Source organism: Haematobia irritans, chromosome 1 (assembly GCF_050003625.1).
Source record: "Haematobia irritans isolate KBUSLIRL chromosome 1, ASM5000362v1, whole genome shotgun sequence".
NCBI lineage: Eukaryota > Metazoa > Arthropoda > Insecta > Diptera > Muscidae > Haematobia > Haematobia irritans.
The window spans coordinates 58,295,938-58,368,026 of NC_134397.1; the positions used below are offsets into that span (position 1 = coordinate 58,295,938).

A 72,089-nucleotide genomic window follows, 5' to 3' on the forward strand; every position below is an offset into this window, starting at 1 on the left:
TACAGAAATAAAATTTTGCCAAAATTTTCTATAGAAATAAAATTTGACAAAATTTTCTATAGGAATAAAATTTCGACAAATTTGCCAGATTATTTTTGCTCGAGTGGCAAGCATTATTATAAACCGATATGGACCAATTTTTGTGTGATTGGGGATCGGCTATATATAACTATAGACCGATATGGACCAATTTTGGCATGGTTATTAGCGGCCATATATTAACACCACGTTGCAAATTTCAACCGGATCGGATGAATTTTGCTCGTCCAAGTGGCTCCGTAGTACAAATCTGGGGATCGGTTTATATAGGGGCTATATATAATTATGGACTGATATGGACCAATTTTTGAATGGTTCTTAGAGACCATATACTAACACCACGTACCAAATTTCAACCGGATCGGAAGAATTTTGCTCCTATAAGAGGCTCTGGAGTTCAAATCTGGGGATCGGTTTATATGGGGGCTATATATAATTATGGACCGATATGGACCAATTTTTGCATGGTTGTTAGAGACCATATATTAACACCATGTACCAAATTTCAGCCGGATCGGATGAAATTTGCTTCTCTTAGAGCAATCGCAAGCCAAATTTGGGGGTCCGTTTATATGGGGGCTATATGTAAAAGAGGACCGATATGGACCAATTTTTGCATGGTTGTTAGAGAGCATATACTAACACCATGTACCAAATTTCAGCCGGATCGGATGAAATTTGCTTCTCTTAGAGCAATCGCAAGCCAAATTTGGGGGTCCGTTTATATGGGGGCTATATGTAAAAGAGGACCGATATGGACCAATTTTTGCATGGTTGTTAGAGAGCATATACTAACACCATGTACCAAATTTCAGCCGGATTGGATGAAATTTGCTACTCTTAGAGGGTCCGCAAGCCAAATCGGGGAATCGGTTTACATCGGGGCTATATATAATTATTGACCTATGTGGACCAATTTTTGCATGGTTATTAGAGATCATATGCTGACACCATGTACCAAATTTCTGCCGGATCGGATGAAATTTGCTTCTCTTAGAGGCTCCGCAAACCAAATCGGGGGATCGGTTTATATGGAGGCTATATATAATTATGGACCGATGTGTATGCAATTTTTGCATGGTTGGTAGAGACCATATACTAACATTATCTACCAAATTTCAGCCGGATCGGATGAAATTTGCTTCTCTTAGAGGATCCGCAAGCCAAATTTGGGGTCCGTTTATATGGGGGCTATACGTAAAAGTGAACTGATATGGCCCATTTGCAATACCATCCAACCTACGTCAATAACAAATACTTTTGCAAAGTTTCAAGTCGATAGCTTGTTTCGTTCGGAAGTTAGCGTGATTTCAACAGACGGACGGACATGCTCCGATCGACTCAGAATTTCACCACGACCCAGAATATATATACTTTATGGGGTCTTAGAGCAATATTTCGATGTGTTACAAACGGAATGACAAAGTCCTATGGTGGAGGGTATAATAAACCTTTCTTCATATGTTATAAAATGGAAAATTACATTATTATAATAAATGATTTGGGATTTTTTTTATTTTTCCCTCCATTGTGCAATCTAGCTGGAGTTGTTTACTTTCGTGAGTGACGAAACTAAAAGGCGTTGACAAATTTATGAATTTCTCTTTATGAAAAAGAAAAGTTTCACAAATCAATTTGCAAATAAATCGATATAAATCTCAATCATTTTGCACATATATATCACAATATTTTATTAAAATCTCCTATTTTCTGCAATATCTTTTCAATTTGTCACATTGAATATGAAATATGAAAATGGACACTTAGGGGGTATCCAATACGTTATTGAAATTAGTGATTTTAGTTTTACGTATTATTTAAAACTCAACGGTTGTTATACTGAAATTTATAAATATAAAAATTAAAAACAAAAAAACAACAACAACGAAATTAAAAAAATAAAAAAAGCAAATCTTAAGTGATTAAGTCATTTCCTCTATCTATTCCATAGAAAAAAAAAGAAACAAAAAAGTGTCAAAACATAAATCCCTAAATGTATGTCAAGGCCAAAAGCGAATGAATTCTAGTGGCCTCTCTCTTATTTCTTCAGTGTTTCAAACATTTAAATATTAAGAAAAGCCACCGCTTACATAATTTCACATTTCGTGAAGAAAATTTTAATATCCATAACACACACAAACGTACGACCCTTCGCCCCCTCCCTCATCAACCACTACATAGACCAAAAAGTGCTTTCCGATGGCCTTGAAATAAATTGAAACCCCAACAACAACGAAAAAACAAACATCCCTACAAAGTGTTGAGATAAAGTTCTACAAAAACAACTACACGCAAATATGTCCAAATTAATTCCAAACTACAACAACAAAAACCATTAAAATGTCACCAGCATAAAAACATGAGAATTTTTTTCTTTGTGGGAGACCGAAAAAGTAACAAACAAAGCAACAAACTTTGGATACTCATCTCATCGCGTTGTAAGTTTTTCATGCTTTAAGAGTGTGCGTGTGCATGTGTTTGTTTTATTGTAATATAAGAAAAAAGCAAAACTATCCGAGAGAAATTCAGCACAACCAACGTAAGTTGATCTCTGTCTCTCTCTCTCTCTCTCTCTTGTATCTCTGCATGAGATTAACCAATTTATTCTATGTTATGATTTCTGGATTCATGGAACTTTTTGATGAGATTAAAATTGGTTGAAAAATAAAATTTAGCAAACAAAGAAAATTGTACTGAAGTGAATGGAATTGAAAAGAATTTAAATCATAATAATAATAAAAAAAGATTTGATACAAGAGAGAAGTCAGGCTTTCTTGTCTCATTTCAGCTGTCATATTGGGTAGTTCTGGGGGGCTAAGCCTCCTCCCCATTTAAAACTAAATTATGAAAAAAAAAATTAAAAACTACATCATACGAAACCATTACTTTGGCAAACTCTAACATATACATGTATTTGACAAGAGGCTTCCGCTTATTGCAACTTTAGGGAAACGATACATAAGACTTTTAGCACAGTCATAAAAATCCGATTTAAAAAAATCGAAAAAATAGACAAAATTTTATGTGCATTCTCAACGAAAATATTGTAGTTTTAAAGGCTGGTAATAAAATAATATTATATATTTTTATTTTTTAATAAATTTTACTATAATTTTAATGGTAATGATCGATGCATTCGATCAGAGTTTAGAATTAAAACAAAGAAACCTAGAGCCAGATATATGGCTAATGGTACACAAATTTACATCGTACAAAAATTCTCAAAGTTTAAAAAAGTGGCAATATTTCAAGAACCAAGAAGTGATGTCAATAACTAAAGGTTTATGTTACCCTACTTTCTCCTACATATCTTAGTCTCAAGTTTAACATATAGAAATAACATTTTGACAAAATTTTTTTTTTAATTAAAATTTTAACAAAATTTTCTATAGAAATAAAATTTCGACAAAATTTTCTACTAAAATACAATTTTGACAAAATTTTCTAAAGAAATAAAATTTTGAGAAAATTTTCTATAGAAATAAAATTTTGAGAAATTTTTCTTTAGAAATAAAATTTTGGGAAAATTTTCTATAAAAATAAAATTTTGAGAAAATTTTCTATAGAAATAAAATTTTGACAAAATTTTCTATAGAAATAACATTTTGAGAAAATTTTCTATAGAAATGAAATATTGACAAAATTTTCTACAGAAATAAAATGTTGACACATTTTTCTATAGAAATAAAATTTTGACAAAATTTTGTATAGAAATAAAATTTTGACAAAATTTTCTATAGAAATAAAATTTTGACAAAATTTTCTATAGAAATAAAATTTTGACAAAATTTTCTATAGAAATAAAATTTTGACAAAATTTTCTATAGAAATAAAATTTTGACAAATTTTTCTACAGAAATAAACAAAATTTCCTTTAGAAATAAAATTTTCACAAATTTATTATATAGAAATAAATTTTTGTCAAAATTTTCTATCAAAATAAAATTTTGACAAAATTTTCTATAGAAATAAAATTTTGACAAAAGTTTCCATAGAAATAAAAATTTGACAAAATTTTCTATAGAAATACAATTTTGACGATGATTTTTTAAAGAAAAAAAAATTTGACAAAAGCATTTTATAGAAATAACATCTTGACAAAACTTTTTATAGAAATAAATTTTATCAAAATTTTGTACAGAAATAAAAGTTTATCAAAATTTTCTACAGAAATAAAATTTTTTACAAAATTTTCTATAGAAATAGAATTTTGACAAATTTTTCTATAGAAATAATTTTTTTATTTGTAGAGTTTTTATTTGTTTGAGTTAACACTCAAACGCAATGGCGAGCAAGTCACTTTTTCTTATTAAAAAATTTAATTTCCCTTAGGACGGACAACGATGGTGTTCGAAATATTGGGAAGAATTTAAGATTTTATTTTGTTTTATTACAACATGACCTCAAGCATTACAAACTCTATAAATATTTATAATAAAAGGTCAAATATACAACAAATAATATTTTGGAAAATTCTATAGAAATAAAAATTTTTTCTATCGAAATAAAATTTTGACAAAATTTTCTATAGAAATAAAATTTTGACAAAATTTACTATAAAAATAAAATGTTGACAAAATTGTTTATAGAAATGAAATTTTGACAAAATTTTCCATAGAAATAAAATTTTGAGAAAATTTTCTTTAGAAATAAAATTTTGAGAAAATTTTCTTTAGAAATAAAATCTTGAGAAAATTTTCTGTAGAAATAACATTTTGCGAAAATTTCTATAGAAATAAAATTTTGAAAAAATTTTCTATAGAAATAAAATTTTGACAAAATTTTCTATAGAAATAAAATTTTGACCAATTTTTCTACAGAAATAAACAAAATTTCCTTTAGAAATAAAATTTTCACAAATTTATTATATAGAAATAAATTTTTGTCAAAATTTTCTATTGAAATAAAATTTTGACAAAATTTAATATAGATATAAAAATTTGACAAAATTTTCCATCGAAATAAAATGTTGACAAAAGTTTCCATAGAAATAAAAATTTGATAAAATTTTCTATAGAAATACAATTTTGACGTTGATTTTTTAAAGTAATAAAATGTTGACAAAAACATTTTATAGAAATAACATCTTGACAAAACTTTTTATAGAAATAAATTTTTTCAAAATTTTCTACAGAAATAAATTTTTTTAGAAAATTTTCTATAGAAATAATTTTTTTATTTGTAGAGTTTTTATTTGTTTGAGTTTACACTCAAACACAGTGGCGAACAAGTCATTTTTTCTTATTAAAAAATTTAATTTCCCTGAGGACGGACAACGATGGTGTTCCAAATATTGGGAAGAATTTAAGATTTTAGTTTGTTTTATTACAACATGACCTCAAGCATTACAAACTCTATAAATATTTATAATAAAAGGTCAACTATACAACAAATAATATTTTGGAAAATTCTATAGAAATAAAATTTTGACAAAATTTTCTACAGAAATAAAATTTGGACATAATATTCCATGGAAATTAAATTTTGACAAATTTTCTATAGAAATAAAATTTTGACAAAATTTTCTATAGAAATAAAATGTTGATAAAATTGTTTATAGAAATGAAATTTTGACGAAATTTTCTATAGTAATAAAATTTTGACAAAATATTTTATAGAAATGAAATTTTGACAAAACGTTTTGTAGAAATAAACATCTTGACAAAAATTATTTGTAGAAATATCATCTTAACAAAATGTTCTATAGAAATGAAATTTTGACCAAATTTTCTATGGAAATAAAATTTTTCAGAAAATTTTCTAAAGAAATTAAATTTTGACAAAATTTTCTATAGAAATAAAATTTTGACAAAATTTTCCATAGTATTTCTATGGAAATGTTGAAAAAGTTTTCTATAGAAATAGAATTTTGACAAAATTTTCTATAGAAATGAAATTTTGACAAAATTTTCTATAGAAATGAAATTTTGACCAAGGTTAGGTTAGGTTAGGTTAGGTGGCAGCCCGATGTATCAGGCTCACTTAGACTATTCAGTCCATTGTGATACCACATTGGTGGACTTCTGTCTTATCACTGAGTACTGCCCGATTCCATGTTAAGCTCAATGACAAGGGACCTCCTTTTTATAGGAGTCCGAACGGCGTTCCACATTGCAGTGAAACCACTTAGAGAAGCTTTGAAACCCTCAGAAATGTCACCAGCATTACTGAGGTGGGATAATCCACCGCTGAAAAACTTTTTGGTGTTCGGTCGTAGCAGGAATCGAACCCACGACCTTGTGTATGCAAGGCGGGCATGCTAACCATTGCACCACGGTGGCTCCCAAATTTTGACCAAATTTTCTATAGAAATAAAATTTTCAGAAAATTTTCTATAGAAATAAAATTATGAAAAAATTTTCTATAGAAATAAAATTTTGACAAAATTTTCCATAGAAATAAAATTTTGACAAAAATTTCCATAGAAATGAAATGTTGACAAAATTTTCTTTACAAATAAAATTTTGACAAAATTTTCTATAGAAATAAAATTTTGACAAAATTTTCTATAGAAATAAAATGTTGATAAAATTGTTTATAGAAATGAAATTTTGACGAAATTTTCTATAGTAATAAAATTTTGACAAAAATTTTTTATAGAAATGAAATTTTGACAAAACGTTTTGTAGAAATAACATCTTGACAAAAATTATTTGTAGAAATATCATCTTAACAAAATGTTCTATAGAAATGAAATTTTGACAAAATTTTCTATAGAAATGAAATTTTGACCAAGGTTAGGTTAGGTTAGGTTATGTGGCAACCCGATGTATCAGGCTCACTTAGACTATTCATCCATTGTGATACCACAGTGGTGAACTTCTCTCTTATCACTGAGTGCTGCCCGATTCTATGTTAAGCTCAATGACAAGGGACCTCCTTTTTATAGCCGAGTCCGAACGGCGTTCCACATTCCAGTGAAACCACTTAGAGAAGCTTTGAAACCCTCAGAAATGTCACCAGCATTACTGAGGTGGGATAATCCACCGCTGAAAAACTTTTTGGTGTTCGGTCGTAGCAGGAATCGAACCCACGACCTTGTGTATGCAAGGCGGGCATGCTAACCATTGCACCACGGTGGCTCCCAAATTTTGACCAAATTTTCTATAGAAATAAAATTTTCAGAAAATTTTCTATAGAAATAAAATTATGAAAAAATTTTCTATAGAAATAAAATTTTGACAAAATTTTCCATAGAAATAAAATTTTGACAAAATTTTCCATAGAAATGAAATGTTGACAAAATTTTCTTTACAAATAAAATTTTGACAAAATTTTCTATAGAAATAAAATTTTGACAAAATGTTCTATAGAAAAAAATTGACAAAATTTTCTTTTTATTTCAATGTAAAATTTTGTCAAACTTTTTTATAGAAATAAAATTTCTAAAGGGATCAAAAGTATCTGATTGTATAAAAGGGTGAGATAACACAAATAGCAATATGTCCGTTATTTGGGAACGGTTATATATCACTCTTTTTATGGTTAGAGTCGAGATATTGGCCAATTAGTGAGCCAAATTTTGAGACCCTAGGTGGACCGGAATCCTACTGACAGTCCTCTAAAATCGGCCATGCGAAAAGTTTACAAACATTTCCTTTTTTTAGAATTATGACTGGTTTTGTTAAATAAATTTGTTTTGTATTACAAATCAAAAAAAAATTTGCAAATTTTGTAAAAGTAACGTTAGTTTTTCAGAAAAGCTGTAAAACATGTAAAATTTTCATTTTTTTTCTTTCCGGCCATCTTGATGGCATTTTTAAAATCTTCAAAATAAGTCTTAGCCTATATTTGACACTTTTTATCTTTAATCCAAAGATTCAATATATCAGTTACTTTAAAAAAAATTTCCTCAAATCAAAAATTTTTTTCTTATATCAAAGACATACGGCATTAACGGAAGGTTAAAAATTATGTCCTAAATTCAATAAAACGAAATCTTAAAACAGAGATTTTTTGATTAAAATTTCTTTATTTTTTTACATACATACATTCTTCCTGTCTAATACCTTTGCTTTGTTTACTTATAACACTTATGCCATTTTGCTTTTTACTTATAAAATCTACCAAAGGTGTTAAAATTTGTCACGGTCCAGACACTAAAATACTTCCTCGCTTAACATAGCGACATATATATATACACAATTATGTATAAGAATTGGCTTACTTATTTATAAAATGGACCTCTTGTAACCAAATGTGTAAACATTTCTACTATCACCGTCTGTTTGTGTCTTTTTCTCGCCCATTTCAAACCAAAATAAAAAAAAAAAAAAAAAGAAATACAAAAGAAATAAAAATAATTTATGACCAATTATGTCGTAAACACAGTGACTTACATTTTTTTCTTCTTAAATAGGCGAGAATGTGAATTTGAACACGATTCTCCTGTCATACTCATACTTTAGTCGACCAAAAAGCTATTTACATTTTCACATTATTGATAGAGAATTTCATAAAGAAGTCATCTTACTTGTAAAAAAAAAAACAATGGAAGGCAAGTGATTGAATTTACAAGACTATTAAGAAGGACTATGTTACAATCGAAAATTGAGAAGGTATAAAAAATAACTGCGGAAGTGGGTATAGAAAGCACACCGTAAGCTTCAATTCCAATCTAGTTGAAAGTCCTTTGTCCTGTAAAGAACTTTATCATCTTTGAGAAAGCAATGCCCCATGGACTTTAATAGTTTTTTGCTGCATAAAAATTATTAAATTTTTTTTTTTGTTTCTATAGAAAATTGTGTTAAAATTTTATTTCTATAAAAAATTTCGTCAAAATTTTACTTATATAGAAAGTTATGTCAAAATTTAATTTCTATAGCAAATTTTATCAAAATTTTATTTCTTTAGAAAATTTTGTCAAAATTGTATTTCTTTAGAAAAACTTGTCGCAATGTTATTTCTATAGAAAATTTTGTCAAAATATTATTTATACAGAAAATTTTGTCAAAATTTTATTTCTATTGAAAAATTTTGTCAAAAATTTTTTTTCTATAGAAAATTTTATCAAAATTTTATTTCTATAGAAAATTTTGTGAAAATTTTATTTCTGTAGAAAATTTTATCAAAATTTTATTTGTATAGAAAATTTTGTCAAAATTTTATTTCTTTAGAAAATTTTGTCAAAATTTTATTTCTTTAGAAATTTTGTCAAAATTTTATTTTTGTAGAAAATTTTGTCAAAAGGAAAAGAGATATGCTGGCAAATTTGTTTAGGCAGTAGCCGACTATCAAACCCTTTTTCGGGAGGTTCAAGTGTAGTTCACTTTGGGTTGAATGAATTACCCGAATTTATTCTGATAATTGGTTAATAGTTTTGCTGCAAGTAGAGGATGCTGATGAGGAATGTGGTAATTCCGAAACAGCGGTACATCCAACCATCTCGCAGTCTATAGGGCTTTGCCCAAATAAATTTGGCAAGCATACTTTTCCTCTGTTGGTTAAGCTACACTTGTAGTTCAGTCAATGCATGGCTTTAAGCTGAGATCAAAAACAACAATTTTATTTCTTTAGAAAATTTTGTCAAAATTTTAATTCTATATAAATTTTGCCAAATTTTTATTTCTTTCGAAAATTTTTTCAAAATTTGATTTCCATTCTATCAAAATGTTATTTCTATAAAAAATTTTGTCACCATTTTATTTCTATAGATTTTTTTTTCTTCTATAGAAAATTTTGTCAAAATTTTATTTCTATAGAAAATTTTGTCATAATTTTATTTCTATAGAACATTTTGTCAAAATTTTATTTCTATGGAAAATTTTGTCAAAATTTTGTTTCTTTAGAAAAATTTTATCAAAATTTTATTTCTATAGAAAAATGTTGTCAAAAATTTATTTCTATGAAAAAATTTTGTCAAAATTTTATTTCTATAGAAAATTTTGTGAAAATTTTATTTCTGTAGAAAATTTTATCAAAATTTTATTTGTATAGAAAATTTTGTCAAAATTTTATTTCTGTAGAAAATTTTATCACTATAGAACATTTTGTCAAAATTTTATTTCTATAAAAAAATTTGTCAAAATTTTATTTCCATAGAACATTTTATCAAAATTTTATTTCTATAGAAAAATTTGTGAAAATTTTATTTCTGTAGAAAGTTTTATCAAAATTTTATTTGTGTAGAAAATTTTGTGAAAATGTTAATTCTATAGAAAATTTTATCAAAATTTTATTTCTTTAGAAAATTTCGCCAAAATTTTATTTCTATAGAAAATTTTGTCAAAATTTTATTTCTTTAAAAAATTTTGTCAAAACTTTATTTCTATAGAAAATGTTGTCAAAATTTTATTTCTATAGAAAATTTTGTCAAAATTTTATTTCTATAGAAAATTTTGTCAAAATTGTAGTTCTTTCGAAAATTTCGTCAAAATGTTATTTCCATAGAAAATTTTGTCAAAATGTTATTCCTATAGAAAACTATTTCCATAGAATATTTTGTCAAAATATAATTTATATAGAAAATTTTGTCAAAATTTTATTTCTATAGAAAATTTTGCCAAAATGTTATTTCTATCGAAAATTTTATCACAATTTTATTTCTACAGAAAATTTTGTCAAAATATTATTTCTATAGAAAATTTTGTAAAAATGTTATTTCTATAGAAAATTTTGTCAAGATTTTATTGCTATAATTTTTTTTCAATTTTTTTTTCTTTCGAAAATGTTGTCAAAATTTGATTTCTGTAGAAAAATGTTATTTCTATAAAAAAAATTGTCACCATTTTATATCTATTGAATTTTCTTTTCTTCTCTAGAAAATTTTGTCAAAATTTTACTTCTATAGAAAACTTTGTCACAATTTTATTTCTATAGAACATTTTGTTAAAATTTTATTTCTATAGAAAATTTTATCAAAGTTTTATTTCTATAGAAACTTTTGTGAAATTTTTATTTTTGTAGAAAATTTTATCAAAATTTTATTTGTATAGAAAATTTTGTCAAAATTTTATTTCTATAAAAAATTTCGTCAAAATTTTATTTCTATAGAAAATTTCGTCAAAATTTTATTCTATAGAAAATTTCGTCAAAATTTTATTTCTATAGAAAATTTTGTCAAAATTTTATTTCTATAGAAAATTTTGTCAAAATTTTAGTTCTTTCGAAAATTTCGTCAAAATTTTATTTCCATAGAAAATTTTGTCAAAATGTTATTCCTATAGAAAACGATTTCCATAGAAAATTTTTTCAAAATATTATTTATATAGAAAATTTTGTCAAAATTTTATTTCTATAGAAAATTTTGCCAAAATGTTATTTCTATAGAAAATTTTATCAAAATTTTATTTCGATAGAAAATTTTGCCAAAATGTTATTTCTCTAGAAAATTTTGTCAAAATTTTACTTCTATAGAAAACTTTGTCACAATTTTATTTCTATAGAACATTTTATCAAAGTTTTATTTCTATAGAAACTTTTGTGAAATTTTTATTTTTGTAGAAAATTTTATCAAAATTTTATTTGTATAGAAAATTTTTTCAAAATTTAATTTCTATACAAAATTTTGTCAAAATTTTGTTTCTTTAGAAAATGTTGTCAAAATTTTATTTCTATAAAAAATTTCGTCAAAATTTTATTTCTATAGAAAATTTCGTCAAAATTTTATTTCTATAGAAAATTTTGTCAAAATATTATTTCTATAGAAAATTTTGTCAAAATTTTATTTCTATAGAAAATTTTGTCAAAATTTTATTTCTATAGAAAATTTTGTCAAAATTTTATTTCTATAGAAAATTTTGTCAAAATGTTATTTCTATAGAAAATTTTGTCAAAATTTTATTTCTATAGGAAATTTTGTCAAAATTTTATTTCTACAGAAAATTTTATCAATATTTAATTCCAATAGGAAATTTCGTGAAAATTTTATGTCTATAAAAAATGTTGGCAAAATTGTATTTCTATAGAAAATGTTGTCAAAATTTTATTTCTTTCGAAAATTTTGTCAAAATTTTATTTCTATAGAAAATTTTGTCAAAAGTTTATTTCTATAGAATCTTTGATCAAAACTTTATTTCTAGAGAAAATTTTGTCAAAAGTTTATTTCTATAGAAAAATTTGTGAAAATTTTATTTCTGTAGAAAATTTTATCCAAATTTAATTTGTATAGAAAAATTTGTCAAAATTTTATTTGTATAGAAAATTTCTTGAAAAATTTATTTCTACAGAAAATTTCGTGAAAAATTTATTTCTATTGGAAAATTTTGTCAAAATTTTATTTCTATGGAAAATTTTGGCAAAATATGAGTGCTTTTAGGTATGGCATGTCTGAGTTTCCTTCAATTATGAAAAAAATCATCCAATTCCCTTTTATCCGTTAATTTTTCTTTTGCTACATACAACATTCCAAAGTAAAGGAGAACTTCTTCTTGTGTGATGATCCTTTTCAGATATCATTAAATGTTTGATGTGATATGGGGCTAAAATACGTCGTTTTGTATTTTAGTCAACCAAAAAAAAAAATACAATTATATTTTACTAGTTAACCCATTATCTACCTCCAAAGCAGAGTGCCATTCATTCATTTAAGCATTAATCCAATTTTATTGTCTTTTCTCGAAACGAATTTCCACACCATTTCTACATAGTTCGGAATTGTAACACGTATCGTCATTATTTTCTGCAGTTTGCAAATCTTATTAAACGCACTCTCATTATTGCATCAAATATATCCAACTTTAGCCAAATGGACTTGGTCACGTACCATAAGTACTGAGACAATTGTGTAAGGAATAATAAATAATCCTGACCAGCAAAAGGGATGTTCAACATATTCTCCGAAATGGAGATGTTGAAAATAATTGGCTGTTAAATGACAACATTTTGCTTTCATGTCATGTAGACTTAAATGGATTTTTTTATGAACGTAATAGAGTAAATTTAATGATATGATGAAGTACTTAAATATTTTAAGCTTTGTCATATATTTGAATGATTTTACCATCTGTTATTCAATCTTCGAGAATATTCAAGAATGCTGATGTTGTAAATTTTTTTTGTATCTACGGGATTTCGTGATTAGAGAGCGAAAAGAAATATCAATCATCGAAAATCAATTTACTGCTTTTTAAAAATATTCCCCATATAGATCTTTACACTTTTGCATGCGTTTGAACCAATTCTCGAAGCATTTTGACCACTCTGCTTGAGGTATCTCAAAAATATGCAGTTGAACTCAACAAACGCTTCTTCAGGTGTCGGAAAACGTTGACCTCTCATTTTATTTTTTAAGTACGAGAATAAAAAGAAGTCATTTGGTGCCTGGTCAGGAGTATACGGCGGATGGCCCATCAAATCGATTTGTTTGAGTGTGAGAGCTCACATTGTCGTGGTGAAGAGAGATCCCTCCTCGGCGGTTGGTTTTCCTGATTTCATGGAAAATAACAGGCAGACAAATGCTTTTGTAGCACTCAGAATTGACTGTTCTTGTGGTACGATTGCGCCATGTCCAGTTTTTCCGATAGGCCAGGCGATCGGTCACTTGGAAGCTCTTCGTACGCGAGCAACTATTATTGCGTTTGACTCATATTGAAACACCCATACTGTCGACTGCTATATGCTTTCGGGTTCATACGCGTAAATCCACAATTCATTATCAGCTCACTATGTTGCAGACCTGTTTCGAAGCACCGCGATCTATTTTAGGAATAAGCGAACATAAATTTTTCTAGGAGGTAAAATCTTTATTCAATATTGTATGTGTGCTGATCAGCGTTACCGTTGAGAATTTCTAGAAAGTGGCATAAAAAGTGTCACAAGCCATAAAAGGTGGCACACTCATTTTAAAAAAGTGGCACAATAGGTGGCACACTTTTTCGTAAAGCGTAGTAAAATATATTTTTTGTTTCTTAATTTAGATCTTAACTAGTCTAACATTACCCAGCAAAAAACATAGACAAAAAACAATGAAAATGGTCCGAATCGGGATCCGGAAGTGGTGCAAAATTGGATTCTAAATACTCAGAAGCAATGAATAGTACATGGGCTTTTCATAGGGCGTAAGTCATCGTTTTAAGCATCTTCTGCATTGAGTTTTTCAGATGCGATGCTATTTCAATATTTTGGATTTCATTTAAAACAAGTAAAAAAAGTATAAAGTCGACCGACTTTGGTATTGGTTTGGGAGATAAACCGCATTTCCATATTTAGGATCATTAAGGGGTACATGCTTATGAGAGTTTTATCACAATCTGAATATAAATATCTGATATTAGGAGCTATTGTCGATTTTGCACTTACAGAATTAGAATGCCGCTAATATTGAGCCCATTATTAAAAAAAGAGGAAATCGTTCAATTAGTGTGGGTAATAAATCCAAATTTGTGCAAATCCGAAAATATATTTATGTAAGAGCTACATGTAAGTCTAAATACGATCGGCTTATATATCAAAATTTGAGTAACATTGGTTAATAAATAAGAGCATTATGGCCATATTTGTGAAAATCGAGCAATGCATATATATGGAAGCTATATCTAAATCTAAACCGATTTGAATGATATTTTAAAAGTTTGATTGATACAAGAGAAGGTTACCATGTCATAAATTTGAGTACACACAAAAAAAAAATTCTGATTCAATCACGAAATTAATTGATCCAATTAATTTTTTAATTGAAATGTCTCCAATCGCAGAAATGATAGTATCAATTAAAAAATTAATTGAATGTCAATTAAAAAATTAATTGATCCATCCATCCAATTAAAAAATTAATTGATACTATTAATTTTTGTGATTGATTTTTGTTTCAATTAAAAAATTTGTTGATTAAATTTTTGATTGAATATTTTTTTAAAACTCAATTAAAATTTTAATTGGAAAAATTTTCGTGAAATTTTTTTCTGTGTAAGATCGGTTAATAAATAGGACTATTATAGGGACAATTTTTGTTTTTTAAATTGGGCAATACATATATATGGGAGCTATATCTAAATCTCAACCGATTTGGATTACATTTTGCAGGTTTGCTTGACAAAATTTTGTATAGCAATAAAATTTTGACAAAATTTTCTATAGAAATAAAATTTTGACAAAATTTTCTATAGAAATAAAATTTTGGCAAAATTTTCTGCAGAAATACAATTTTATACCGAAAACCTGCAATATATCATCCAAATCGGTTCAGATGTAGATATAGCTCCCATATATATGCATCGCTCGATTTTCAAAAATTTCCCCTTCTTCTTGACCATAGTGGCCCAATTTATAAATTTCTGAAGAAGATTGCCTTGTGCTAAATTTGAGTACGATCGGTTTATAAATTAGGCCACTATGGTCAAGAAAAATGGGAAATTTTTGAAAATCGAGCGATGCATATATATGGGAGCTATATCTACATCTGAACCGATTTGGATGATATATTGCAGGTTTTCGGTATAAAATTGTATTTCTGCAGAAAATTTTGCCAAAATTTTATTTCTATAGAAAATTTTGTCAAAATTTTATTTCTATAGAAAATTTTGTCAAAATTTTATTGCTATACAAAATTTTGTCAAAATTTTATTTCTATAGAAAATTTTGTCAAAATTTTATTTAAATTTATTTTCTGTAGAAAATTGTATTTCTACAGAAAATTTTGTCAAAATTTTATTTCTATAGAAAATTTTGTCAAAATTTTATTTCAATAGAAAATTTTGTCAAAATATTAGTTTATTTCTATAGAAAATTTGTCAAAATTTTATTTCTATAGAAAATTTTGACAACATTTCATTTCCATAGAAAATTTTGTCAAAATTTTATTCCTATAGAAAATTTTGTCAAAATTTTATTTATATTTATTTTCTGTAGAAAATTGTATCTACATTAAATTTTGTCAAAATTTAATTCTATAGAAAATTTTGTCAAAATTTTATTTCTATAAAAAATTTTGTCAACATTTTATTTATATTTATTTTCTTTAGAAAATTGTAGTTCTACAGAAAATTTTGTCAAAATTTTATTCATAAAGAAAATTTTGTCAAAATTTTATTTCTATAGAAAATTTTGTCAACATTTAATTTCTATAGAAAATTTTGTCAACATTTTATTTATATTTATTTTCTGTTTTATTTATATTTATTTTCTGTAGAAAATTGTATTTCTACAGAAAATTTTGTCAAAATTTAATTCTATAGAAAATTTTGTCAAAATTTAATTTGTATAAAAAATTTTGTCAAAATTTAATTTATATAAAAAAAATTTTACCAAATTTTTATTTCTATAAAAAATATTCTAAAATTGTATTTCAATAGAAAATTTTGTCAAAATTTAATTCCTATAAAAATTATTCTAAAATTTTATTTCCACAGAAACTGTTGTCAAAATTTTATTTCTATAGATAACTTTTCCAAAATTTTATTTCTGTAGAATTTTTTCCAAAATTTTATTTATATAGATAATGTTTTTTAAAATTTTATTTCTATAGAACATTTTGTCACAATTATATTTCTATAGAAAATGTTGTCAAAATTTTATATTCATTCGTTTTGTTTTGTTATTGTTGGTTTTGTTCTTTAATCATTGTTGTTGTTTTTTTTTTATTTCAGCTTAAAACCATGCATTGACTAAACTACAAGTGTAGCTTAACCAACAGAGGAAAAGAATGTTTGTCAAATTTATTTGAGCAAAGCCCTATAGACTGCAAGATGGTTGGATGGACTCATCAACATCCTCTACTTGCAGGAAAACTATCAACCAATTATCAGAATAAATTCAGGCAGTTCATTAAACCCAACAATGAACCACACTTGAACCTTCCGAAGAAAGGTTTTACATGATAGCTGGCTTATGCAGAAATAACTCTTTGCCTTTGCCACCGCCAAATCATCGATTTGAGTGCAGTTGGCTGGGTTTATTTTGAGCGGGCTTCCTCTTCTTTCTTTCATTCCTTTTGTTTTGTTATTGTTGTTTTTTTTTTTTTTTTTTACAAAACCAACAATAACAAAAAGGTTCAAGTGTGTCCATTCAACCATCTTGCAGTCTATAGGGCTTTGCCCAAATAACTTTGACAAACATTCTTTTCCTCCGTTGGTTAAGCTACACTTGTAGTGTAGTCATTGCATTGTTTTAAGCTGAAATCAAAAAAACAACAAAATTTTATATTTATAGAAAATTTTGTTAAAATTTCTACATAAAAATTTGTCAAAATTTTATATTTATAGAAAATTTTGTCAACATTTTTATCTATAGAAAATTGTGTCAAAATTTTATTTCTATATGTATTCATACGAGTATATATGGGAGCTATATCTAAATCTGAACCGATTTGGATGATATTTTGCAAAATTTTATTTCTATAGAAAATTTTGTCAAAATTGTATTTCTATAGAAAATTTTGTCAAAATTTTATTTCTATACAAAATTTTGTCAACATTTTATTTCTATAGAAAATTTCGTCAAAATTTTATTTATATTTATTTTCTGTAGAAAATTGTATTTCTACAGAAAATTTTGTCAAAATTTTATTTCTATAGAAAATTTTGTCAACATTTTATTTCCATAGAAAATTTTATCAAAATTTTTTTTCTATAAAAATTATTCTAAAATTTTATTTCCATAAAAATTTTATTTCCAATGTAGAACGGCGTTCGGACTCGGCTATAAAAAGGAGGTCCCTTGTCATTGTGCTTAACATGGAATCGGGCAGCACTCAGTGATAAGATAGAAGTTCACCAATGTAGTATCACAATGGACTGAATAATCTAAGTGAACCTGATAAATCGGGCTGCCACCTAACCTATGGGAGCTATATCTAAATCTGAACCGATTTGAACGATATTTTGCAAAATTTTTTCAAAATTTTATTTATATAGAAAATTTTGTCAACATTTTATTTCTATAGAAAATTTTGTCAAAATTTTATTTCTATAGAAAATTTTGTCAAAATTTTATTTCTATAGAAAATTTTTAAAAACTTTATTGCTATTGAAATTTTTTCAAAATTTTATTGCTATAGAAAATTTTGTCAAAATTTTATTTCTATAGAAAATTTTGTCAAAATTTCATTTCTATTGACAATTTTGCCAAAATTTTATTTCCATAGAAAATTTTGTCAAAATATTATTTCTATACAAATTATTCTAAAATTTTATTTCCATAGAAAATTTTGTCAAAATTTTATTTCTATAGAAAATTTTGTCAAAATTTTATTTCTATAGAAGATTTTGTCAAAATTTTATTTCTATAGACAATTTTGCCAAAATTTTATTTCCATAGAAAATTTTGTCAAAATTTTATTTATATTTATTTTCTGTAGAAAATTATATTTCTACAGAAAATTTTGTCAAAATTTCATTTATATTTATTTTCTTTGGAAAATTGTATTTCTACATTAAATTTTGTCAAAATTTAATTCTATAAAAAATTTTGTCAAAATTTTATTTTTATATAAAATTTTGTCAAAACTTTATTTCTATAGAAAATTTTGTCAACATTTTATTTCTATAGAAAATTTTGTCAAAATTTTATTTCTATAGAAAATTTTGTCAAAATTTTATTTGTATTTATTTTCTGTACAAAATTGTATTTCTACATTAAATTTTGTCAAAATTTAGTTCTATCGAAAATTTTGTCAAAATTTTATTTCTATAGAAAATTTTTTCAACAATTTATTTATATTTATTTTCTGTAAAAATTGTATTTCTACAGAAAATTTTATCAAAATTGTATTTCTATAGAAAATTTTGTCAACATTTTATTTATATTTATTTTCTGTAAAAAAATTGTATTTCTACAGAAAATTTTGTCAAAATTGTATTTCTATAGAAAATTTTGTCAACATTTTATTTCTAAAGAAAATTTCGTCAACATTTTATTTCTATAGAAAATTTTGTCAACATTTTATTTATATTTATTTTCTGTAGAAAATTGTATTTCTACAGAAAATTTTGTCAAAATTTAATTGTATAGAAAATTTTGTCAAAATGTAATTTATATAAAAAATTTTGTCAAAATTTAATTTATATAAAAAATTTTGCCAACTTTTTATTTCTATAAAAATTATTATAAAATTTTATTTCCATAGAAAATTTTGTCAAAATTTTATTTCTATACAAATTATTCTAAAATTTTGTTTCCGTAGAAAATTTTGTCAAAATTTTATTTCTCTAAAAATTTTTCCAAAATTTTATTTCTATAGAAAATTTTGTCAAAATTTTATTTATATAGAAATTGTTTTTCAAAATTTTATTTCTATAAAAAGTTTTTCCAAGATTTTATTTCTATAGAAAAATGTTTCCAAGATTTTTTTCTATAGAAACTTAAAGTATCTCTCAGTTGGAGAGGAATGTTTGACAAAATCTAGCAAAGCATCAAGAATTATACCAATCTACCAAACAGTCAAAAAAATCTTCCATTTTTGGTAGAATACTACCCACTGTGGCAACCGTGACTACAGTATGGTTAAAATGGTCATGATTATAGAAAATTTTTCCACAAATTTATTTCTATAGAACATTTTTCCAGATATTTGTTTCTATAGAAAATTTTTCCAAAATGTTATTTCAATAGAAAAGTTTGTCAAAATTTTATTTCTATAGACAATTTTTCAAAATTTTATTTCTATAGAGACTTGAAGTATCTCTTAGAATTCTACCAACTGTAGCAATCGTGACTACAATATGATTAAATTGTTCTTTACTTTTAGTTCATTTTTCCTTCTTTGAGAGGGTGTAATTTCGTGAGTTGTAGTTAAAAAGTTCACCAGCATCGACGAAAAAGACTGTTTTTCATATGTTTGTGGGTAAAAATTATACGTTTGGAACCCAAATTTTTTAACACTTATTCTTAAGTGCAAGCATATAATGTTCATAAACTAGCATAACATGTTTGAGACATATATTTTAATATATTAGAACAAATTATGCTTGGGACATAACATTTTTTTGTAAATATAATATGTTTGGATGCAAACATAAATCAGTTTAAAAATAGGCTATAAACATATATGTGTTTAGAAAGAGAGACCTAGAGAGCAAGCGGCAATTAAAAGAATGAAAGTAACCAATTGGCGCCTTAAAAATATATATACAAAATGAAAATTCTTGCTATAAAACAGTTTACGTTTTTTCTGTTTATGGTATTAAAAAGTTCTTCAAGCCTATATATCCGGTATTTTGGATGCTAACATGACTTACAATGCATAAAATTACATTCATGCTACCCGAGAAATATGTATTGTTTTTTTTCTCTACTTATCTTAAGGCTAAATTACCAAAAATGTACCACAAACATGACACTAAATTATCACACATGTAGGACCCCCTCCAGACATAATGGTTAACATGAAAAATATTTACTCATGCTCACCAGAAACATACACGGATTAGGATAAAATGTAGCCCACATTTACATAAAACACCCAATTAAGGGCAAATATGAAAATTACCACTGTGATGGCGTACACCTTAAGCCTAAATAAATAGAATTGAGTGCTTGTTAGGTTTTATTAAACTTAAGTATGCTGCATAAAGTCATCCGCGTTACTTGCCAGAAAATCAATGAGGTGTGACAATAAAAACACGTGAAAACGCCACCTTTTTATACACCCAGAGAAGGAATATGATCACCTCAAATATGTTTTAAGAGCAAAATGTTATTTTTGGGTGGTGACCATGTAACATGGTTTTCGCAATCATGTTATTTTCTCGGAAATCATGTATCTGATTTCGGCAAGCAGGTTATATTTGACGAGAAAATAACATATTAGTGACAAACATGTTACATGGTCACCATACAAAAAAAACATTTTGCTCTTGAAACATGTTTGAGGTAATCATAATCCTTCTCTGCGTGTACATTATAAAAAATTAATTTGACCTAATGATTTTGACCTTCAATATCGACATCGATTCCGAGTTTTTTTAAACTAAAATAGTTTTTACGAAGTTATCTAGCTTTAAATCAACACTGAAAAAACTATTTACGTGATATTAAAGTTTACGCAACCTAAATTTTAGGATGTTCAATTTACAAAATATTAAGGACAAATTCCTTTAAAATAATTAAATTTTAATATAAATAAAGTTTTTAATCTTTGCTTTAAAAATTTCTTTAATAATAGAATATAACCCTATTGATTTTGAAAGAAATCGGTTCAGTTTTAGAAGTAGCTTCCATATATATCTTTCGCCCCATATCTATTAAAATGGCCCCAGAAGCTAGAAACTCCTAAATCGAAAAACGGTCTTTCCAAAATGAGTAGGGAAGATTTTTTGTAGATTTTTTACCACTCGGTCGATTGGTAGAATTCTTGATATTTTGGTAGATTTTGCAACAAGATTTTCTGTAGAAATAAAATTCTGACAAAATTTTCTATAGAAATAAAATTCTGACAAAATTTTCTATAAAAATAAAATTTTGACAAAATTTTCTATAGATATAAACTTTTGACAAAATTTTCTATAGAAATAAAATTTTGACAAAATTTTACATAGAAATAAAATTTTGACGAAATTTTCTATAGAAATAAAATTTTCACAAAATTTTCTATAGAAATAAAATTTTTTAAAAAATTTCTGTAGAAATAAAATTTTAACAAAATTTTCTATAGAAATAAAATTTTGACAAAATTTTCTATAGAAATAAAATTTTTACACAATTTTCTATAGAAATAAAGTTTTGACAAATTTTCTATAGAAATAAAATTTTGACAAAATTTTCTATTGAAATAAAATTTAAACAAAATTTTGCATAGAAATAAAATTTTGACAAATTTTTCTATAGAAATAAAATTTTGACAAATTTTTCTGTAGAAATAAAATTTTGACAAAATTTTATATAGAAATAAAATGTTCACACAAAATTCTATAGAAATAAAATTTTGACAATATTTTCTATAGAAATAAAATTTTGACAACATTTTCTATAGAAATGAAATTTTTACAAAATTTTCTATAGAAATGAAATTTTGACAAAATTTTCTATAGAAATGAAATTTTGACAAAATTTTCTATACACTCTTAGAAAAATATGTTTTTCATATGTTCCGATATAAACAAAGTGTGTTTCGGGAACAATTTTAAAACACAATATATTTAAGTGCAAACATGTAATGTTCCTAAACTAACACTAAATGTTTGGGACATCTATGTTAATATGTTAGAATATATTATGTTTGGAGCATGAATGTTTCATAAAAATCATATGTGTGAATGCAAACATATATAAATTTACAAATTTCGACTAAACATACATATGTTGTGATATTTTATCCAAAGCGACAGAGAGAGTATAGAGAAAGAAATGGAAACCTCTCCCGCGAACACACAGCGAAACACAGCGAAAGAATCAAAAGAGAACAATTTCTGTGAAACCGCTGGTATGTTGTTTCGGAAAACTGTTTTATGATAAGGCCAAAAATTTGATATGCTTAAGTCTAAATATTATTTAATTTGAATAAAGAGAATGGACATTCGGAACCAAGAGAATATGTATGTGTGGACATGTGTTTTGTTTATCATTTTGGCATTATGGGCACAATTTTTTTCTTGGTTCGTTAAAAGAAATCAGGGGTCTTCATAAAAATAACGAAAGGGCACTATACTCTTTTTAGAGTTGGGACAGCAAAATGAAATAAGGAGGAAATAGTGAAAAAGTTACACAGTAAAATGTATAAAAACAAAGTTTAGTTCCTCTTTATTAATAAGTAGTCCAAGAGGAGTTGACGGACACCTTCAAATATAAAAGCGGGCATTAAGTTCGAGTTTTGCAGCTAAAACAATTTAAAAAGTTTATTTTCTTTAAAATGAATTATTAGAAAAATAAAAGGCATTTTAGAGCGATGGTGTTAGATGCTAGTAAAAAACTGTTCACGCCTAAATTAATTTATGTTTATATTATAAAATTATTTATGTATGTTTATACTCGACTCCACGTTCTTCTTTTGTTAGTTTTTGAATTCCTTCCAAATTTTAAAGTTTTGTACCAAAAACAGTTTTTTGTTACAAAATTGTTATTTTTGCAATAAAAAAAATAATATTTTATCCAAAAATCAGTCAATTTCGTTTATATCAAGCACTGTTAATGACTATAAATCTTTAATAACCCACATTTCGAAGTTTCATTATAAAAATTTAATATAGTATAAATATAAATGTGTAAATTAAAAAAAAAACAAGTATATACGGCCGTAAGTTCGGCCAGGCCGGAGCTTATGTACCCTCCATCATGGATTGATAAAGAAACTTCTTCTAACACTGCCATCCACAATCGAATTACTTAAGTTGCGGTAACGCTTGCCGATGGCAAGGTATCTTAAAACCTCCTAACACCTTCTTCTAAATTGTATGCAAGTCCATACGTGGTATATATTAAATCAAAAAGATCGATCCAATACGTTTATAATTCAGTTTGACAAAGTAGACATAAAATTTTGACAAAATTTTCTACAGAAAAATTTTAATTAAAATTTTCACAAAATTTTCTATAGAAATAAAAATTTTGACAAAATATTCTATAGAAAGGAAATTTTTACAAAAATTTCTACAGAAATAAAATTTTAACAAAATTTTCTACAGAAATAAAATTTTGACAAAATTTTCTATAGAAATAAAATCTTGGTCGATTATTTGTGGCTCGAGTGGCAACCATGATTATGAACCGAATAAAATTTGAACAAAATTTTCTATAGAAATAAAATTTTGACAAAATTTTCTATAGAAATAAAATTTTGATAATGATGAAAATTTTATTATGAACCGAATAAAATTTTAACAAAATTTTCTCTAGAAATAAAATTTTGACAAAATTTTCTCTAGAAATAAAATTTTGACAAAATTTTCTATAGAAATAAAATTTTGGTAGATTATTTTTGGCTCTAGTGGCAACCATGATTATGAACCGATATGGACCAATTTTTGTGTGATTGGACCAATTTTGGTATGGTTGTTAGCGACTATATACTAACACCACGTTCCTAATTTGAACCGGATCGTATGAATTTTGCTCCTCCAAGAGGCTCCGGAGGTCAAATCTGGAGAACGTTTTATATGGGGGCTATATATAATTATGGACCGATATGGACCAATTCTGGCACGGTTGTTAAAGATCATATACTAACACCATGTTCCAAATTATAACCGGCTTGGATGAAATTTGCTTCTCTTGGACACTTCGCAAGCCAAATCTGGGGATCGGTTTATATGGGGGCTATATATAATTATGAAGCGATGTGGACCAATTTTTGCATGGTTGTTAGAGACCATATACCAACATCATGTACCAAATTTCAGCCGGATCGGATGAAATTTGCTTCTCTTTGAGGCTCCGCAAGCCAAATCTGGGGATCGGTTTATATGGGGGTTATATATAATTATGGACCGATGTGGACCAATTTTTGCATGATTGTTAGAGACCATATACCAACACCATGTACAAAATTTCAGCCGGATCGGATGAAATATGCTTCTCTTAGAGGCTCCACAAGCCAAATCTGGGGATCGGTTTATATGGGGGCTATATATAATTAAGGACCGATATGGACCTATTACCAACATCATGTACCAAATTTCAGCCGGATCGGATGAAATTTTCTTCTCTTTGAGGCTCCGCAAGCCAAATCTGGGGATCGGTTTATATGGGGGCTATATATATAATTATGGACCGATGTGGACCAATTTTTGCATGGTTGTTAAAGACCATATACCAACACCATGTACCAAATTTCAGCCGGATCTGATGAAATTTGCTTTTCTTTTAGGCTCCGCAAGCCAAATCTGGGGATCGGTTTATATGGGGGCTATATATAATTATGGACCGATGTGGACCAATTTTTGCATAGTTGTTAGAGACCATATACCAACACCATGTACCAAATTTCAGCCGGATCGGATGAAATATGCTTCTGTTAGAGGCTCCACAAGCCAAATCTGAGGGTCCCTTTATATGGGCGCTATACGTAAAAGTGGACCGATATGGCCCATTTTCAATACCATCCAACCTACATCGATAACAACTACTTGTGCCAAGTTTCAAGTCGATAGCTTGTTTCGTTCGGAAGTTAGCGTGATTTCAACAGACGGACGGACGGACGGACATGCTTAGATCGACTCAGAATTTCACCACGACCCAGAATATATATACTTTATGGGGTCTTAGAGCAATATTTCGATGTGTTACAAACGGAATGACAAAGTTAATATACCCCCATCCTATGATGGAGGGTATAAAAAACAAAAAAAGTGTTCGGTCGGAGCAGGGATTGAACCCACGACCCTTTGCATGCAAGGCAGACATGCTAACCACTGCTCCACGTGGCAAAGAAATGTATGTTTCTGTTAAATAATGTTATGTTTGCATGGGCTCGTGGGCGCTGCAAACTATGCTATATAAATGTAACTTATAACGATAATTATCTGCTGGTGACCATGACAGCTACGTAGCCCAGTGAATAGTGTATTGACTTACAAACTGTATCGTACTCGGTTCGATTCTCCGTGCAAGCGAAAGGTAAAATTTAAAAAAATTTATAAAAGTGAATAATTTCTTCAACATTATTTGTCTTACAGAAAAAGGTGCCAAGAATTAAAATATTTCGTGGAAGTGAAAATAACGAGTATGTTAGGGAATGAGCACAATCGTCTTTGGGAAAAATTCTTCCAAGCATATAATATTTTTGGGCTCAAAATGCTTCCAAACATATAATATGTTCACATAAAACAAACATATTAATGTTCGGCAGTATCCAATAATATATGTGCTTCCTGCAAAATATGTTTGGAACATATGTTAAAGAAGCGATTTTTTTTGAGGGTGTAGAAATAAAATTTTTACAAAATAAAAAATAAAATTTTGACAAATTTTTCTATAGAAATAAAATTTTGACAAAATGTTCCATAGAAATAAAATTTTGATGAAATTTTCTATAAAAATAAAATTTTGACAAAATTTTCTATACAAATAAAATTTTGACAAAATTTCCTATAAAAATAAAATTTTGACAAAATTTTCTATAGAAATAAAATTTTGATAAAATTTTCTATAGAAATAACATTTTGACACAATTTTCTATAGAAATAAAATTTTGACAAAATTTTCTATAGAAATAATATTTTGACAAATTTTTCTATAGAAATAAAATTTTGACAAAATTACTATAGAGAGAAAATTTTGACAAAATTTTGTATAGAAATAAAATTTTGACAAAATTTTCTATAGAAAAAAATTTTGACAAAATTTTCTATAGAAATTACATTTTGACACAATTTTCTATAGAAATAAAATTTTTACACAATTTTCTATGGAAATAAAATTTTACCAAAATTTTGTATAGAAATAAAATTCTAATAAGAAATAGAATTTTGACAAAATTTTCTATAGAAATAAAATTTTGACAAAATTTTCTATAGAAATAAAATTTTGACAAATTTTCTATAGAAATAAGTTTTTGATAAAATTTTCTACAGAAATAAAATTTTGACTAAATTTTCTATAGAAATAAAATTTTGACAAAATTTTCTATAGAAATTACATTTTGACACAATTTTCTATAGAAATAAAATTTTTACACAATTTTCTATGGAAATAAAATTTTACCAAAATTTTGTATAGAAATAAAATTCTAATAAGAAATAGAATTTTGACAAAATTTTCTATAGAAATAAAATTTTGACAAAATTTTCTATAAAAATAAAATTTTAACAAAATAAAATAAAATTCTAATAAGAAATAGAATTTTGACAAAATTTTCTATAGAAATAAAATTTTGACAAATTTTCTATAGAAATAAGTTTTTGATAAAATTTTCTACAGAAATAAAATTTTGACTAAATTTTCTATAGAAATAAAATTTTGACAAAATTTTCTATAGAAATAAAATTTTGACAAAATTTTCTATAAAAATAAAATTTTGACAAAATTTTCTATATATTTTGACAAAATAAAATCTTTTTGTTTTGTAGATTTTTTTTATAAAATTTGTCAGTGTAACATACGTGAATAATTAAATACCCTTCACATTAAGACCTTTAACAAAATCTTTACATCTTCAACTATAACGCCCATACGACAACGGAAGCTTTCACATATTTAACATAAAACAATCATTGATTAACCTTTTCATCACTCAACCATAACTTTGTAAATGTTGGTGCTTTTCAATGTATTTTATTCTTTACGTTTTTTTTCAATTTACAAAAACTCACTCCTCATTTTGATTTTTCTCTTTTTCTTCCCCCCACTCACAATCTTACATGGTACTTCGCCCTCGTCATCCACGATTTATTATAGATGACAGCCTCATCATCACCATAAGCAACAGCGATGACACTTTTAGCACCCCGTTCATTGCCATGAAGGACGTGTGATAAAAAACAAACAAGAAATTAATTAAAGGATACATATACGACAAGAACAAGTCATACACAACCAGCATCCTCTCATACAGAAGGAATCGACAACAACGACATCATTTTGCCTGTATTCTCCCATATCTTTGGTTCTTTGATAACCTTAGCGTGTCACGCCAACCAGTAGGCTAAATTGTTTGGCCACTTACTTGATTATGGCTCACAAAGATGTTGCCTTCAGTTAAATGGAATTCACAGCTATGGTTTCCATTGAAATAGCAAAACCAAGAGCTCCTTAGAGACAAAAGGACTAACACAACACGGACAAAGAGCCACGCCTTTGCAAAAGGCCAAAAAGTAGGATTCATATCCATCAACATTGTCAGTGGCAGCAACAGCAGCAGCAACATTGCTAGCTTCATCTCATCATCATGTACGGACTCCTGCTGGAAAATCTATCGGAATATATTAAATCAGTGTATGGTGAAGAAAAATGGGAGGATATTCGCCGCCAGGCGGGGGTTGATTCACCCTCGTTTAGTGTACATCAAGTTTATCCAGAGAATTTGTTAAACAAATTGGCTAAGAAAGCACAAACGGTGAGTAAAACAAAACAATAAACAAAAGACAACAACAACGACAACGACAACCATGAAATTTCAAATAAGACTGGATATATATAGTGGCAATGATTTATGATAATTTCTTTAAATCCAAATACTAAATCTTTTAGAAGTTAAACAAATCCAAGGTTCATTTTTTTTGTCGAATTTAATTGATATCATTTGTTTTATTGTTATTGAGAGAATATTTTTTAGCAATTTGTTTTGTTATTTGTATAACGCTTCACTATAGGGTGGAGCGTAAACAAAAATTGTCATGTCATTTGTAACACGTTGAAATATCATTATCTTTCTCTATACAAGGTAAGGTCAAAAATTTTCTATAGAAAAAAAAAATTTAACATAATTTTCTATAGAAATAAAATTTTGACAAAATTTTTATAGAAATTAAATTTTGCAAAAATTTTTTATAGAAATAAAATGTTAACAAAATTTTCTATAGAAATAATATTTTTACAAAATTGTCTATAGAAATAACATTTTTACAAAATTTTCTGCATAAATAAAATTTTAACAAAATTTTCTATAGAAATAAAATTTTGACAAATTTCTCTATACAAATAAAATTTTAACAAAATTTCTTTAGAAATAAAATTTTGACAAAATTTTCTTTAGAAATAAAATTTTGACAAATTTTACTATAGGACTAAAATTTTGACAAAAATTTCTATAGAAATAAAATTTTGACATTTTTCATAGAAATAAAATTTTGATATATTTTCTAAAAAAATAAAATTTTGACAAAATTTTCTATAGAAATAAAATTTTGACAAATTTTCTATAGAAACAAAATTTTGACAAAATTTTCTATATAAATAAAATTTTTACAAATTTTTCTATAGAAATAAAATTTTGCAAAAATTTTCTATAGAAATAAAATTTTGCAAAAATTTTCTATAGAAATGAAATTTTGCAAAAAACTTTGCACAGATTTTTATACAAATAAAATTATGCAAAAATTTTCTATAAAACTAAAATTATGACAAAATCTTCTATAAAAATAAAATTTTAACAAAATTGTCTATAAAAATAAAATAAGATTAAGGGATTGTAAAGTTATACGAAAAGATGATGCACAGTGCGGGTGAAAAAATGGTTAAATTTGGGAAGAATAATTCTCGTATGTAAATTTCATAAGAAATTAACATAAAAGAACCAAATTGAACCATCTCACCCGGCCAGATCTCGCTAACGACTATGGAAATGTGTAGTGGCCAACACTGAAACATATATGTATAGTCAGGCTTGCGAGATGGGTATCTGGCATTTTCTTTTCAATAACTTAATACTGTCAATTCCCTTAATCTCCCTGTCCAATAAGCTCGAATGAATATGGTAATAATTTCTAGTTTAAATGATTTTGACATTGAACCCGCCTGCATTGATATCAGGCTAACATAAAAATAAAATTTTGACAAAATTTTCTATAGAAATAAAATTTTAACAAAATTTTCTATAGAAATAAAATTTTGCAAAAACTTTATATAGAAATAAAATGTTGCAAAAAAAAATTCTATAGAAACAAATTTTGTAAAAATTTTCTATAGAAATAAAATTTTGCCAAATTCTCTATTGAAATAAAATTTTGCCACAATTTTCTATAGAAATAAAATTTTATCAAAATTTTCTATAGAAATAAAATTTTGACAAAATTTTTTACAGAAATAAAATGTTGACAAAATTTTCTATAAAAATAAAATTTTGGCAAAATTCCTATAGATACAAAATGTTGACAAAGTTTTCTATAGAAATAAAATTTTGACAAAATTTTCTGTAGATACAAAGAAAAAAATGTTGATAAAATTTTCTATAGAAATAAAATTTTGACAAAATTTTCTATAGAAATAAAATTTTGACAAAATTTTCTATAGAAATAAAATTTTTAAAAATTTTCTATAGAAATAAAATTTTGCAAAAATCTTCTACAGAAATAAAACTTTGAACAAATTTTTATACAAATAAAATTTTGCAAAAATTTTCTATAAAACTAAAATTTTGACAAAATCTTCTATAAAAATAAAATTTTAACAAAATTTTCTACAGAATAAAAATTTTGACAAAATTTTCTATAGAAATAAAAATTTTTAAAAACTTTCTACAGAAATAAAAGTTTTAAAACATTTTCTATATAAATAAAATTTTGACAAAATTCTATATTGAAATAAAATTTTGACAAAATTTTCTATAGAAATAAAATTTTGACAAAATTCCTATAGATAACAAATGTTGACAAAGTTTTCTATAGAAATAAAATTTTGACAAAATTTTCTGTAGATACAATAGAAAAAAATGTTGATAAAATTTTCTATAGAAATAAAATTTTGACAAAATTTTCTATAGAAATAAAAATTTGCAAAAATTTTCTGTAGAAATAAAATTTTGCAAAAATCTTCTACAGAAATAAAACTTTGTACAAATTTTTATACAAATAAAATTTTGCAAAAATTTTCTATAAAACTAAAATTTTTACAAAATCTTCTATAAAAATAAAATTTTAACAAAATTTTCTATAGAATAAAAATGTTGACAAAATTTTCTATAGAAATAAAAATTTTTAAAAACTTTCTACAGAAATAAAATTTTGACAAAACTTTCTATAGAAATAAAAGTTTGACAAAATTTTCTACAGAAATAAAATTTTGACAAAACTTTCTATAGAAATAAAATTTTGCCACAATTTTCTATACAAATAAAATTTTGTCAAAATTTTCAATAGAAATAAAATTTTGACAAACTTTTCTATAGAAATAAAATGTTGACAAAATTTTCTATAGAAATAAAATTTTGACAAAATTTCTATAGATAAAAAATTTTGACATAGTTTTCTATAGAAATTAAATTTTGACAACATTTTCTGTAGATACAATAGAAAAAAATTTTGATAAAATTTTCTATAGAAATAAAATTTTGCAAAAATTTTCTATAGAAAAAAAATTTTGCAAAAATCTTCTACAGAAATAAAATTTTCCAAAAATCTTCTACAGAAATAAAACTTTGTACAAATTTTTATACAACTAAAATTTTGCAAAAATTTTCTATGAAACTAAAATTTTGACAAAATCTTCTATAAAAATAAAATTTTAACAAAATTTTCTATAAAAATAAAATTTTGACAAAATTTTCTATAGAAATAAAATTTTAATAAAATTTTCTATAGAAATTTTTACAAAATTTTCTATAGTAATAAAATTTTTACAAAATTTTCTATAAAAATAAAATTTTGACAAAATTTTCTATAGAAATAAAATTTTGACAAAATTTTCCACAAAAATAAAATTTTGACAAAATTTTCTATAGAAATAAAATTTTGACATAATTCTCTATTAAAATAAAATAATGCCACAATTTTCTATAGAAATAAAATTTTGACAAAATTTTCTATAGAAATAAAATTTTGACAAAATTTTCTATAGAAATAAATTGTTGAAAAAATTTTGTATAGAAATTAAATTTTGACAAAATTGTGTGCAGAAATAAAATTTTGAAAAAATTCTCTATAGAAACAAATTCAAAATTTTCTACAGAAATAACATTTTTTAAAAATTTTCTATAGAAATAAAATTTTGACAAAATTTTCTATAGAAATAAAATCTTGACAAAATTTTCTATAGAAATAAAATTTTGCAAAAATTTTCTATAGAAATAAAATTTTGACCAATTTTTCTATAGAAATAAAATTTTGAAAAAATTTTCAATAGAAACAAAATTTTGAAAAACTTTTCTATAGAAAAAAATTTTGCAAAAATCTTCTACCGAAATAAAATTTTGACAAAATTCTCTATTGAAATAAAATTTTGACAAAATTTACTAAAGAAATAAAATTTTGCAAACATTTTCTATAGAAATAAAATTTTGCAAAAATCTTCTACAGAAATAAAACTTTGTACAAATTTTTATACAAATAAAATTTTGCAAAAATTTTCTATAAAACTAAAATTTTGACAAAATCTTCTATAAAAATAAAATTTTAACAAAATTTTCTATAAAACTAAAATTTTGACAAAATTTTCTATAGAAATTAAATTTTGACAAAATTTTCAATAGAAATAAAATTTTGACAAAATCTTCTATAAAAATAAAATTTTAACAAAATTTTCTATAAAACTAAAATTTTGACAAAATTTTCTATAGAAATAAAATTTTGACAAAATTTCTAAAAAATTTTCTATAGAAATAAAATTTTGCAAAAAACTTTGCACAAATTTTTATACAAATAAAATTTTGCAAACATTTTCAATTTCTATAGATAAAAAATTTTGACAAAGTTTTCTATAGAAATAAAATTTTGACAAAATTTTCTGTAGATACAATAGAAAAAAATGTTGATAAAATTTTCTATAGAAATAAAATTTTGACAAAATTTTCTATAGAAATAAAATTTTGCAAAAATTTTCTATCGAATAAAAATTTTGACAAAATTTTCTATAGAAATAACAATTTTTAAAAACTTTCTACAAAAATAAAAGTTTTAAAACACTTTCTATATAAATAAAATTTTGACAAAATTCTCTATTGAAATAAAATTTTGACAAAATTTTCTATAAAAATAAAATTTTGACAAATTTTTCTATAAAAATAAAATTTTGCAAAAATTTTCTATAGAAATAAAATTTTGCGAAAATCTTCTACAGAAATAAAACTTTGTAAAAATTTTTATACAAATAAAATTTCGCAAAAATTTTCTATAAAACTAACATTTTGACAAAATCTTCTATAAAAATAAAATTTTAACAAAATTTTCTATAAAAATAAAATTTTGACAAAATTTTCTATAGAAATAAAATTTTTACAAAATTTTTCATAGAAATAAAAGTTTGACAAAATTTTCTACAGAAATAAAATTTTGACAAAACTTTCTATAGAAATAAAATTTTGGCAAAATTCTCTATTGAAATAAAATTTTGCCACAATTTTCTATAGAAATAAAATGTTGCCAAATTTTCTATAAAAATAAAAATTTTGACAAATTTTTCTATAGAAATAAAATTTTGCAAAAATTTCTATAGAAATAAAATGTTGCAAAAAAAATTCTATAGAAACAACGTTTTGTAAAAATTTTCTATAGAAATAAAATTTTGACAAAATTATCTATAGAAATAAAATTTTTACAAAATTTTCCATAGAAATAAAAGTTTGACAAAATTGTCTACAGAAATAAAATTTTGACAAAACTTTCTATAGAAATACAATTTTGACAAAATTCTCTATTGAAATAAAATGTTGCCACAATTATCTATAGAAATAAAATTTTGACAAAATTTTCTATAGAAATAAAATTTTGACAAAATTTTCTATAGAAATAAAATTTTGACAAAATTTTCTATAGAAATACAATTTTGACAAAATTTTCTATACAAATAAAATTGTGACAAAATATTCTATACAAATAAAATTTTGACAAAATTTTCTATAGAAAAAAAAATTTTGACAAAATTTTCTATAGAAACAAAATTTTGCAACAAATTTTCTATAGAAATAAAATTTTGACAAAATTTTCTATAGAAATAAAATTTTGCAACAAATTTCTATAGAATTAAAATTGTTATTAAATTTTTTATAGAAATAAAATTTTATGAAAATTTACTATAGAAAAAAAATTGACAAAATGTTCTGTAGATACAATTTGATACAATTTTCTATAGAAATAAAATTTTGATAAAATTTTCTATAGTAGTCCGTTGTAATTTATATAAATTGGCCGCTATGTGGCTTCAAATTACATGATGAAAATAAAAATAAATAAAATTTTTACATAAAAATAAAATTTTGACAAATTTTTCTATAGAAATAAAATTTTGCAAACATTTTCTATAAAAATAAAATTTTGCAAAAATTTTCTATAGAAATAAAATTTTGCAAAAATCTTCTACAGAAATAAAACTTTGCACAAATTTTTATATAAATAAAATTTTGCAAAAAATTTCTATAAAACTAAAATTTTGACAAACTCTTCTATAAAAATAAAATTTTAACAAAATTTTCTATAAAAATAAAATTTTGACATAATTTTCTATAGAAATAAAATTTTGACAAAATTTTCTATAGAAATAAAATGTTCTATAGAAAAAAAATTTAACACAATTTTCTATAGAAATAAAATTTTGCAAAAAATTTATATAGAAACAACGTTTTGTAAAAATTTTCTAGAGAAATAAAATTTTGACAAAATTTTCTACAGAAATAAAATTTTGACAAAACTTTCTATAGAAATAAAATTTTGACAAAATTCTCTATTGAAATAAAATGTTGCCAAAATTTTCTATAGAAATAAAATTTTGTCAAAATTTTCTATAGAAACAAAATGTTGACAAAATTTTCTATAGAAATAAAATTTTGACAAAATTTTCTGTAGAATTTGATAAAATTTTTCTGTAGAAAAAATGTTGATAAAATTTTCTATAGAAATAAAATTTTGACAAAATTTTCTATAGAAATAAAATTTTGCAAAAATTGTCTATAGAAATAAAATTTTGACAAAATTTTCTGTACAAATAAAATTGTGACAAAATATTCTATACAAATAAAATTTTGACAAAATTTTCTATAGAAAAAAATTTTTGACAAAATTTTCTATAGAAACAAAATTTTGCAACAAATTTTCTATAGAAATAAAATTTTGACAAAATTTTCTATAGAAATAAAATTTTGCAACAAATTTCTATAGAATTAAAATTGTTATTAAATTTTTTATAGAAATAAAATTTTATGAAAATTTTTTATAGAAAAAAAATTGACAAAATGTTCTGTAGATACAATTTGATAAAATTTTCTATAGAAATAAAATATGGTCAAAATTTTCTATAGAAACCTGACTTAATTGGGTAACTGTAATTTAACTATTCTGCTAATTTTTATTGTGCTTTCTTGTGTTAATTCGCTACATTTTCTATTTTCAGGTTCTCGGTGTTTCAGAACGTGAATTCATGGATCAAATGGGTGTTTATTTCGTCAGCTTTGTGGGACAGTATGGCTATGATCGAGTTCTATCCGTATTGGGTAGACATATGCGCGACTTTCTCAATGGCTTGGATAATCTACATGAATATTTAAAGTTCTCCTATCCACGCATGCGAGCTCCATCCTTTATTTGTGAAAATGAGACAAAGCAGGGCCTAACGCTACACTATCGCTCAAAACGTCGTGGTTTTGTCTACTACACCATGGGCCAAATAAGGGAGGTGGCCAGATATTTCTATCATAAAGAAATGCACATTGAATTGGTCCGTGAAGAAATTCTCTTCGATACAGTGCACGTAACGTTCCAGTTGACATTTGACAACCGTGCTTTCACACTTGCCTCACTGGCCATGACACGTGAGGAGAAACATTTGCCGATTAGCGCCCATGTGTTATTTGAGATATTTCCTTTTTGCATTGTATTCGGGTGAGTGATAAAGATGATTGGTATCCCAGGAGGAGGATACTAAGTGACCATTTTTAATAAAAAAAAACTATTAAACAACAAACTGGCTGTTTGTTGTAGCATTTTTTTCTTCATTTAGTGAATTTTTTTTTCCTTTTTCTCTTTTTGCATCTTTATGCGAATATGTCCATGCAATAGAGCTGATATGATTGTACGCAGTATTGGAAATTCATTAATGGTTATATTGCCAGAGTTGTTGGGTAAAAAAATCACAGCATGGTTCGATTTAGTGCGTCCATTAATTGCCTTTAAATTTCAAACGGTAAGTACTTCACCCCAGGCGGACAATGGCTATAAAACCGAAATCATACTGATTTTAAAGTGAGAGAGATTATTGAATGTTAGGAATATTTCAGAATATTTTTCACACGAAAAACAAAATTGGATAGAAAGTATTTTATCTTATCTTAAGGATTTTGGTATTGATTGTGAGGCTAAGTCGCTGATTTTTTAATAATAAATATATTTAGAGGAAACCACCCAATTTTAAGCCTTAGTTAAATGCTCAATATATCTCCGAAAAAAATATATAATATGCAAAATGGTAAATAAAGAACATCTGCATACCACATTAAAAAAAAAAGCAACAAGTAAGGAAATTCTAATATCGGGCGGGGCCGACTATATTATACCCTGCACCACATTGTAGATCTAAATTATCGATACCATATCACACCCGTCAAATGTGTTGGGGGCTACATATAAAGGTTTGTCCCAAATACTACATTTAAATATCACTCGATCTGGACAGAATTTGATAGACTTCTACAAAATCTATAGACTCAAAATTTAAGTCGGCTAATGCACTAGGGCGGAACACAATGTTAGTAAAAAAATATTGGACACATTTAAATCTGAAGCAATTTTAAGGGAACTTCGCAAAAGTGTATTTATGATTTATCGCTCGATATATATGTATTAGAAGTTTAGGAAAATTAGAGTCATTTTTACAACTTTTCGACTAAGCAGTGGCGATTTAACAAGGAAAATGTTGGTATTTTGACCATTTTTGTCGAAATCAGAAAAACATATATATGGGAGCTATATCGAAATCTGAACAGATGTCAACCAAATTTGGCACGCATAGCTACAATGCTAATTCTACTCCCTGTGCAAAATTTCAACCAAATTGGGCCAAAACTCTGGCTTTTAGGACCATAGTAGTCCATATCGGGTGAAAGATATATATGGGAGCTATATCTAAATCTGAACCGATTTCAATCAAATTTTGCACACTTGACTATACTACTAATTGTTCTCCTAGTGCAAAATTTCAACCAAATTCGGCCAAAAATCTGGCTTCTGGGGCCATATAAGTCCATATCGGGCGAAAGATATATATTAGAGCTATATCTAAATCTGAACCGATTTCAATCAAATTTTGCACACTTGACTATACGACTAAGTGTTATGTTTGTACAAAATTTCAAGCAAATCGGTATAAAACTCTGGCTGCTGGGTCCATATTAGTGCATATCGGACGAATGAGCTATATATAAATCTGAACCTATTTCTTCCAAAATCAATAGGGTTCTATTCTGACCCAAATTAGGAACATGTGCCAAATTTGAAGGCGATTGGACTTAAATTGCGACCTAGACTTTGATCACGGACAGACGGACATGGTTATATCGACTCAGGGATCCACCCTGAGCATTATTGCTAAAGACACCATGTGTCTATCTTGTCTCCTTCTGGGTGTTACAAACATATGCACTAACTTATAATACCCTGTTCCACAGTGTGGCGCAGGGTATAAAAATATGGGAAACATTTAAATCTGAAGCGATTCGCAAAAGTTTATTTATGATTTATCGCTCGATATATATGTATTAGAAGTTTAGGAAAATTAGAGTCATTTTTACAACTTTTCGACTAAGCAGTGGCGATCTTAAAAGGAAAATGTTGGTATTTTTATAATTTTTGTCGAAATCAGAAAAACATATATATGGGAGCTATATCGAAATCTGAACAGATGTCAACCAAATTTGGCACGCATAGCTACAATGCTAATTCTACTCCCTGTGCAAAATTTCAACTAAATCGGAGTCAAAAATTGGCCTCTGTGGTCATATGAGTGTAAATCGGGCGAAAGCTATATATGAGAGCTATATCTAAATCTGAACCGATTTCAACCAAATTTGGCACGCATAGCTACAATGCTAATTCTACTCCCTGTGGAAAATTTCAACTAAATCGGAGCAAAAACTTGGCGTCTGTGGTCATATGAGTGTAAATCGGCCGAAAGCTCTATATTGGAGCTATATCTAAATCTGAACCGATTTCAACCAAATTTGGCACGCATAGCTACAATGCTAATTCTACTCCCTCTGCAAAATTTTAACTAAATCGGAGCAAAAAATTGGCCTCTGTGGTCATATGAGTGTATATCGGGCGAAAGCTATATATGGGAGCTATATCTAAATCTGAACCGATTTCAATAAAATTTGGCACACTTGACTACACTACTAATTGTACCCCTAGTGCAAAATTTCAACCAAATTGGGGTAAACTCTGGCTTCTGGGGCCATATAAGTCCATATCGGGCGAAATATATATATGGGAGCTATATCTAAATCTGAACCGATTTCTTCCAAAATCAATAGGGTTCTATTCTGAGCCAAAACACATACTTGTGCCCAGGGCTGTGGAGCAGGAGTCGGAGTCTGAAGATTTTGATGGAGTCGGAGTCGTAAAAATTTTGCTCGACTCCGACTCCGGCTAAACCAAATTTTTTAAAACACTTCACATTTTTGTAACTAAGCAAGTTTTTACACAAATTAGTTTCCATTGCGTTATTCATTCGATCAATGTACAGCATGATTGTAAATGAAAATCAGCTTCCAATTACGGCTATCTTTTTATGTTTCCTAGAATGTTAGACTAGCAGATGGGCTGGATCGATCCATTTTAATGCCCATATCAATTTATTTGAAATATTTCGAACATTAAAATTATTTTTTTAATTTTATTTTAAGGCCATATACATATGTGAAATATTGACAGAAAATTTTTTCAAAGTTGTTTGTCAAAATGTTATCTCTATAAAAAGTTTTATCAAAATTTTATTTCTATTGCAAATTTTGTCAAAATTTTATTTCTATAAAAAATTTATTCAAAATTTTATTACTATAGAAATATTTTTTTTCTATAGAAAATTTAGTCAAAATTTTATTTCTATAGAAAATTGAGTCAAAATTTTGTTTCTATAGAATATTTTGCAAAATTTTATTTCTATAGAAAATTTTGCAAGATTTTTGTTACACAAAAATTTTTTCAAAATTTTATTTCTATTGATAATTTTATTTCTATAAAAATTTAAGTCAAAATCTTATTTCTATAGAAAATTTTGCCAAAATTGTATAGTAATAGATTTTTTATTAGAAAATTTGTCAAAATTTTATTTCTATAGAAAATTTTGTCAAAATTTTATTTCTATAGAAAATTTAGTCAAAATTTTTTTTCTGTAGAATATTTTGCAGAATTTTATTTACTACACAAACATTTTTCTAAAATTGTATTTTTATTGATAATTTTTTCAAAATTTTATTTCTACAGCAAATTTTCTCAAATTTTTTTCTTACTGATGCTCACTGATACTCACTGCTATAAAAAATGTATTCAAAATTTTATTACTATAGAAATATTTTTTTTCCATATAAAATTTAGTCAAAATCTTATTTTTTTGCAAATTTTTATTTCTATAGAAAATTTTGCAAAATTTTGTTTGCTACACAATTTTTTTTTTAATTGTATTTCTATTGATAATTTTTTCAAACTTTTATTTCTATAAAAAATTTTGCCAAATTTTATTTCTATAAAAGTTTTATTCAAAATTTTATTTCTATATATTTGGTCAAAATTTGATTTCTATAGAAAATTGTCTAAACAATTATAAATATTTCCCCAATATTGCCCGAGTTTTGTAGAAGTCTGATTTGAGATTTGATCAAAATGTAGATCTAAATACAAAGTTGTGCAGAGTATATTATAATCGGCCCGCCCGACTTTAGACTTTCCTTGCATTTTTATTATACCCTGCTCCACACTGTGGAACAGGGTATTATAAGTTAGTGCATATGTTTGCAACACCCAGAAGGAGACGAGATAGACACATGGTGTCTTTGGCACAAATGCTCAGGGTGGGCTCTTGAGTCGATATAGCGATGTCCGTCTGTCCGTCTGTCCGTGAACACATTTTTGTAATCAAAGTCTAGGTCGCAGTTTTAGTCCAATCGACTTCAAATTTGGCACAAGTATGTGTTTTGGCTCAGAATAGATCCCTATTGATTTTGAAAGAAATCGGTTCAGATTTAGATATAGCTCCCATATATATATTTCGCCCGATATGTACTTATATGGCCCCAGAAGCCAGAGTTTTAACCTAATTTGCTTAAAATTTTGCACAAGAAGAACAATTAGTACTGTAGTCATGTGTGCCAAATTTTATTGAAATCGGTTCAGATTTAGATATAGCTCCCATATATATCTTTCGCCCGATATGGACTAATACGGTCCCAGAAGCCAGAGTTTTACCCCAATTTGGTTGAAATTTTGCACAGGGAGTAGAATTAGCATTGTAGCTATGCGTGCCAAATTTGGTTGAAATCGGTTCAGATTTAGATATAGCTCCCATATATAGCTTTCGGCCGATTTACACTCATATGACCACAGAGGCCAATTTTTAACTCCGATTTAGTTGAAATTTTGCACAGGGAGTAGAATTAGCATTATTGCTATGCGTGTCAAATTTGGTTGAAATCGGTTCAGATTTAGATATAGCTCCCATATATATCTTTCGCCCGATTTACACTCATATGACCACAGAGGCCAATTTTTAGCTCCGATTTAGTTGAAATTTTGTACAGGGAGTAGAATAAGCATTGTTGCTATGCGTGCCAAATTTGGTTGAAATCGGTTCAGATTTAGATATAGCTCCCATATATATGTTTTTCTGATTTCGACAAAAATGGTCAAAATACCAACATTTTCCTTGTAAAATCGCCACTGTTTAGTCGAAAAGTTGTAAAAATGACTCTAATTTTCCTTAACTTCTAATACATGTATATCGAGCGATAAATCATAAATAAACTTTTTCGAAGTTTCCTTAAAATTGCTTCAGATTTAAACGTTTCCCATATTTTTTTACTAAAATTGTGTTCCACCCTAGTGCATTAGCCGACTTAAATTTTGAGTCTATAGATTTTGTAGAAGTCTATCAAATTCTGTTCAGATCGAGTGATATTTAAATGTATGTATTTGGGACAAACCTTTATATATAGCCCCCAACATATTTGACGGATGTGATATGGTATCGAAAATTTAGATCTACAAAGTGGTGCAGGGTATAATATAGTCGGCCCCGCCCGACTTTAGACTTTCCTTACTTGTTTTTCGTTAAAATTGTGTTACGTCCCATAATGTTTGATTTAAATTTTAAGTATATAGATTTTGTACAAGTATATACAATTTTGTCTAAATCGATTCAGATTCAAATCATGCATATGGAAATATAAACCTTTATATAGCTCGCAACAAATTTAAAGGATTTGAGATAGTATCAATAATTTTGGTCCACAAATACATATACTGTTGGTATCTTCTCATATTATGATGGGTATTTATATCATTATTTTATTTATTAAACATTGCCCTAAATTTGAAATATAGAGTTCAATTGGCATCTAATGTGAAATTAAGACCTTTTTTTCACACATAAATAAATACGATACTTTATATAGATCCACTAACGGTACCCCCACAATAGAACTACAAATTATTGGTATTAAAATGAGATTTGGTTATATTACCCGGAGTCGACTCCGGAGTCGGAGTCGAGCTGATGAAAAATGCTGGAGTCGGAGTCGGAGTCGAGCAAAATTGGCTCGACTCCACAGCCCTGCTTGTGCCAAATTCGAAGTCGATTGGACTAAAACTGCGACCTAGACTTTGATTACAAACATGTGTTCACGGACAGATGGACATGGCTATATCGACTCAGGAGCCCACCCTGAGCATTTTTGCCAAAGACACTAGACACTCGTCTCCTTCTGGGTGTTGCAAACATATGCACTTACTTATAATACCCTGCTCCACAGTGTGGCGCAGCGTATAAAAATTGTGGTTGTATCTAAAAAATATGGTGCGAATTAAACTAAGTTTTTTTTTACAAATAAACAATTTGATTTTAGTAGAGAATAGAAATATTTTGAGACTACATAGCTTTTTTAAAAACATTAATTTCATCTCTATTAAATATTATTTAACTTCCAATTTGTATTTTTTTTTTTTTTGAATTTTTGGTAAAAATTTTATTTTTATTTTTGACTGCAGATTACTTAGACATTTTTCCGGGAAACATATTTTTTGGAAATAGCGCTATGATGTATTAAATACAACAAACTTGATTTCATGGAATTCGGTCAAAATTTTAAGGCAAAAGATTTTTTTCTAGTTGTATCTTAAAAGACACAGAGCGCATTTGAGGTCTACAGCACAAATAATATCCTATATTTCAGGAAATTCAATAACGTATACGTCTTCAGTCCCTTAGGTTACGTTAGGTTAGGTTAGTTTAGGTTAGGTTAAAGTGGCAGCCCGATTAATATTCGGCTCACTTAGACTATTCAGTCCATTGTCATACCACATTAACTAAAAGTACCTATTACATATGGGCACTTCTAGTTTTAACCGCTGAACCTTCTCGATTATTTTTCTTTTGTTGAACCAACCAGATTGTTCCAAAAATATTAGCAGACTGCTTAAGTTAACGTTTTCCAGGTCCGCCAGTAATCTGAAGCTATATGCCCCTAAAATTTGATTACGCCTTACACAAAATGCAGGACACTCACACAAGAGGTGTTTTATTGATTCCTTTTCCTCCGCATCATGACAGCTCATACAATAGTCATTATACTTCGCACCAATAGTTTTTGCAAAATCGCCTATCAGGCAGCGACCAGATATCAGGAGTGATATCTGGCGTCTCGAGAACACTAACATATCTACTGTACGGTTTAAGTTTAAATGGGGCCATATTTGCTTGGTGTCGTTACAACTCTTGCAATTCTCCCATCGAACATTTGCCATCATGACAGCCTTCTCACGCAGTAAGAGCTTGCAGGTAGCCAGAGGCATACCAACAGATTCTAGTTCCCCTGGAATATGTAAGGTAGTTCCTTAGCTCATCTGCTTCGATGTTCCTCGGTATGTTCCTATGACCAGGCACTCATATTAGGTAAATATTGTGCTGCGCAGCCATCTCATTGAGAGATTTGCGGCAGTCGATGGCCGTTTTCGAGTTGAGGAATAAAGAGTCCAAGGATTTTATTGCAGGTTGACTGTCTGGGTATATAATAATGCCCATATTTTTTTGGAACATTACTTCTCAGCCAATTCACCACTTCTCTTATTGCTAATATTTCAGCCTGAAAAACACTACAGTGATCAAGTAATCTTTTCGCTATTCGAAGTTCCAGATCTTTAGAATATACTGCGAAACCCACTTGGCCATCCAATTTGGAGCCATCAGTGTAGAAATCTATATATCTTTCATTCCCCGGGGTCCGTGTACACCACGCCTCACTGTTGGGAATTAGAGTCTCAAACTTGTTGTCGAAAAGTGGTCTCGCCAAAGTGTAATCCACTACGTTAGGCACATCTGGCATTATTTTGAGGACCGAACTGTGACCGTAACTTTTTTCCGACCACATCGATAGTTCGCGCAACCGCACAGCCGTTGTTGCAGCTGACTGTTTGGCCAAAATGTCTAATGGCAATAGATGCAGTATGACATTAAGGGAATTTGTTCCTGTCTTGCTGAATGCACCTGAGATACACAAGCACGCCATACGCTGAACTTTGAACTCTAAACTTGTTGGCTGGTGAAGTGCCGGCCACCAGACTACAACACCAAATAGCGATAGGTCTAATATAACGCTAAGGTATTTTGCACACTCACTAAAGGGAATTTCAATACCCCCTAAGGAAATGGGCCTAACCGTGGAAGTTCTGCGATCTTTGCAGTACATGACTAGTTCTGTCTTTGCAGGATTTACCCCAAGACCATTATCTTTCGCCCATTTCTCCGTCATCCGGAGGGCTCTCTGTATAATATCTCTAACTGTTGATGGGAATTTTCCCCTGACTGCTAGCGCCACATCATCTGCGTATGCCACCACTTGTATCCTTTCTTTTTCTAAGGAAACCAGAAGGTCGTTTATAACAACATTCCAAAAAGAGGTGATAGAACTCCTCCTTGAGGAGTGCCTCTATTCACATACCTTTGTATGTTTGCTTGTCCTAGTGTGGCTGAAATGCGTCTCTTCCTTAGAAGTTCGTCTAACAGTCTAAGTATACCTGGATCAACATTCAGAGTTGTCAGTCCATTTAATATCGAGCTCGGATGGACGTTATTGAACGCCCCTTCGATGTCTAGAAACGCCACGATTGTGTATTCTTTGACAGATAGTGAGCTTTCAATAAAGCTGACTAGTTCATGTAATGCGGTCTCAGTAGACCTGCCCTTCGAGTATGCATGTTGTCGTTTCGACAGCAAACTTGAATCGACGCTAGTTCTAAAATAAATATCTATCATCCTCTCCAGAGTCTTAAGTAGAAATGAGGATAAGCTGATTGGTCGGAAATCCTTCGCACTCGAGTGAGAGGCTATTCCCGCTTTAGGTATGAAAACGATTTTGTTTCCCTCCACTTTCCTGGAATATATGCTAAGTTGATACATCCTATATATATCGCCGACAACCAGGGGATAATTCTGTCAGCCACCGCTTGTAACTCCGCCGGAGTAATTCCATGAGGTCCGGGGGATTTGAATGATCCAAAGCTATTTAACGCCCATTTTATTCCAGATTCCGATACAATTTCCTCGATAGGAAACGACCGCTGAGCCCCAGTAGCACCGCCAGTCCCTTGGTGTCACCTCCCTAAATCCATATATCTGAATTAGATATTAAAAATAATGAATGCGACTCTAAAGGATTTTCTGGAAAATTATTAATGTTCGATGATGTATAAGTCATGCCAAACTTATCGTCCTCTTACTATAACAATCGTTAGATTTAATTTTTAGTGGAAATAGTGTTAAAACGTTTAAAACCCATTCTATCCAGCTTTATTGTTGGCTTTTAAAGCAATAATTACCAACTGTTCTGCCACAAAAGGCGACACTGATAATTTAGTTTCTTTCATAATTGCTTCAATGTGGCAAGTGGCATCCATATCCCTATGGGACTATGAATCATTAAAATCAACGCGAAGAAAGGAGGATAACTGCAAAAGAGTTCGATTTACAAGAAAAAAACACAACAACAGCAACAACGTTGGATTGATGATAATAGCTTCGCCCCTTGATGGAGAAATATGGTACTATGATTACTTTGTGGAAAATGGGTTAAAATGGACGATTCCGATTTATTGAACTGCCTGTCATTATAGTGGCTGTCTGTTAGAAAAATGCTTTGACGATGCCAAACGAAATAAAAATTCCTATTACATGTACGAGGGCGGTTCGGAAACTTCTTAGCCTATCAATGAAAGAGAATAGTTAATTTTTCATAAATATTTTTATTTTTCAATATAATCTCCTGAAACTTCAATGCATTTAGTCCAACGCTTTTCTAGCAATTCTATCCCTTGATTAAAATAGGTTTCCTCAAGGTCTTCAAAATAGTGGTTTTCAACTGTAATTGCATCTTCATTTGAGGTAAAACGCTTGCCAGCAAGGAATTTTTAAATTTAGGAACAAATAAAAGTCAGGAGAACAAGGTGGGTGGTCATGCAACTCGTACTTCACTAGTAGAAAAAGTTTCGTTATATTAACGAAATGTGTTGTTAAAAGTCGGCCAATGAAACAAATTCGCGAATTCAACGAATTTTTTCGTTAATATAACGAATTTTCTGCAAATCAACGTAACGTTTCGTACTATTAACGAATATTTTCATTGTATTAATGAAAATGTTTCGTTATATCAATGAACATTTTTCGTTGGCTGACTTTGAATGAAATTTTCTTTGTGTGTTTAATTCGTTGATTTTAGCCATTGTTAAACACTCTTGTGCGCTGGTGCGTTGTCTTGATGATTTTTTTTTTTTTTTTGTGTTGTAAGCCAGGACGTTTTTCTCGAATTTGTACATTTAATTGATCCAAAAGGTTGCAATAGTACTCTGAATTTATTGTTTCACCCTTTAACAGATTGTCAATCAATAAAATACCTTTGAAGTCCCAAAAACCCGTTGCCATAACCTTACCAGCCGATTGAATTGTTTTTGCCTTCTTTGGGCCACTTCCTCCAGCTTCAGTCCATTGTTTGGATTGTTCTTTTGTCTCTGGAGTATAGTGGTGGATTTATGTCTCATCAACAGTTATGAAACGACGCTTAAAATCTATTTTATTTCGCTTAAAACGTTCCAAACAAACTTGAGAAATGTTCGTTCTTATGCGTTTTTGATCGACTGTTAAAAAATGCGGCTCCCATCCTGCAGAAAGCTTTTTCATCTGTAGTTCTTCATGCAAAATTCAATGGACTCGATCATTTGAGATGCCCATGATATTAGCAATTTCACGCATATTTATTCGTCGATCATTTAATACCATATCATGCAACTTCTGTTGTTGTTGCTGTTTTTGGACTTCCACTACGTGGTTCATCTTATGTGCTTGTACGACCACGTTTAAATTCAGCAACCCAATTTTTTACTTTTGCATATGAAGGAGCACTTTCACCATATCATTATGAATTTCTTGTCCCGATAACCCTTTTTTATGTAAATATTTAATGACAGCACTCATTTCTAATTTTTCCATTGTAAAAAAATTGCGGATGCGTCTTTTTTGAACACCTGTTTCTATATAAAGGAGTTGCCAGATCGAAACAAAATTTAACATGTGTTCATATAACAGAGATGGAAGTTTCCAAAACACTTAACTTTTTTCTGTGCTAGGCTAAGTAGTTTCCGAACTGCCCTCGTATGTAGGTTCTCTTAAAAATTTTGTCAAAATTTTATTTCTATAGAAAATTTTGTCAAAATTTTATTTCTATAGAAAATTATTTCAAAATTTTATTTCCATAGAAAATTTTGTCCAAATTTTTTTTATCGGAAAATTTTGTAAATTTTTTTTCTATAGAAAATTTTGTCAAAATTTTATTTCTACAGAAAATTTTGTCAAAATTTTATTTTTATAGAAAATTTTGTCAAAAGTTTATTTCTATAGAAAATGTCAAAATTTTATTTCTTTAGAAAATTTTGTCAAAATTTTATTACTATAGCAAATTTTGTCAAAATTTTATTACTATAGAAAATTTTGTCAAAATTTTATTTCTATAGAAAATTTGGTCAAAATTTTATTTCTATAGAAAATTTTGTCAAAATTTTATTTATATAGAAAATTTTGTCAAAAGTTTATTTCTATAGAAAATTTTGTCAAAAGTTTATTTCTATAGAAAATGTCAAAATTTTATTTCTTTAGAAAATTTTGTCAAAATTTTATTACTATAGCAAATTTTGTCAAAATTTTATTACTATAGAAAATTTTGTCAAAATTTTATTTCTATAGAAAATTTTGTCAACAGTTTATTTCTATAGAAAATTTTGTCAAAATTTTATTTGTATAGAAACTTTTGTAAAAATTTTATTTCTATAGAAAATTTTGTAAAAATGTTATTTCTATAGAAAATTTTGTCTCAATTTTATTTCTATAGAAAATTTTGCAAAATTTTATTTCTATAGAAAATTTTGTCAAAATTTTATTTCTATAGAAAATTTTGTCAAAATTTTATTTCTATAGAAAATGTTGTCAAAATTTTATTTCTTTAGAAACTTTTATCAAAACTTTATTTCTATAGAAAATTTTGTCAAAATTTTATTTCTACGGAACATTTTGTAAAAATTTTATTTCTATAGAAAAATTTTTCACAATTTTATTTCTACAGAACATTTTATCAAAATTTTATTTCTATAGAAAATTTTCTGAAAATTTTATTTTTATAGAAAATTTTTTCAAAATTTTATTTCTATAGAAAATTTTGTGACAATTTTATTTCTATAGAAAATTTTGTCAAAATTTTATTTTGTTGTTGTTTTTTTATTTCAGCTTAAAACCATACATTGACTAAACTACAAGAGTAGCTTAACCAACAGAGGAAAAGAATGTTTGTCAAATTTATTTGGGCAAAGCCCTATAGACTGCAAGATGGTTGGATGGACGCACGTTTCGGAATTACCACATTCCTCATCAGCATCCTCTACTTGCAGCAAAACTATCAACCAATTATCAGAATAAATTCAGGCAGTTTATTAAACCCAACAAAAACCACACTTGAACCCTCCGAAAAAAGGTTTTACATTGATAGCCGGCTTATGCCAAATAAATTCGAAACAAACATATCTCTTTTCCTATGCCACTGTCAAATCATCGATTTGAATTCACATGGCTGGGTTTATTTTGAGCGTGCCTCCTCTTCTTTTTCCATTTGTTTTGTTTTGTTATTGTTGGTTTTGTTCTTTAAGCATTGTTGTTGTTTTTTTATTTCAGCTTAAAACCATACATTGACTAAACTACAAGAGTAGCTTAACCAACAGAGGAAAAGAATGTTTGTCAAATTTATTTGGGCAAAGCCCTATAGACTGCAAGATGGTTGGATGGACGCACGTTTCGGAATTACCACATTCCTCATCAGCATCCTCTACTTGCAGCAAAACTATCAACCAATTATCAGAATAAATTCAGGCAGTTTATTAAACCCAACAAAAACCACACTTGAACCCTCCGAAAAAAGGTTTTACATTGATAGCCGGCTTATGCCAAATAAATTCGAAACAAACATATCTCTTTTCCTATGCCACTGTCAAATCATCGATTTGAATTCACATGGCTGGGTTTATTTTGAGCGTGCCTCCTCTTCTTTTTCCATTTGTTTTGTTTTGTTATTGTTGGTTTTGTTCTTTAAGCATTGTTGTTGTTTTTTTATTTCAGCTTAAAACCATACATTGACTAAACTACAAGAGTAGCTTAACCAACAGAGGAAAAGAATGTTTGTCAAATTTATTTGGGCAAAGCCCTATAGACTGCAAGATGGTTGGATGGACGCACGTTTCGGAATTACCACATTCCTCATCAGCATCCTCTACTTGCAGCAAAACTATCAACCAATTATCAGAATAAATTCAGGCAGTTTATTAAACCCAACAAAAACCACACTTGAACCCTCCAAAAACACAAACATATCTCTTTTCCTATTTTGGCTTTGCCCAAATAAATTTGACAAACATTCTTTTCCTCTGTTGGTTAAGCTACTCTTGTAGTTTAGTCAATGTATGGTTTTAAGCTGAAATAAAAAAACAACAACAATGCTTAAAGAACAAAACCAACAATAACAAAACAAAACAAATGGAAAAATAAAATTTTATTTCTATAGAAAATTTTGTCAAAATTTTATTTCTATAGAAAATTTTGTCAAAATTTTATTTCTATAGAAAATTTTGTCAAAATTTTATTTCTATAGAAAATTTTGTCAAAATTTTATTTCTATAGAAACTTTTGAAAAATTTTATTTCTATAGAAATTTTGTCAAAATTTTATTTCTATAGAAAATTTTGTCAAAATTTTAGTTGTATAGAAAATGTCAAAATTTTATTTCTATAGAAAATTTTGTCAAATTTATTTCTATAGAAAATTTTGTCACAATTTTATTTCTATAGAAAATTTTGTCACAATTTTATTTCTACAGAACATTTGTCAAAATTTTATTTCTATAGAAAATTTTCTGAAAATTTTATTTCTATAGAAAATTTTGTCAAAATTTTACTTCTATAGAAGATTTTGTTAAAATTTTATTTCTACACAAAATATTGTCAAAATTTTATTTCTATAGAAAATTTTGTCAAAATGTTATTTCTATAGAAAATTTTGTCAAAATTTTATTTCTATAGAAAATTTTGTCAAAATTTTACTTCTATAGAAAATTTTGTTAAAATTTTATTTCTACAGAAAATTCTGTCAAAATTTTATTTCTATAGAAAATTTTGTCAAAATTTTATTTCTATAGAAAATTTTGTCAAAATTTTAGTTCGATAGAAAATTTTGTCAAAATTTTAGTTCGATAGAAAGTTTTGTCAACATTTTATTTCGATAGAAAAATTTGTCAAATTTTATTTCTATAGAAAATTTTGTTAATATTTTATTTTTACGGAAAAGTTGGTCAAAACTGTATTTCTATACAAAAAGATAAAATTCCTCTTAGTTGGAGAGGTATATTTTGCAAAATCTACCAAAACATCAAGAATTCTCCCAATCTTGTATAGAAACTTTTGTAAAAATTTTATTTCTATAGAAAATTTTGTCAAAATGTTATTTCTACAGAAAATTTTGTCCAAATTTTATTTCTACAGAAAATTTTGTCAAAATTTTATTTCTATAGAAAATTTTGTCAAATTTTCTCACAATTTTATTTCTATAGAAAATTTTGTCAAAATTTTATTTCTACAGAAAACTTTGTCACAATTTTATTTCTATAGAAAATTTTGTCACAATTTTATTTCTACAGAACATTTTGTCAAAATTTTATTTCTATAGAAAATTTTGTCAAAATTTTATTTCTATAGAAAATTTTGTCAAAATTTTATTTCTATAGAAAATTTTGTCAAAATTTTACTTCTATAGAAAATTTTGTTAAAATTTTATTTCTACAGAAAATTTTGTCAAAATTTTATTTCTATAGAAAATTTTGTCAAAATTTTATTTCTATAGAAAACTTTGTCACAATTTTATTTCTATAGAAAATTTTGTCACAATTTTATTTCTACAGAACATTTTGTCAAAATTTTATTTCTATAGAAAATTTTGTCAAAATGTTATTTCTATAGAAAATTTTGTCAAAATTTTATTTCTATAGAAAATTTTGTCAAAATTTTACTTCTATAGAAAATTTTGTTAAAATTTTATTTCTACAGAAAATTTCGTCAAAATTTTATTTCTATAGAAAATTTTGTCAAAATTTTATTTCTATAGAAAATTTTGTCAAAATTTTATTTCTATAGAAAATTTTGTCAAAATTTTATTTCTATAGAAAATTTTGTCAAAATTTTATTTCTTTAGAAACTTTTATCAAAACTTTATTTCTATAGAAAATTTTGTCAAAATTTTATTTCTACGGAACATTTTGTAAAAATTTTATTTCTATAGAAAAATTTTTCACAATTTTATTTCTACAGAACATTTTATCAAAATTTTATTTCTATAGAAAATTTTCTGAAAATTTTATTTCTATAGAAAATTTTCTGAAAATTTTATTTTTATAGAAAATTTTTTCAAAATTTTATTTCTATAGAAAATTTTGTGAAAATTTTATTTCTATAGAAAATTTTGTCAAAATTTTACTTCTATAGAAAATTTTGTCAAAATTTTATTTCTATAGAAACTTTTGAAAAATTTTATTTCTATAGAAAATTTTGTCAAAATTTTATTTCTATAGAAACTTTGTCACAATTTTATTTCTATAGAAAATTTTGTCACAATTTTATTTCTACAGAACATTTTGTCAAAATTTTATTTCTATAGAAAATTTTGTCAAAATTTTATTTCTATAGAAAATTTTGTCAAATTTTTATTTCTATAGAAAATTTTGTCAAAATTTTATTTCTATAGAAAATTTTGTCAAAATTTTACTTCTATAGAAAATTTTGTTAAAATTTTATTTCTACAGAAAACTTTGTCACAATTTTATTTCTATAGAAAATTTTGTCAAAATTTTATTTCTATAGAAAATTTTGTCAAAATTTTAGTTCGATAGAAAATTTTGTCAAAATTTTAGTTCGATAGAAAATTTTGTCAACATTTTATTTCGATAGAAAAATTTGTCAAAATTTTATTTCTATAGAAAATTTTGTTAATATTTTATTTTTACGGAAAAGTTGGTCAAAACTGTATTTCTATACAAAAAGATAAAATTCCTCTTAGTTGGAGAGGTATATTTTGCAAAATCTAACAAAACATCAAGAATTCTCCCAATCTTGTATAGAAACTTTTGCAAAAATTTTATTTCTATAGAAAATTTTGTCAAAATGTTATTTCTACAGAAAATTTTGTCCAAATTTTATTTCTATAGAAAATTTTGTCAAAATTTTATTTGTATAGAAAATTTTGTATATTTTGCATAAGCTACCAAAAAATCAAGAATTCTCCGAATCTACGAAACCGAAAAAATCGGAAAAAACATAAAATTTAGAATTAGTTTAGATTTGTTCGAATTCGATACCTTTGGTACGAATTGTGGCCTTCAAATGGCCGAGAAAGCCGCTACACGTTGCACGAAAGATGCTCTATGGTACCATTGCCGGAGAAGCACCGTCTTTGGATGATCGAGTCTTTGGTAGTTTTAGTGCAAATTTTACTGTCCAAAATGACCTAGATGCAAATGTCCAAGGGATTGAGATCCAGTGATTTTGGTTACCATTGTGCGGAAACGAGGAACTTTCTTTTGAAGCCAAGGGTTAACGCGTACTGAGTCCTTTGGTCTGAGACCGAAATGTTCAATATTGTCTTTATGATATTAACCCAATAAAATTCGATTTTTATTTTGACCCCACTGTCGGTGAATACGGTTTCGGCGGCCCACGCCATTACCATCGGCAACGCTTGTGTTCTGGTGGCCAATCGAAGGCTATAAATTCTCAGCTGACTTATTTGACAAGTAGCCCAATCATATTGTTCAATTTAGAATGATTTCTCATGTGGAATGATTTCTCATCGGAGAACCCCCAATTCGGTAACTGACCACTTCCGTACAAGCAAAGCAACTACTGTTGAACTTTTGTTTGTACATCGGTGAGCTTAGACTATTCAGTCCATTGTGATACCACATTGGTGAACTTATCTCTTATCACTGAGTGCTGCCCGATTCCATGTTAAGCTCAATAACAAGGGACCTCCTTTTTATAACCGAGTCCGAACGGCGTTCCACATTGCAGTGAAACCACTTGAAACCTTTGAAACCTTCAGAAATGTCACCAGCATTACTGAGGTGGGATAATCCACCGCTGAAAAACTTTTTGGTGTTCGTTCGAAGCAGGAATCGAACCCACGACCTTGTGTATGCAAGGCGGGCATGCTAACCATTGCACCTCGGTGAGCTCTTACACTTTTTGGAAGTTCAATGGGAATTCGAGCAAACACCAAAAAAATTTTCAGCGGTGGATTATCCTCTCTCAGTCATGCTGATCCTACTGTTCTTGAGTAGTTCTCCAGTCCTTTTCTTGTCTAGGTCACCCCATAGTATTTTCTTCACCCTTCTGACTATTGCATTGGGCCACATCGCTTTATGTGTCTCCCGTGCCGATTCATCCAACTCGGCTCGCGTTGCCTCTATTGGCTTTGCGTTCTCTTAGTTAACTTCCCTATGTGTCCCAGCTCTTATCGCCATTTCAGTGCAGTTAAGGCGTTTCATTTTATTACGGCATTTCCAGGAACATACTTGATTCAAATTTGTAATCGATTGGCCTAAAACTGCAACCTAGACTTTGATTAAAAATTTCCGGAGAAAGGGGAACCAACGTCCAGACGGACATAACTAAATCAGTTCAAGAGTCGTCTATGAGCATTATTGCCAAACACACCATTAGCCCAATTCTGAATAACAACTCTCTGGGAATTTTTTCCTATTCCCTATTCCCCTATTCTCAACAAACTCTGCCCGGGGTATTTTTCTCTTTTCCCTTTTTCTAAACCAACTTCGGAAATGATAAAACTCTTCCTTGGCAGAAAAATTGGTATTACGAATGCCAATAAAAGGGGAAAATCGATGGGAATAATTCTCCCAAAATATTCAAGAGAATTGCTTCTAAAATGCATCATTGTAATTTCAAGTCAAAAACCTCAAATAAAAAGCAAAAGCACATTGATAGGAGAGAAGTTCGCCATCTGTGATATCACAATGGACTTTGATAGAATATCTTTGTCAGCATGGATAGGGTGCCACTAGAACCTAATCTAGAGTAATTAAAAACCGGCTCTTCGACTAAAGTCTACAAAAAGGCTCAATTGTGAATTCCTAATTAGTTACGGAGCTTTCCGACTAGTTCAGGCAATACAATTTTAGTAGACCTTCCCTACGAGATCAGACCAATCTTCAGTAAATAGCTGCTCTAAGATAGATATCTAGGGTAGATTACTGGAAGGAAATCCTTCACACAGGATTAGGCTTCTGATTGCTGCATAGTTTCTAATACTAAACTTTTTTCCTTCACAGATTTTGAATCGTACGAATAACATATTCGAATTGGTAACAGTGGATCCAGTAACAGACCGTCACGAGAACCAAAAAGGAAATGAAGTTATGCTACACGAGGATGGCTCGGAACCAGAAAAATCTCTAAGATTAAAAGGTAAGTTACTCTAGCAAAGACACGGAATGAGACCGGGGACTTTTCAAGTGAATTACTCCTTAATCTTGTCGATACTATATTTTTCAGGACAAATGGTGTATATGGACAATTGGCGTATGATTATGTTTTTAGGTACCCCAGTAATGCCAGATTTAAATTCTCTAATAACGACAGGATTGTATATTAATGATTTATCCATGCATGATTTTAGCAGGTATATAAGAAAGCGGCCTATATTGGCAGCAGATTTGGTCCATTTTCTTCATGGTGTTTTTTTTTTTTCAGAGATCTCATGTTGGCTGGTACCCAACAATCGGTGGAATTAAAATTGGCCTTAGATCAAGAACAACAAAAATCAAAGAAACTTGAAGAATCCATGAGAAAATTAGATGAAGAAATGAGAAGAACTGATGAATTGCTATATCAGATGATACCAAAACAAGTAGCTGATCGTTTGAGGAGAGGTGAAAATCCCATAGATACCTGTGAGGTAAGTGGTAGGAGAGACTTTCGCATATTATCCCCGAAGTAACGCATTTTGAATTCCTTTGACTGTCCTCCCCTTTAGATGTTCGATTGCGTTTCCATCCTATTCTCGGATGTGGTCACATTTACCGAAATTTGCAGTCGCATTACGCCCATGGAAGTTGTCTCCATGTTGAATGCCATGTATTCCATATTCGATACTCTAACTGAACGCAATACCGTCTACAAAGTAGAGACAATAGGTGATGCTTATATGGTTGTTGCTGGAGCTCCTGAAAAAGATCCCAATCATGCCGAAAAAGTATGTGACATGGCCCTAGATATGGTCGATGCCATTAAGGATCTCAAGGATCCCTCAACTGGTCAACATTTACGCATAAGAGTTGGTGTCCATTCGGGAGCTGTAGTGGCGGGTATTGTGGGTTTGAAAATGCCTCGCTATTGTCTCTTTGGTGATTCGGTAAATACTGCTTCGCGTATGGAGTCCACAAGTGCTGCTATGAAAGTTCATGTCTCTGAATCGACCAAAGAATTTTTAGGTCCCAATTATCGTCTAACCGAGAGAGGTGAAATCGATGTTAAAGGTAAAGGCACAATGAAAACGTATTGGTTGGATGAGCGGGAAAATCGTAAACCCTTGCAACTTTCTCCCGCCCAATTGATGCCCGTTTCGACTTTTGTACCACCTCCGGCAACACCGGCAGTAATTATGGCCAAACCTTTAACGGCAAAAGCAATTATGCCAGCTCCCACACCATTACCGGTGGCAAAGGAACGCCCTGTGGTGGCCGCAGCAAGTGCAACATCATCAAAAGTTATCAGCCCTTCCGGAGAGGCTGATGGCAATGCTGGTGATGATCGTGGTCGAATCTATTCTCCGGTTACTTTCAAAGATGTGGCTCGTCGCAGTATAGCCAATTCACCAGTTCGTAGCCTATATGGCAGTGCTTCTGCCGGTTCAGGAGAAAAAGGCCGAGAGTCACGTTCCAATTCAACGGGCCATGTATTTATGCGTTCACCTAGCGATGTGTTTGGTTCTTTGATTTTGGATACCGAGGAGTTTCTGGAAGATTTACAAATGTCTCGCAGTTCCTTGGCCAATAGTTCACATTGTCCGTGCAGTCCTATACCACCATTTCGCATTGGTAGTGCTCCTCCCAAACCTCGCCCGAACAATCCTGATCAATTTACTCCCGAAGAATTGGCAGCTATGGATCAAGCAACACCTCCCTCAACAGCCCCACCAAGGGAAACTTCCACTTATCATATGAAAAATGCCACGTCCACAACGAGCTTAGCTGCAGACAAGCCAACGAAGGCTAGGTAAGTTCCGGATTTGTAAACAAAAAATTGAGATGTTTTTTATTTAATTTTATGAAAAAAAAATTAGGTTTGAAATTTGAAAAAAGGAACTTAAAGGTAAAACCAGGTATTATAATTTTTTTTGTTTTGAGTTAATGCATGCTATTTTAACGTTATTGGGTCAGATTGACCCGACCCAAATTGTCTAACAAAAAATTTATTACAAAAACGTTCCTACTAATTTTCAAATGCTTCACGTATTTAAAAAATGTTCCACAATATTAAGTTTGGTTGAAAAAGAGGCGTCTAATCTGTTTCACCCCGACAGACATACACTGATACTGGATTTTGGCTTGTTTCGTCTCCCTACTGGTAATCCATTTTTCCCGGTTTATGGACACAGTCTCCCTGACATTTTCCAGTTTCCTCCAAGTTTCCAAGTATCATGTCACATGCAAAATGGCGAGACCTTCAGCTGATGAAACATAATCTCGAATTTGGGGCTAAAGCGTACACGTCTGAGTCCCTTGTCTCCCCATTCTTGGTCTGTTTGAAAAGACGGTACTCATTGACATGCTTACATCGACACAACCCGTATGCTGAAGCCATTGTAATATTCTCATGTCTATCAGAGTATCGACGTGTATGTTACGTCAGTATCAGAATAATTATCATTACGGATATTCTCGAGAGAGACATCTTGCCTTAGGTTAGATTAGGTTGTAGAGGATGACATCACTTTTGTGTTGAATTGATATCCACTTAGATCACCATAGTTCCATTATGATTCCTTGATGTAATTTTTCCAGCTTTTCCTTCCGATGTGATCTCCTTTGAAATACCCTCCGAACTTCCACTTGTCCGTCCTCTTTAAAAGAAATCTTAGAACAACCTACCAGAGGCCACCGTGGTGTAATGGTTAGCATGTCCGCCTTGCATACACAAGGTCGTGGGTTCGATTCCTGCTTCGACCGAACACCAAAAAGTTTTTCAGCGATGGATTATCCCACCTCAGAAATGCTGGTGACATTTCTGAGGGTTTCAAAACTTCTCTAAGTGGTTTCACTGCAATGTGGAACGCCGTTCGGACTCGGCTATAAAAAGGAGGTTCCTTGTCATTGAGCTTAACATGGAATCGGGCAGCACTCAGTGATAAGAGAGAAGTTCACCAATGTGGTATCACAATGGACTGAATCGTCTAAGTGAGCCTGATACATCGGGCTGCCACCTAACCTAACCTAACCAGAGGCCCTGATGAAGGCATGTATGTTCCTTAAGCTTAACTCCCGCAGATCAGTGAGAGCCTGAAAGAAAAATTAGCCCAGTATCTTGTTTCTTCTAAAGGATAATGCCGGACACTGACACTGGAAGTGGTACGAGTCTTCCATAAGGATTTTCTAGTTTCTTGGCTGTCGATGAAGAAGCTGATAACGCTTCTGAATAACGACCTCATCAACAGCGAGTCAGCAGCCTTAGTGATCGCAGAAATCTTCGCCAGAAAAATACTGCAATCACTATTCAGCGTGTAAGACTCCCGTATTTCCAGTTCATTGCAATAAATGCCGCTGCCAGTTCCTTCTTCCATCTTTGATCCGTCCGCATACGTATTCAAGATTCCGAAGGGTATCCTCCTGTCTCCCCATTCCTCCATACTTGGTATAATATATGTCGGCTTTTGATTAAAAACATGCTCCGTGGCCAAAGGGTCCGTCTCTCTATAATATCCAGAAAGAATTTCAGTATGCCTGCAGGCAGTACTCTCCAGCGTGTCCAAGCTTTTGATGATAAACATGCTCCGTGGTCCGTCTCTCTATAATGCCCGGCAAGAATTGCAGTATACCTGCAGGCAGTACTCTCCAGCGTGTCCAAGCCCTTAAGTCTCATAAGTGTCAACTCTGCTGTATTCCTTACGTGTAAATCGAGTGGGCAGTGGCTGTGGTCCTCATAGTACCTGTCATATAAATACGTTCAGTCCAAATTATCCTATTTATTCTGGACATATGATTTTGGTGTCTCACGATTGTCAACCAAACACGACAACCATATGTGGCCACAGGTCTTACAACCGCGGTATAGAGCCAACCAAAAAGGGAAGACCTCATTTCCCATCTTTCCCCAACCAATTTCTAACAAGAGTACAATGCCGCATGGGCCTTCTTTATGCGGTCCGCAGTATTTTCCATTCAGTTCAGTTTGGAAAGCAAGAGAACTCCCAACTACCTCGAGAGGCTCAACTTCATCCCTTGGAATTCAGGAACCTTGTATTCGATAACCTTTCTAGCTCTAGCCAGGTATCTCTGTTTCCCCAGGGGTTACTGCAAATATCCACTCGGCACATTCGAAATCGAATCTGGGTATTTATCTCACTGTCTTTCCTCCATAATGTTATTGTCGCTCTTGGGATTTTTGCGCCCAAAGCTCATTCCTTTAGCACAAACCTCATGGACTCTCTCGACCTTTCGTTCTCCTGAACCCTTTGCAATATTCTCATGTAGGTGTACCTGATATTTTTGAATCTTGGTTGAATTTTTTAGTTTCAATAAGGAATTCATTTCCCCGCAACATCCTTTCTTCATATCTTGGCCAATCGTGCCGCAACCACATCATACCGTTTTCAGATATTCTTGGCCAGTGTTTTTAATATCAGGTTCTTTGTTTGTTTTCTCACCGGCATTGTTCGTAAAACGTAATTATGCTCTTCTCAAAATCAGATTATTTTCCATACACCACAGGCATCCTGCGCGTCGCCTCTTGAATACTTTTTCTCGGCCTTTACGTCATCTATGAACGAGTTCATCACAAGACTGTCAACTCTTCCACCATAACGTGAGAGCTTGATGAGTCCTCCATAACTCTACTTCCGCTGCTCCTATTCAGCTATGATGTAACCTCAACTATAAGTTCCCGTTCATGGTACCCACAGTCCCTGTGACAACTTCGGTAACTCCCTAGTTATCTTCGTGTATTAGTCTGACTATACAATTTTCGTCACCTTCCCGACGGTAACACTATCCGATATTGCTCTCTGTCACGTAGCCTCTATGTACTTTGTATTCCCTTTCCATTGTATCCTATGCCTTATTTCAAATTCATTCGTTATGTCCACAAACACCGGCAGGAACCCTAAAGTTCGATTTCTATTACCAAGGTTTAGGCTCTGTATGTCTCCTCACAATGAGAGAATCTGTTCTTTGGAAAATAGAATGTGAAATGATTCAAAGTTTCGTCGTCCTTGCTACTCGATAGTTGCACCTTCAAGCCCAACTTGGGCTGTGAACTCAAAATCGAAGCCCCTATTTTTTTCCTCCCTGATATTGTTTTTGATTCTGGTCCGATATTTTCCCTCACTCCTCAAACTTCTTGGGATTATTCTGCTCCGCCGTCTCATTACTCGTCATCTTTTTCATCCTTTTCAACTTTCTTCGTTCCGATTTATTCTTCTTCTCGCCATTTTCACTACCTACTTACGCGATATGAGACTGGCAAATTCCTCTATCCTAACACGAGGGCTCGATGGACCTTGCTCCCGTTATACCGGAACGAAAAATCCCCTCGAAGGGATTTGAATTATATGAGGGAGAGTTTGCGTCTCTTGCTGGATTTACCCACGCATCAGTTTTAAGAACAGTATGGAGTCAACACTTTTCCTAAAAGAGATCTCTATTTATCATAATCTTTTGTAGGATTCTCTCATTAATGTCAATTCTATCAATATTTGCATGCTGTGCTTTTTCAGGTAATCCTTCGCATTATTTTCAAATTCCTATCGACGAGGCCACAACACTTGTCATTCTTTTTTGGATTTGGGTTCTTTACTACTCTACTTCTGATCTGTTATTTCTGTACTATCTTGCGTTTAAATTGTTTATTTATTATCTATGCTAATTATTTTCCATTGGTAATACTTTCAGTTTAAATAATCAAACAGCTACTGCTCCTAGGACTAAAGAGTCAAGATCAAATAACAAGGGAGTTGCCACAAAATCCATGGGAACTGGAGCAACACCCAAAAATGCAACATTCACCGGTAGTCGTACAACATCTAAAGAATCGATATCCATGAGTTCACCTCCGCCGGTGCGATCTATGTCAGCACCATTGCCAATGTCAAAGGCAGCACGCAAGGCTTTCCTAGCGGCGAAACAAACGAAAGCCTTAGAGAAATTGGATAAAATGATTGAAGAGGTCCAAGAGAATGAGGCCCAAATGAAAAGTTCCCAAAGCGCACGATTAAATGAAGTATTTGGTGACAGGGTGTCTCCACAAGGAGGTGATTCCTCGCTTATGGATATGGGTGGTGGAGGATGTCCACTGTTTTTACCGCCACCACCAAGGCATATGGCAAATTCTATTTCAGATTCAAATATTTGTAGTCATGGGTAAGAGTTGTCTTTTTTCATTAAACTATCCTACTCGCCATTATTTATATATGTTCTCTTCTGTCTCCTCGCTACAGCCATAGCCATGGTCATGCTCCTACTATTCATCATGCGCCATGCCATCATGTTCACGAACCTTCATCATCGAAATTAACGACAAGTCACAGTTTTAGTCATGCTCGCCATACAGCTGCCATACATCCTTGTTGTACGGGTGCAGCATATGGAGGACACTCCGGAAATGGACGTCATTCCCATCGCATGCATTCAAATGCCTGTCACATACTGTAATTGCATTGCGAAAAGGTTGACTGGATAGCACCTCACATACACTTCATAATACACAAAAAAATGTAACTCTCATACACACACTGAGAAAAAAAGCAATGGTTTTCACTAGTCAACAATATAAAAAACAAAAGTGGCTTTAGGTAAACAAAGATACGAATGGACTCTCTATATACATTGGAAAGTAATAAATCAAAAAACAGACTATATATTAAAAACAGGATATTATACGAGCGCTTTAAGTATTTTAGGATTTGTCTGTATGTATGTATGTATTATTAATGTAATGTATGTATGTATTAGTTTAAACGAAAATGGTAAGATTACAGTTAAGTCCACAGTCTACAGGTCTCTAAAGGAACATTGATTGTAAACCATATGAAAATCATACTCATAGAACTCGAATGTCGTTCTACACAAAATCCATGTACCTATACACTAAGGTGTCTCCGAACAATATGGAATATATGATATTGAAATGAAGATATGTTCTAGGAAATTCGTATTAAATTGAAATCTATATGTAGAGCAACTGATGGGTTAGAAATCTATAGTAACTGAATATAACAATTAAAATGTTCAAATGTTCATCCGCTTCGCAGTTCCCCGATATGTTCCTATGGCCTGGTACCCATATTAGGTGAATATTGTACTGCTCAGCCATCTCGTTGAGAGAGTTGCGGCAGCCGATGGCCATTTTCGTGTTAAGGAACACAGAGTTCAAGGATTTTATTTCAGGTTGACTGTCTGTGTTATTGGAACATTCCTTTCAGCCAATTCTCCACTTCGGAACTAAAAACTAATTGGCTCAATTTCGTGATTGAAGTCAAAATGTTTTTTTTTTTTTTCGTGTAACCCAAAATTTCGTTATCTCGATACGTATTTCAACTCGATAAAATTCTTCTTCTTAAATTCGAGCAATTCTAGAAGTTTAATCTCTAATTTGGAAATTGTACAACCATAACCCAGCAAAAAAAAGTGTATGCAAAAAGAAAAAACAATGTTCCTTAGATCTCGAAGTGGTGCAAAATCGGATCAGAAGCAACAAAGTTTATATGTGCTTGACGGTTAAGCATCCGCTGCATTAATTTCCTTTCAGATCTCAAAGTGGTCTAAAATCGTATCAGAAGCAACGAACTTTACATGTGCTTGTCGTTTAAGCATCCACTGCAATGATTTTGCATTGTTGTTGTAACAGTGTGATGCGCTATATTTACAGCACTCGAGGAACCCTGTGACTAAGATGCGATGCGTCCAAAGATATCTGGTAGTGAGGCGAGTAGGTTTGACTGGGCAAGCAAAAGAGTGTCGCGTGTCCTGTGGCCCTTGATTACAGATGGAACACACGTCAGCTACGTTACTATCAATCACTGCTAGTTAGGAATTGAGGGAGGCGTCTGCACTTACCTGATCTTAGTTGGCCCGAAACTGCCGTAGTCTGCCTGGGAGGACTCTTTACTCCGGAGTTATGGGCGGTGGTTGAACTCCGAGAACATAATTAATTTTGTAGCTTCTCACCGCTTCAGCAACAGTATCCTCATGAATCCTATTCAGACATACCTGGTATGCTGTCTGATTTAGAGCCTCTCTTTTGTAGCGCTGGATTTCGCGCTCTAGGTAATGTAGATCAACCCGTACATACCTAAGTCATTGGTTTGAATGATTACTGCGATACAAGACAGAAGATACTGCTTTGACATCATATAATTGAGTCTACGCACTGGGAGGATCTTGATCTCCATATAAAAGTGATCCAGGGGCGTCCTGCGGAGACATCTTGTTGCTGGTCTGAGGGCAGCGTTCTGACAGGTCTGGCACTCCATAGTGTACCACTGACCGGTCAATTGTCTAATAGGTAGTCAGCAAGGATTCTTTCTCCGCACCCCAAGTGTTGCCAGTAAGTAACTTGAGGTTTTTGTTTCTACCGTGGAGTAGTGGTTTAAGGACCTTTTTTATATCGCGGAGTGGTGGTTGTCTTTCCATAAGATGGTAGTTTTAATGATTACTGCGATAACAAGCCAGGAGGTGCTGCTTTGACGTCATATAATAGTGCCTACGCACTGGGAGGATCTTGGTCTCCACATAAAAGTGATCCAGGAGTGTACTGCGGAGACATCCTGTTGCAATTCTGAAGGCAGTGTTCTGACAAATCTGGCGCTTCATAGTCTAGCAGTGACCGGCAAATTACAACAAAGACTCTTGGTCCGCATCCCTAGTGCTGCAGGCAAGCAGCTTGAGGGCTTTATTTCCACCGCGGAGTGTTGGTTGTCTTTCCACAAGATGTCGGTTTTGATGATTACTGCGATAATATCACAGAAGATACTGCTTTGACATCATCATTGTGTCTTCGCACTGGGGGGATCTTGGTCTCCATATAAAAGTGATCCTGGGGCGTCCTGCGGAGACATCATGTTGCAGTTCTGAGGGCAGCGTTCTGACAGGTCTGGCGCTCCATAGTGTACCACTGACCGGTCAATTGTCTAATCGTCAGCAAGGATTCTTTCTCCGCACCCCAAGTGCTGCCGGTAAGTAACTTGAGGTTTTTGTTTCTACGCGGATTAGTGGTTTAAGGACCTTGTTTACATCGCGGAGTGGTGGTTGTCTTTCCATAAGATGATAATTTTAATGATTACTGCGATAACAAGCCAGGAGATGCTGCTTTGACGTCATATAGTAGTGTCTACACACTAGTAGGATCTTGGTCTCCACATAAAGGTGATTTAAGGGGTGTACTGCGGAGACATCCTGTTGCAATTCTGAAGGCAGTGTTCTAACAAATCTGGCGCTTCATAGTCTAGCAGTGACCGGCAAATTACAACAAAGACTCTTGGTCCGCACCCCTAGTGCTGCAGGCAAGCAACTTGAGGACTTTGTTTCCACCGCGAAGTGTTGGTTGTCTTTCCACAAGATGTTGGTTTTGATGATTACTGCCATAATATCACAGAAGATACTGCTTTGACATCATAATTGTGTCTACGCACTGGGAGGATTTTGGTCTCCACACAGAAAAAAATTTCACAAAAATTTTTCCAATTAAAATCTTAATTGAGTTTAAAAAAAAAATATTTAATTAAAAATTTAATTGATTCAACAAATTTTTTAATTGAAATAAAAATCAATCACACAAATTAATAGTATCAATTAAATATTTAATTGGATCAATTAATTTTTTAATTGATTGTTAATTGAAGTCATTTCAATTAAAAAATTAATTGAATCAATTAATTTCGTGATTGAATCAGAAAAAAATTTTTTTGTGTGCACATAAAAGTGATCTAGGCGTGAACTGCAGAGACATCCTGTCGCAATTCTGAGGGCAGCGTTCTGACAGGTCTGGCGCTTCATAGTCTACCACTTACCGGCCAATTCCCTTATAGGTAGCCAGCAAGGATTCTTTGTCCGCACCCCAAGTACTGCCGATTTCAATTTCAGTGACATGGGCAGACGACTTGAAAGGAATGTGACTTCAATCTTGGAATACACTTGTGAATAGTGTAGCTGAGAATTTCTGGCAGTGAAATACCCGGTAAGATCAGCAACGTAGACGTTTAATCGACCGCAGATGTCATCAACAATGGACCCGGATGCCGGATATAATATCGACGCCTAAAGGAGAGGTAGAAGTTGAACAGTTCAACCATGTATATATATATATATATATATATATATATATATATATATATATATATATATATCCACGACATATGCTGGCTTTCGCACTCGCGTCTTACCGACCTCATCCAGGTATTTCTTGGTCTTCCCGGTCTTCTTTGTCCTTGGCGGTTCCATTGCAGAGCTGATTTAGTGATATCGTTGTCATTTCTCCTAAGTATGTGGCCGATCCAAGTCCATTTGAGTTTTTTTATGTCATACTCAACTTTGTTGCTGTTGGTTATGTTATGAAGATCGGTGTTGCTAATTGTGTTTGGCCAATAAATACATAATATTCTGCGCAGGCACCGGTAGACAAAGGTCCGCAGTTTATTTATATTTGATTGGGTTAATCCCCATGTAGTGGAACCGTATAATAGGACTGATTTGACACTACAGTCGAAAATGCGGAGTTTGGTTTTCCTGCTGATCCTATTGTTGCGCCATACTTTGTGCAAGGAGTAAAAAGCACTTCTTGCTTTGTTTATACGCGAAATTATGTCATGATCCTTACCCCCGTCTTTGGTGATGACACTTCCCAGATAGTTGAAAGACTCTGTTTCTTCGATGATGGTGCCATTTAGTTTTAGGGTTGAGGCCACGTTTGAGTTTATCCTCATAATTTTGGTCTTCCTTGTGTTAATTTTCAGGCCGATTTTAGCAGCATTTATTGATAACTTTTTTAGTTTATCTTCAATGTCGATGAATCGATGTGCCATCAGACAGATATCATCTGCGTAGTCGATATCGTTTAGACGCTCTGTCATATTCCATTTTATCCCATTTGGAGCTTCCGTGTTTGTTTGTTCCATCACTTTATCTAGCAGGAGCAAGAATAATATTGGCGAGAGCATGCTGCCCTGTCTGACTCCGCTGGTGAGTGTGAAAGGCAGGCTTTCGGCGTTGTTGAATCGTACCCTACTCTCAGAAGAGTTATAGAGTTCTTGTATAAGTGATATTATTTTTTCCGGGAAACCCTTTTCCGCTAGTGTTTCCCAGAGTGCCTCCCTTGATACAGTGTCGAAGGCGCGTTCGAAGTCGACAAACAGAAGATATAGTGGGGAGTTGAACTCTCTTGATTGTTCTATGATAACCCGCAGGGTGTTTATGTGGTCTGAGCAAGATCTACCCTGTCTGAAACCCGCTTGTTCCTTTCGAAGTATGCTTTCCACGGCGGGGGTGATGCGGTTGAGTAGCAGCGTTGCCATGAGCTTGGCTATGGAGTTTAGTAAGGTTATTCCCCTCCAATTTTTACACTCGCGCAAATCTCCTTTTTTGGGGATTGTTATTACTACTCCTTCCTTCCATTGTTTTGGTATATTGTTTGTGACCCACGCAGTTCTAATTACCCTGTAAAGTGGCTGGGCTAATGTCGATGCTCCATACTTAAGAAGCTCGGCAGGGATTTCAGCGGGACCTGCGGATTTCCCATTCTTGAGCTGTAGTAGCGCGGTTTCGATTTCTGCAGTCGTTGGAGGCTCGATTGAGATGTCCAATATTTCGTTTTGTATATGGTGTTGACGCTGCCATGTACTGCTGTCAAGGGTTCGCTGTTGTTCAATATAGTATTCCCGCCACCGACTGAGTTGTGACATTGGCGATCGCTGTCTTTAATTATTTCCGTATTTCTGATGTTGTTACCACCAATTTTCTTTATGGATGCGTAGACCTTGCGCATGTTTCCTGTGTTTGCTGCTTGCTCCATTTCGTCGGCGATGTTGTTGTAATACAAGTTTTTATCGATCTGTGCTAGTGACTTTACGGTTAAGGATACTCGTTTGTATTCTGCTCTGGTAGCGAGCTTCTCTGCCGTATCCTTGACTCTCATAATTTTGTGTTTTAGTTTTTTTTCTCTTCTGTATTTCAGCCCATGTGTTGTCGGTAATCCATGGCTTGCGCCGATTGTTTTTAGTTCCAAGTATATCCTTCGCGGGCTGCTTGCATATTTTTGCAACTTCTTCCCAGTTTCCATCATTAATGTTTAACACTAGACTATTGTTATACATCACCACGGTTGTTGGGTCCTGTAGTTTCAATACCTCATATTTTGCTGTTTGTTTTGTTTGTTTGACCGCCGCAGGCCTTAGACGGAAAGTTCCCACTAGTAGTTGGTGGTCGCTATCCATATCAGCGCCTCTACGGGTTTTTACGTCCTCCAAGGAGCCTGCGAATAGCTTGCTTACTAACACATGGTCTATTTGATTTCGAGTACTTATGGATGAATCTTGTACCTCCTATGAAGAGGTTGTGTCGTGTGCAGAAATCGATGAGACGTTCGCCGTTATCGTTGCGAATAGGCCCGAGTCCTTCTCTGTCCATCACTGACTCAATGTTTGTGTTGTCGTTGCCTACTTTGGCATTCATGTCTCCAATAATTATTTTTATGTCACCTCCAGGGATGGCGGTCATTGTACTATCCAGCTGAGAGTAGAACTCATCTTTTGCTTCGTCGTCGTCAGGTTCAGTGGGCGCATAGCATTGTATTACCGATATTTTGCGGAAAAGAGAGTTAAATCTAGCTACTATGATTCGATCCGATATAGGATTAAATTCCAGGAGACATTTGCTAGAGTGAGGTGTTAGGAGCAGTCCAACTCTGCGTATTTTATGATGGTTATTTCCAGAGTAGATGAAGAGATGTCCTGAAGATAGTCGTGTGGTCCCAGTTTTTAGCCATCTTATTTCGCTTAATCCTAGCATTTCTAGTTTATAACATTCCATCTCGCGGCATACTTGCTCCAAGCGCGAGTGGTCCGATAGCGATCTCACGTTCCATGTACCAATCATTATCCGTTTCTTAAAGCCAAAAGTCGTGTTGTTGTTGTAACAGTTTATTGTGATCTCATCCATTTCATGTTATACGCTTGGTACATCAGCTTGTTGGCAGATCAAGGAACTCTGCTAAGATGGGGTGTGTCCAGAGTGATCTGGTGGTAAGTCGGGTTGGTTTGGCTGGGCAAGAGAAAAGATGACGCGTGTCGTGTGGCCCTTGGTTGCAAATTGGACAAACGTCAGCTACGCTGCTATCAATCACCGATAAGTAGGAATTGAGGCGGCTGCACTTGCCTGATCTTAATTGGGCCAAAACTACCCTAGTCTGCCGTGGGAGGTCTCTTTCCTCCGGTGCTATGGGCGGTGGTCGGACTCCAAGAACAGGATTAACCTTGTAGCTTCTCACCGCTTCAGCTACAGTATCCTCATGAATCCTGTTCAAACCTGCCTGGTACGCTGCTTGATCTAGAGGCTCTCTTTTATAGCGCTGGATCTCGCGCTCTAGATTATGTATATCAACCCTTACGTTCCTGGGTGGTGGTTGTGTATCCATAAGATGGTGGTTTGGATGATTACTGCGATAACAACCCAGGAGATACTGCTTTGACAACATGTAGTTGTGTCTTCGCACAGGGATGATCTTTGTCTCCACATAAAGGTGATCCAGGGGTGTGCTGCGGAGACACCCAGTCGCAGTTCTAAGAGCAGCGTTCTGGCAGGTTTGTATGTTATTCCACTGCGTATCACTGGTCTGCGGTGTCCACACTGGCGCTGCATAGTTTACCACTGACCGGCCAATTGCCTTATAAGTAGTTAGCAAGGTTTCTTTGTCCGCACCCCAAGTACTGCCGGCTAGTGACTTGAGGACCTTGTTTCTACCACGGAGCTTATTACAAATTGCAGTGGCATGGGCAGATGACCTAAAAAGGCTGTCAAATGTGACCCCAAGAATCTTGGGGTAATTTGTGGTCGGAATTATTACTCCATCGACTCTGATATTCAACTGCCTGCGCACTTCTGCCGTCCATGTAGTAAATAGTGTGGCTGAGGATTTGGTGGGGGATATCCTCAAGTTTCTTGCAGTGAAATAACTGGTAAGATTAGCTATGTAGACGTTCAACCGATCGCAAATGTCATCAACATTGGGCCCAGATGCCAAGATTGTACAGTCATCCGCATATGATACAATCTCGACGCCGTCAGGAGGGGGTGGAATCGAGGACATGTAGAGGTTAAACAGTGCCGGAGATATCACCCCACCTTGAGGAACTCCCTGTTTAACTCTACGCGGTCTTGACTTTCTGTCCCTGAATTCCACGTACGACTGGCGTCCACACATATAATTCAGAACCCAACGCTTCGCTCCTGCCGGTAGGGACGTATTCTCGATGTCCTCAAATAATGTGGCATGGTTGACCGTATCGAATGCTTTCGATAGGTCAAGCGCCACGAGGACCGTCCTGTGACACGGCCTGGGCTGGTTAAGTCCCTTATTAATATGTGTCGAAATGGCATGTAAGGCTGTTGTCGTACTATGTACCTTACGGAATCCATGTTGATGGTGGGCAGCTGGAAAATTCTCCACAAGGCTGGGGAGGAGTAATGCCTCAAGTGTCTTGGCTACTGGCGAAAGAAGGGATATCGGTCTGTACGATTCACCTTTGCTCGAATCTTTGCCCGGTTTCAGTAGTGGAATCACCCTTCCCATTTTCCAGACATTTTCCAGCCAAAAGTCGTCGTCGTCGTTAATGGGTTTCTTCTCATATTTGTAATCGTTTCTGTAATATATATATTTTTACTTGAGTGGGTTATTAGCCCCCAGCAAAACCTACTTTCAACGGTGAGGGTCCGTGTATTTGGGGCGAGTGTTCAGAGTGCTGGATTTTAAAGGGCCTCCTAGTTCCTGAGATGCAAGATAAAAGATTGCCATTCAGGGATCACTGCGGCCCCTCCCTCCTCCTTTCACATCCGGGCTTGGGACCGGCAACGGCGGAGTTCTTGACATCATAATTGTATCTACGCACTGGTAGGATCTTGGTCTCCACATAAAAGTAATCCGGGGGTGAACTGCAGAGACGTTCTGTCGCAGTTCTGAGGGCAGCGTTCTGACATGTCTGGCGCTTCATAGTCTACCACTTACCGGTCAATTGTCTTATAGGTAGCCAGCAAGGATTCTTTGTCCGCACCCCAAGTGCTGCCGATTCCAATTTCAGTGACATGGGCAGACGACTTGAAAGGAATGTGACTTCAATCTTGGAATACACTTGTTAATAGTGTAGCTGAGGATTTGGTTGCAGATATCCTCAAATTTCTGGCAGTGAAATACCCGGCAAGATCAGCAACGTAGACGTTTAATCGACCGCAGATGTCATCAACAATGGACCCGGATGCCGGATATAATATAGACGCCTAAAGGAGAGGTAGAAGTTGAACAGTTCAACCATGCGGCTTGAAGACCTTGTTTCTACCGCGGAGTGGTGGATGTATTTCCATAAAGCGTTCTGGTAGTTCCGATAAGTGACTTGCAGACAACTTGAAAAATACGTCGAATGTGACTTCAAGAATCATGGGTAATTTATAGTCGGAATTATTTCGTCATCGACTTTAGCATTCAACTGCCTGCGTACTTCTGTGGCTGTTGTTTAATAAATCGCAGATGTCATCAATAATAGTCCCGGATGCCATGATTGTATAGTCTTCCGCATATGATATAATCTCGACGCCGTCAGGAGGGATAGGGAACTGCCTGTTTCACTCTACCGGATCTCGATTTCTTATCCCTAAATTCCACATACGACCGGCATCCACACAGATAATTTAGAACCCAACGCTTGGTCCCTGCCGGAAGGGACGTATTTTCGATGTCTGGGATGGTTGACCGTAACGAATGCCTCAAGCGCCACAAGGTCCGTCCTATTACATGGCATGGACTGTTTGTGGCCTCTATTTATATGCTGAAGTGGAATGTAAAGCTGTTGTGGTGCTACGTACTTTACGGAATTTATGCTGATGGTTGGCACAAGGCTGTGGAGTAAATAATAGTGCATCAAGTGTCTTGACTACTGGCGAGAAGTGTTGTCAGATTAGGAGATTCTTCCCTAAAGGGGGATTTGTTCGTATTATTGGGAATTTTTGCTTAGGGAATTGGGGCAGGGTTTAAAGAAGGGGTTTAGGTATTTTTGTGGGGATATTGCCACATTCGATCACATAGTATTACATTTGTTATAGAAAGTGTAAAAACGAAGTACGATAAGTTTTATGAGTCAATCTTTACGGAAATCGAGGGAAAGGAAATAGATACAATTCACCCTAGCTCGAGACTTTGCACCAAACATTTTCCAGACATCGGGTACAATGAGTGATTTCGCATTAATTCGTCAGATGTAAACACAAAAAAAAATGCCACCAATATTTTTCAAATTAAAATTTTAATTAAATTCTAAAAATGTTCAATTACAAATGTAAGTGGTTCAACAATTTATTTAATTGAAACAAAAACCAATCACAGAAGTTAATAGTATCAATTAAATTTAATTGGATTTGGAATTTTGGAATTTTTTAATTGATGTTGGTGATTGATAACATAATTTCTGTGATTGACGACATTTCAATTAAAAATTAATTGGATCAATTAATTTCGTGATTGAAGAAAAATATTTTTTATTCATTTTTTTGTGGTGATATTTCAGTATTACGGATTTAATTGGGAAAAATAAAGACAAACTTTAAAAAATAAATTTTTTTCTTTACATTTTCGTTTTCTACTATTTTATGACAAATTCCACGTCAGCCGAGGAATAGATAGATACTCTTTCCAAAAATTCTGGTTAATTTTCGAAACATATCTCCATTACAAGATCCTATATTCATGTATTCAAATGTTGATGTCTCACGTATACACGTTTCAAATAAACTTATTTTAGTATACCTCCAAAAAGGACAATATATTCGTACAGAAAATAAATATACACAACTATATACATATATGTATTTTGAAACTAATAGAAAATAAATTACTTAATATACAAAATCTTACTACTAGATACTGTTCTCCAACTTTAAGAAATATGTTATTGGTTTTTGTGTAAAATAGTTATAGTTAGGAATCTTTTGCATATCCCACATTCACAAAAATAAACCAAAGTCAAAATAAGGCTAACATAAAACAATGACTAAAAGTCATATTCTTAAGATCATAACATTTAATTACAAGCCCATATGCATTAAGTTAACACAATTAATTTTTCTAGAATTAAGCAATTTATATCTAGTCATTATAAAGTATTTCAAGAATGATTTTACACATAAACAATAAGTATAACTTAATAAAAAACCAAGCCAATTCAGAGACTTGGAAAAGAAAAAGAGAAGCAAAGAAATCAAAAAGAAAATAATTTCGGGAGTATGAAACAACGCTTTTCACAAAACATAAATCCAACTAAAAAAGTTAATAAAAATATATCTTTAATGTTTTAATGCATCTACTATTAGCACTTTATAGACCTTTTTTTGTATTCCAATAAAAGTTCGATAATCGAAATGTAAGTGCATAAAATAATCAGCAAAATAGGGAGTTAATAATGTAATGAAATCAAAATTAATATTTTTATAGAAATAAACACGGAACACAGAAAAAAAATTCAGGAGCATTTTTCCAATTAAAATCTTAATTGAGTTTTAAAAAAATATTCAATTTAAAATTTAATTGAATCAACAAATTTTTTAATTGAAATAAAAATCAATCACACAAATTAATAGTATCAATTAATTTTTTAATTGACTGTCAATTAATTTTTTAATTGATACTATCATTTTTGTGATTGAACACATTTCAATTAAAAAATTAATTGGATCAATTAATTTCGTGATTGAATCAGAAAAAAATGATAATTTATTTTTAATGTGTAAAATGATTCTTGACATACTGTACATAGAAAAAATAACATAAAAACGTTAATTAGCATACAAACGTTTTCTAAAAAAAATGAAATCATAAGTTCTTCATGAGAATAAGAAATACCACAATAAATATTTCACAGCAAAGTTTTAGATTTTTCGGGAGCAGAGAGCCAGTTAAACAAAAAAGGTATTTTTATTATAAAACGATACGATTTTGACCTCTAGCTCTCTCTCTCTTTCTCTCCTTTCCTTTGGAAATTTTCTAGTCCACAACTTTGTCAAATTACGCTATGCTAAGCTAAAAATGTACTTATTTATATATATATATATATGTATTCATGTATACCTATAGTTTATAATGTTGAGTTTTAATTTATTGTATTGTTGATGTGTAAATGTATTTTAAACTAGAGCAAAATTATAAACAAAATAAGTGGCTTGCCAATATTGTTACATGGAAATGAAATTATTAAAATGCAATAATTATAAAAAAAAACATCCGACTTTTTATTTAAAATAAGGTATTAGTATGGAAGATAGAATTATACATTGAATTAGCTGAAATTTTCAG

General features: G+C 30.6%; 1 protein-coding gene across 1 annotated transcript; it reads left to right on the plus strand.

The window, feature by feature from the left end:
* The first annotated feature begins 27,730 nt into the window (after positions 1-27,730).
* Gyc88E (Guanylyl cyclase at 88E) lies at positions 27,731-60,199 on the plus strand. The gene is made up of 15 exons (XM_075295016.1): positions 27,731-27,898; positions 34,819-35,306; positions 35,484-35,607; positions 53,606-53,741; positions 53,829-53,955; positions 54,027-54,231; positions 54,310-55,550; positions 57,664-57,861; positions 58,064-58,215; positions 58,453-58,469; positions 58,566-58,688; positions 59,037-59,156; positions 59,213-59,265; positions 59,441-59,908; positions 59,986-60,199. The coding sequence occupies exons 1-15, from the start codon at positions 27,731-27,733 to the stop codon at positions 60,197-60,199; spliced, it is 3,834 nt and encodes a 1,277-aa protein (XP_075151131.1).
* The last annotated feature ends 11,890 nt before the right edge of the window (positions 60,200-72,089 follow it).

What these genes read in the sequence shown, in the direction of transcription:
- Gyc88E (XM_075295016.1), top strand. Translation starts at nt 27,731, where the DNA reads ATGTACGGACTCCTGCTGGAAAATCTATCGGAATATATTAAATCAGTG. An exon ending in AAAATCTCTAAGATTAAAAG is followed by an intron (nt 53,742 to 53,828) that starts GTAAGTTACTCT and finishes TATATTTTTCAG; the next exon opens with GACAAATGGTGTATATGGAC. An exon ending in TTACTGCAAATATCCACTCG is followed by an intron (nt 57,862 to 58,063) that starts GCACATTCGAAA and finishes TGAATTTTTTAG; the next exon opens with TTTCAATAAGGAATTCATTT.